The 72,089-nt window shown below is 44.6% G+C and overlaps 2 long non-coding RNA genes and 4 pseudogenes across 4 annotated transcripts; 1 reads left to right on the plus strand and 5 right to left on the minus strand.

The window, feature by feature from the left end:
- Window positions 1-22,666: 22,666 nt before the first annotated feature.
- LOC125518246 lies at window positions 22,667-27,948 on the minus strand (annotated as a pseudogene).
- On the minus strand, window positions 26,219-27,604 carry LOC125522732. The gene is made up of 3 exons (XR_007289956.1): window positions 27,378-27,604; window positions 26,678-26,897; window positions 26,219-26,406 (listed from the first exon to the last, which is right to left on the minus strand). It is a non-coding gene; the product is annotated as an uncharacterized LOC125522732 (long non-coding RNA).
- A 3,609-nt stretch (window positions 27,949-31,557) lies between the features above and the next one.
- Window positions 31,558-32,499, minus strand: LOC125518247 (annotated as a pseudogene).
- Window positions 32,500-32,507: 8 nt separating this feature from the next.
- Window positions 32,508-32,915, minus strand: LOC125518248 (annotated as a pseudogene).
- Window positions 32,916-54,508: 21,593 nt separating this feature from the next.
- Window positions 54,509-56,226, plus strand: LOC125522663. Of its 3 annotated transcripts, none has more exons than XR_007289912.1 (3): window positions 54,509-54,759; window positions 54,831-55,547; window positions 55,936-56,226. It is a non-coding gene; the product is annotated as an uncharacterized LOC125522663 (long non-coding RNA). The 3 variants fall into 3 exon arrangements; XR_007289911.1 differs by having other exon boundaries at window positions 54,885-55,547; XR_007289913.1 differs by having other exon boundaries at window positions 54,509-55,547; window positions 55,980-56,226.
- Window positions 56,227-61,252: 5,026 nt separating this feature from the next.
- Window positions 61,253-72,089, minus strand: part of LOC125518249 — a 28,201-nt pseudogene continuing 17,364 nt past the window's right edge.

Consider the following 72,089-nt stretch of genomic DNA (forward strand, 5'->3'; position numbering starts at 1 on the left):
GGGTTTGGAGCCCTAGCAAACAGTCTTGCATGCGGACAATAGTACTCATAAGAATAAGCAGAATAGTTCTTGGTCTTATGAACATGGCGGTTTAATGTGTTGGAAATATGCCCTAGAGGCAATAATAAATTGATTATTATTATATTTCCTTGTCCATGATAATCGTTTATTATCCATGCTAGAATTGTATTGATAGGAAACTCAGATACATGTGTGGATACATAGACAACACCATGTCCCTAGTAAGCCTCTAGTTGACTAGCTCGTTGATCAATAGATGGTTACGGTTTCCTAACCATGGACATTGGATGTCGTTGATAACGGGATCACATCATTAGGAGAATGATGTGATGGACAAGACCCAATCCTAAGCATAGCACTAGATCGTGTAGTTCGTATGCTGAAGCTTTTCTAATGTCAAGTATCATTTCCTTAGACCATGAGATTGTGCAACTCCCGGATACCGTAGGAGTGCTTTGGGTGTGCCAAACGTCACAACATAACTGGGTGGCTATAAAGGTACATTACAGGTATCTCCGAAAGTGTCTGTTGGGTTGGCACGAATCGAGACTGGGATTTGTCACTCCGTGTGACGGAGAGGTATCTCTGGGCCCACTCGGTAGGACATCATCATAATGTGCACAATGTGATCAAGGAGTTGATCACGGGATGATGTGTTACGGAACGAGTAAAGAGACTTGCCGGTAACGAGATTGAACAAGGTATCGGGATACCGACGATCGAATCTCGGGCAAGTACAATACCGCTAGACAAAGGGAATTGTATACGGGATTGATTAAGTCCTTGACATCGTGGTTCATCCGATGAGATCATCGTGGAACATGTGGGAGCCAACATGGGTATCCAGATCCCGCTGTTGGTTATTGACCGGGGAGTCATCTCGGTCATGTCTGCATGTCTCCCGAACCCGTAGGGTCTACACACTTAAGGTTCGGTGACGCTTGGGTTATAGAGATATTAGTATGTGGTAACCCGAAAGTTGTTCGGAGTCCCGGATGAGATCCCGGACATCACGAGGAGTTCCGGAATGGTCCGGAGGTAAAGAATTATATATAGGAAGTGCTATTTCGGCCATCGGGACAAGTTTCGGGGTCACCGGTATTGTATCGGGACCACCGGAAGGGTCCCGGGGGTCCACCGGGTGGGGCCACCTGCCCCGGGGGGGCCACATGGGCTGTAGGGGGTGTGCCTTGGCCTATATGGGCCAAGGGCACCAGCCCCAAGAGGCCCATGCGCCAAGAGAAGAGGAAAAGGGGAGAGTCCTAAAGGGGGAAGGCACCTCCGAGGTGCCTTGGGGAGGATGGACTCCTCCCCCCCTTTGGCCGCACCCTTCCTTGGAGGAAGGGGCAAGGGCTGCGCCTCCCCCTCTCCCTTGGCCCTATATATAGTGGGGAAAAGGAGGAGCAAACATACCTAAGGCCTGGCGCCTCCCTCTCCCTCCTCCCGCAGCGCTTAGCGAAGCCCTGTTGGAATCCCGCTACTTCCACCACGCCGTCGTGCTGTTGGATCTCCATCAACCTCTCCTCCCCCCTTGCTGGATCAAGAAGGAGGAGACGTCGCTGCTCCGTACGTGTGTTGAACGTGGAGGTGCCGTCCGTTCGGCGCTAGGATCATCGGTGATTTGGATCACGACGAGTACGACTCCATCAACCCCGTTCTCTTGAATGCTTCCGCGCGCGATCTACAAGGGTATGTAGATCCACTCCTCCCTCGTTGCTAGATGACTCCATAGATTGATCTTGGTGACACGTAGGAAAATTTTGAATTTATGCTACGTTCCCCAACATAATGAACCGCTCTCATATTCATATGCCTGAGTATGGTTTCCCTGCAAAACATTTGCGTTAGTGCGACTTAGGTGAGTCCTCTGCCTGTATGAAGCCTTTGGTCTGAAGTTTGTCTTCTTCACGTGAGGTGTCATGACGACATTCACAGGAAGATTCTCCAGACACCTTTTCGGAACCTAGATCTTCTTCATAGGCGGTCCATTCCTGCAGTTAGTACCAATGTACCTAGCAAACACTTCACCATTCTGATTCTTAAACAGTTTATAGTTTGCATCAAAGGATTCATCAATGACAATGGGGTTAGCACAAGTGAACCCAGATAGAGTGGACGGATCTTCTGAAAATTCCTTTGCAGTAACCCATGTGGTTTTGGGGTACTGCTCGGGTTTCCAGTAAGAGCCATCAGCATTCATTTTCCTTACGAACCCAACACCCTCTTTCCTCGGGTTTCGGTTCAAAATCTGCTTTTTGAGGACATCACATAGTGTCTGATGCCCTTTAAGACTTTTGTACATCCCTGTTTCAAGCAATGTCTTCAACCTAGCATTCTCATCAGCAATAGCAGTGGAATCCTCAGCAGAGGGGTTAGTTCCCACATCAACAGTTGAAGATATTGCAACAGTAGTAGCAGTAGAACATTCAGCAACAGTAGCAGCATTATCACGCTCAATGCATTTAAGACATGGTGGTTCAAATCCTTCCTGAGCGGAGCTGATCTGTTCGGCGCGAAGTGACTCGTTTTCCTTTTGAAGATCTTCATGAGCCGCTCTCAATTTCTCAAGATCTTGCTTCCTTTGAAGATAATCATAGGAAAGCTTTTCATGAGTTGTTGAGAGAGTTTCATGGCGACTTTCAAGTTCCTCATACTTAACATGAAGATTTTTTATGTCTTCAATTAAGGATTCAGATCGAGTCATTTCAGCACCTAACAGATCATCGCTTCTGTCTAACAGTTTTTGAATATGTTCCATAGCTTTTTGTTGTTCAGTTGCAATTTTAGCAAGTGTTTTGTAGCTGGGTTTGAACCACAATCAGAGTCATCTTCACTAGATGTTTGATACTAAGTAGTGCGTGTGTTTACCTTGGCACCGCGTGCCATGAAGCAGTAGGTAGGAGCAGAGTAGTCCTTGTCATTTGCATCGGTGTCGGTGGTGAAGTCATTGTCTTCAGTGTTGAAGATGGACTTGGCAACGTATGCTGTAGCCAGACTTGCAACGCCTGAATCGGACTCCTCCTCAGACTCCACCTCCGCCTCCTCAGAAGCGGATTCCTCCTCTGAATCCATTTCCTTGCCAACAAACGCATGTGCCTTGCCAGATGAACTCTTCTTGTTTGATGAAGACTTTGAGGAAGACTTGGAAGAAGACTTTGAGTATTTCTTCTTCTTCTTGTCGTCAGAGTCATATTCCTTGCTCTTCTTCTTCTTTTTGTTCTCATTGTCCCACTGTGGACACTCAGAGATGAAGTGGCCAGGTTTCTTGCACTTGTGACATGTTTTGTTCTTGTAGTCGTGAGCAGAAACTTCATCATTCCTTGAGCTTGATCGGGAGGACTTTCTGAAACCTTTCTTCTTGGTGAATTTTTGGAACTTCTTCACAAGCATAGCAAGTTCCCTTCCAATGTCTTCAGGATCATCCGAACTACTGTCAGATTCTTCTTCAGATGAGGAGACAGCTTTTGCCTTCAAGGCACGAGTTCGCCCATAGTTTGGACCGTAGATATCTCTTTTCTCAGAAAGCTCAAACTCATGTGTGTTGAGCCTCTCAAGTATGTCAGACGGATCAAGTGTCTTGAAATCAGGACGTTCTTGAATCATCAGGGCTAGTGTGTCAAATGAACTGTCAAGTGATCTCAGTAGTGTCTTGACGACTTCATGTTTGGTGATCTCCGTAGCGCCGAGGGTTTGAAGCTCATTTGTGATGTCAGTGAGTCGGTCAAATGTGAGCTGGACATTCTCATTGTCATTTCGCTTGAAGCGGTTGAAGAGGTTGCGAAGGACACTGATTCTCTGATCTCTCTGGGTTGAGACACCTTCATTGACCTTGGAGAGGCAGTCCCAGACCAGCTTAGATGTTTCCAAAGCACTCACACGGCCATACTGTCCTTTGGTCAGATGACTACAGATGATATTCTTGGCAGTAGAGTCCAGTTGAACGAACTTCTTGACATCAGCAGCAGTGACACATTCTCCAGCCTTGGAAACGCCGTTCTTGACGACATACCATAGGTCGACGTCAATGGCTTCAAGATGCATGCGCATATTATTCTTCTAATAGGGATATTCAGTTCCATTGAAGACGGGGCACGCAGCGGAGACTTTAATTATCCCTGCAGTCGACATAGCTAAAACTCCAGGTGGTTAAACCGAATCACACAGAACAAGGGAGCACCTTGCTCTGATACCAATTGAAAGTGCGTTATATCGACTAGAGGGGGGTGAATAGGCGATTTTTATGAAAGTCTTCAAAACATGGAAGTTTCAAAGACAAATGATAGAAATAAACCTATTACCATGCAGCGGAAGGTAGACTACACTAGGTAAACCATAGTCATGTATTCAATGAAGTGAAAGCACAATGACAAATAGCAGCTAGGTAGTAAGGATCAGGTAGGAAGATACTAAGAAGCCAAACAGATCACACAGTCACTCAGTGAAGACAAAAGGTAGTGCAGGCATACAATGACTTCACAAGGAGTAACAGTAAGTAAGGAGAAAGGAAAGGATGAAACCAGTGACTCGTTGAAGACAATGATTTGTTGGACCAGTTCCAGTTGCTGTGACAACTGTACGTCTGGTTAGGGCGGCTAGGTATTTAAACCTAAGGACACCCAGTCCCGGACACCCAGTCCTGAACACGCAGCTCAGGACACCCAGTCCTCACAGTATTCCCCTTGAGCTAAGGTCACACAGGCCTCGCCCAATCACTCTGGTAAGTCTTCAAGGTAGACTCCCAAACCTTCACAGACTTCGTTCACTGGCAATCCACAATGTCTCTTGGATGCTCAGAACGCGACACCTAACCGGCTGGAGGATGCACAATCCTCAAGTGTAATAAGTCTTCAGATCACACAGACAAGAAGACTTAAGTGATGCCTAATTCTCTTTGGCTCTGGGTGGTTAGGGGTTTATCCTCGCAAGGAATTCTCTCTCAAAGGCTTTGAGGTCGGTTGCTCTCAAACGACAAAAGCCGTACTCTAAATCTAAGCAGCCAACCGTTTATGGTTGTAGGGGGTGGACTATTTATAGCCACTAGGCAACCCGACCTGATTTGTCCGAAATGACCCTGGGTCACTAAGGAACTGACACGTGTTCCAACGGTCAGATTTCAAACTCACACGGCAACTTTACTTGGGCTACAAGCAAAGCTGAGTTGTCCGACTCTGGACAAGATTCGCTCTCAAAGTCTTCACTCGAAGACATAGGTTTTGTTTAAGCATCACTTCAGTCATTCTGACTGGTTCTCTTGGACCCCACTTGACAGTACGGTGGTTCCTATGACTCAACACAGAAGAAAAGAACTACGAAAGATCTAAGTCTTCGAGCTCCATAGGCTTCATGCAGTGTCTTCTCTTGTCATAGTCTTCAATGTGAATATCTTCATATACCACCTTTGACTTCCATGTCTTCATACATTTTTAGGGGTCATCTCTGGTAGGAAAACCGAATCAATGAGGGACTTCTACCTGTGTTATCCTGCAATTCTCACAAACACATTAGTCCCTCAACTAGGTTTGTCGTCAATACTCCAAAATCAACTAGGGGTGGCACTAGATGCACTTACAATAAGTATCTATTTAATTAGAGAAACATCAAAAAAATTCGAAGATTCAACCACTAGCTAGGAACGGTCATTCCCGCCGTTTTGACCGCATTTTGAAACGGGCATAAAAAATTCAAAAAAATCAAAAAATTGGGAAACCTTCGCATTGTGTCATTATATGTGGCCAAGTTCCCAGGAAAAATAGTAAACTTTTAATAAGACAATTATTTTAAAAAAGTGTTCTCAGAAACGAGCTATCACGTATGGAGATCAATGGATTTCAAACCAAATGATCAATCTTATGGCCACATTCATGGCCTAGTTTGTTCAAATGATCTCATATTGTGCACAAAGGTGCATATTGGAATGGCAAACAATACTGCCTAAGGAAGTTTTCACTTTCTTTGGACGAAAAAACCATTTTCCATTTTTTGAGTGCCCAAAAGGAGGTTTTTTTTGTGAAGGACCTCGCAAATATTTGTTGCAAAATTGGACCAAATCATTTTTCTAAAATATTAGGCCATATTTAATGCACAATTGAAAAAATGGTTGGGTGTAAAAAGTTTTGATCCTCCTCTCGTGAAAAAGACAAATTTCCGTCGATTCAGTAGGAAGCGGGTCAAATTTGAACTGCAGGTGCATCATAGTTTGCTATTTATTTTTTACAAAAATCATTTCTAGGTACATAAGTACCTATTTAATCAGAGAAACACCAAAAAAATTCCAAGATTCAACCACTAGCTAGGAACGGTCATTCCCGCCGTTTTCACCGCATTTTGAAACGGGCATAAAAAATTCAAAAAAAATCAAAAAATTGGGAAACCTTCGCATTGTGTCATTATATGTGGCCAAGTTCCCAGGAAAAATAACAAACTTGTAATACGACAATTATTTTAAAAAAGTGTTCTTAGAAACGAGCTATCACTTGTGGAGATCAATGGCTTTCAAGCCAAATGATCAATCTTGCCCGAGATTCGATCGTCGGTATCTCAATACCTAGTTCAATCTTGTTACCGGCAAGTCTCTTTACTCGTTCCGTAATACATCATCTCACAACTAACTCATTAGTTGCAATACTTGCAAGGCTTATGTGATGTTCATTACTGAGAGGGCCCAGAGATACCTCTCCGACAATCGGAGTGACAAATCCTAATCTCGAAATACGCCAACCCAACATGTACCTTTGGAGACACCTGTAGAGCACCTTTATAATCACCCAGTTACGTTGTGACATTTGGTAGCACACAAAGTGTTCCTCCGGCAAACGGGAGTTGCATAATCTCATAGTCATAGGAACATGTATAAGTCATGAAGAAAGCAATAGCAACATACTAAACGATCGGGTGCTAAGCTAATGGAATGGGTCATGTCAATTAGATCATTCACCTAATGATGTGATCCCGTTAATCAAATAACAACTCTTTGTCCATGGTTAGGAAACATAACCATCTTTGATTAACGAGCTAGTCAAGTAGAGGCATACTAGTGACACTCTGTTTGTCTATGTATTCACACATGTATTATGTTTCCGGTTAATACAATTCTAGCATGAATAATAAACATTTATCATGAAATAAGGAAATAAATAATAACTTTATTATTGCCTCTAGGGCATATTTCCTTCAGTCTCCCACTTGCACTAGAGTCAATAATCTAGTTCACATCGCCATGTGATCTAACATCAATAGTTCACATCTTTATGTGGTTAACACCCATAGTTCACATCGATATGTGACCAACACCCAAAGGGTTTACTAGAGTCAGTAATCTAGTTCACATTGCTATGTGATTAACACCCATAGAGTACTAAGGTGTGATCATGTTTTGCCTGTGAGAGAAGTTCAGTCAACGGGTCTGCCATATGCAGATCCGTAAGTATTTTGCAATTTTCTATGTCTACAATGCTCTGCACGGAGCTACTTTAGCTAATTGCTCCCACTTTCAATATGTATCCATATGAAGACTAAGAGTCATCCGGATCAGTGCCAAAACTTGTATCGACGTAACCCTTTTACGACGAACCTTTTGTCACCTCCATAATCGAGAAACATATCCTTATTCCACTAAGGATAATTTTGACCGCTGTCCAGTGATCTACTCCTAGATCACTATTGTACTCCCTTGCCAAAATTAGTGTAGGGTATACAATAGGTCTGGTACACAGCATGGCATACTTTATAGAACCTATGGCCAAGGCATAGGGAATGACTTTCATTCTCATTCTATTTTCTGCCGTGGTCGGGCTTTGAGTCTTACTCAACTTCACACCTTGTAACACAGGCAAGAATTCTTTCTTTGACTGTTCCATTTTGAACTACTTCAAAATCTTGTCAAGGTATGTACTCATTGAAAAAACTTATCAAGCGTCTTGATCTATCTGTATAGATCTTGATGCTCAATATGTAAGCAGCTTCACCGAGGTTTTCTTTGAAAAAATCCTTTCAAACACTCCTTTATGCTTTGCAGAATAATTCTACATTATTTCCGATCAACAATATACACATATACTTATCAGAAATGCTGTAGTGCTCCCACTCACTTTCTTGTAAATACAGGCTTCACCGCAAGTCTGTATAAAACTATATGCTTTGATCAACTTATCAAAGCGTATATTCCAACTCCGAGATGCTTGCACCAGTCCATAGATGGATCGCTGGAGCTTGCATATTTTGTTAGCACCTTTAGGATTGACAAAACCTTCTGGTTGTATCATATACAACTCTTCTTTAAACCCATTAAGGAATGTAGTTTTCTTTATCCATTTGCCAGATTTCATAAAAATGCGGCAAATGCTAACATGATTTGGACAGACTTAAGCATTGCTACGAGTGAGAAAATTTCATCGTAGTCAACACCTTGAACTTTGTCAAAAACCTTTTTCGACAAGTCTAGCTTTGTAGATAGTAACACTACTATCAGCGTCCGTCTTCCTCTTGAAGATCCATTTATTTTCTATGGCTTGCCGATCATCGGGCAAATCCATCAAAGTCCATACTTTGTTGTCATACATGGATCATATCTCAGATTTCATGGCCTCAAACCATTTCGCGGAATCTGGGCTCATCATCGCTTCCTCATAGTTCGCAAGTTCGTCATGGTCTAGTAACATGACTTCCAGAACAGGATTACCGTACCACTCTGGTGCGGATCTCACTCTGGTTAACCTACGAGATTCGGTAGTAACTTGATCTGAAGTTACATGATCATTATCATTAGCTTCCTCACTAATTGGTGTAGTAGTCACAGGAACAGATTTCTGTGATGAACTACTTTCCAATAAGGGAGAAGGTACAATTACCTTATCAAGTTCTACTTTCCTCCCACTCACTTCTTTCGAGAGAAACTCCTTCTCTAGAAAGGATCCATTCTCAGCAACGAACATCTTGCCTTCGGATATGTGATAGAAGGTGTATCCAACATTTTTCTTTTGGGTATCCTATGAAGACGCACTTCTCTGATTTGGGTTTGAGCTTATCAGGTTGAAACTTTTTCACATAAGCATTGCAACCTCAAACTTTTAAGAAACGACAGCTTAGGTTTCTTGCCAAACCATAGTTCATACGGTGTCGTCTCAACGGATTTAGATGGTGCCCTATTTAACGTGAATGCAGCTGTCTCTAATGCATAATCCCAAAACGATAGTGGTAGATTGGTAAGAGACATCATAGTTTGCACCATATCTAATAAAGTACGGTTATGACGTTCGGACACACCATTATGCTGTGGTGTTCTAGGTGGCGTGAGTAGTGAAACTATTTCACATTGTTTTTAACTGAAGGCCAAACTCGTAACTCAAATATTTTACTTCTGCGATCATATCGTAGAAACTTTTTATTTTTGTTACGATGATTCTCCACTTTACTCTGAAATTCTTTGAACTTTTCAAATGTTTGAGACTTGTGTTTCATCAAGTAGATATACCCATATCTGCTCAAATCATCTGTGAAGGTCAGAAAATAACGATACCCGCCGTGAGCCTCAACACTCATCGGATAACATACATCAGTATGTATTATTTCCAATAAGTCAGTTGCTCGCTCCATTGTTCCGGAGAACGGAGTCTTAGTCATCTTGCCCATGATGCATGGTTCGCAAGCATCAAGTGATTCATAATCAAGTGATTCCAAAATCCCATCAGCATGGAGTTTCTTCATGCGCTTTACACCAATATGACCTAAACGGCAATGCCACAAATAAGTTGCACTATCATGGAGATTCGATCGTCGGTATCTCAATACCTAGTTCAATCTCGTTACCGGCAAGTCTCTTTACTCGTTCCGTAATACATCATCTCACAACTAACTCATTAGTTGCAATGCTTGCAAGGTTTATGTGATGTTCATTACCGAGAGGGCCCAGAGATACCTCTCCGACAATCGGAGTGACAAATCCTAATCTCGAAATATGCCAACCCAACATGTACCTTTGGAGACACCTGTAGAGCACCTTTATAATCACCCAGTTACGTTGTGACATTTGGTAGCATACAAAGTGTTCCTCCGGCAAACGGGAGTTGCATAATCTCATAGTCATAGGAACATGTATAAGTCATGAAGAAAGCAATAGCAACATACTAAACGATCGGGTGCTAAGCTAATGGAATGGGTCATGTCAATCATATCATTCACCTAATGATGTGATCCCGTTAATCAAATAACAACTCTTTGTCCATGGTTAGGAAACATAACCATCTTTGATTAACGAGCTAGTCAAGTAGAGGCATACTAGTGACACTCTGTTTGTCTATGTATTCACACATGTATTATGTTTCCGGTTAATACAATTCTAGCATGAATAATAAACATTTATCATGAAATAAGGAAATAAATAATAACTTTATTATTGCCTCTAGGGCATATTTCCTTCATATCCAGGCAATGATCATTATATAGACATCACGTCTAAGATTAGTGGACCGACTCCTGCCTGCATCTACTACTATTACTCCACACATCGACCGCTATCTAGCATGCATCTAGTGTATTAAGTTCATGGAGAAATAGAGTATGCAATAAGAACGATGACATGATGTAGACAAGATCTATCTATGTAGAGATAGACCCCATCGTTTTATCCTTAGTAGCAACGATACATACGTGTCGGTTCCCTTTCTGTCACTGGGATCAAGCACCGTAAGATCGAACCCACTACAAAGCACCTCTACCCATTGCAAGAAAAATAGATCAAGTTGGCCAAACAAAACCCAAATATTGGAGAAGAAATACGAGGCTATAAGCAATAATGCATATAAGAGATCAAAGAAACTCAAATAACTTCCATGAATATAAAAAGATAGATCTGATCATAAACTCAAAGTTCATCCGATCCCAACAAACATGCCGCAAAAAGAGTTACATCATATGGATCTGCAAGAGACCATTGTATTGAGAATGAAACGAGAGAGAGGAAGCCATCTAGCTACTAACTACAGACCCGAAGGTCTTCAAAGAACTACTCACGCATCATCGGAGAGGCACCAGTGGAAGTGGTGAACCCCTCCGTGATGGTGTCTAGATTGGATCTGGTGATTCTGGACTCTGCGGCGGCTGGAATTGATTTTTGTCGACTCCCCTAAGGTCTCTGAAATATTGAAGTATTTATAGAGCAAAGAGGCAGTCCGGGGGCACCCGAGGTGGGCACAACCCACCAGGGCGTGCCTGGGCCTCCAGGCGCGCCCTGGTGGGTTGTGCTCTCCTCGGAGCACCCCCCAAGTGCAACCTTGTCCCATTAGGTGTCTTTTGGTCCTCCACGCGCGCGGTAGTACCGTGGCCTCAGGCCGGGCACAGCAGCACGAGCGGAAGTAGGGGCGGATGCAATTTTTTACATCCGCGCCCTACGCGGTAGTACCGCTCCAGGTTTGCGGTAGTACCGTGTCGGATTTTTGCACAGATCAAAACTCAGCGGAAGTAGCCACAGATGTATTTTTGTATGCTCGTGCCTTCCCAGCCTAGACAAACCTTGCCTTGCGGTAGTACCGCAAGGGGGAGCGGTAGTACCGCTCCGACGGTTCTACCACTCTTTGCCTCAACGCATCAGGGCCGGTCTGGCTCCTGCCGCGCATGCGGTAGTACCACAGTGCCCCGCGGTAGTACCGCAGGCCCTTGCGGTAGTACCGCATGGCTAGTGCGGTAGTACCGCGCGTCGTAGGCTGAGTTATTGAATAACGGTTAGATTTGTCCTATAAAAGGGGAGTCTTCTTCTCCGAGTTGACCACCTCTTCCATCTCTAAGCTCCATTGTTTCTCTAAGCTCCATTTTCGCCCGATCTCTCTCCCTAGCCAATCAAACTTGTTGATTTTCTAGGGATTGGTTGAGAAGGCCCCGATCTACACTTCCACCAAGAGAAATTTGATTCCCCCCACCAATCCCTTGCGGATCTTGTTACTCTTGGGTATTTGAGCACCCTAGATGGTTGAGGTCACCGCAGAGCCATATTCTATTGTGGTGAAGCTTCGTGGTGTCGTTGGGAGCCTCCAATTACGTTGTGGAGATTGCCCTAACCTTGTTTGTAAAGGTCCGGTCACCTCCTCCAAGGGCACCAATAGTGGAATCACGACATCTCGCATTGTGTGAGGGCGTGAGGAGAATACGGTGGCCCTAGTGGCTTCTTGGGGAGCATTGTGCCTCCACACCGCTCCAACGGAGATGTACTTCTCCTCAAAAGGAAGGAACTTCGGTAACACATCCTCGTCTTCACCGGCTCCACTCTTGGTTATCTCGTACCTTTACTTGTGCAAGCTTATATTGTGTTGCATCTCTTGCTTGTTTGTGTGCTTGTTGTTGTTGCATCATATAGGTTGCTCACCTAGTTGCATATCTAGACAATCTACTTTGATGCAAATTTAAATTGGTAAAGAAAAGCTAAAAATTGTTAGTTGCCTATTCACCCCCTCTAGCCAACTATATCGATCCTTTTAGGTTACCTTTCATAAAAAATGTGATAAAAACTTTTGATTCTAGTGTCAAAAATGTCTTTAAATATTTTACTTGAAATATATTTTCCACATCCAGTAACTAATTACCCTTTCGTCGAACTTATCATAAGAATGTATGCATATAGTTTTTAATTTTATATATGGTTATATCCCCTTGCAAAAAATACTTGAAATATAACTACCTATTTCAAAAATAAATAAATAAGAGGCTAAAATAGTTAGTTCTAGAAATTCATATTGATATAATAATAGTGAAATTTGACTCCTAATAGTAGGGAAAAGAGCTGAAGAGGCCTTGATAAAAAAGTTCTGTTGCAAAATGAATACCTTATGGAAACTTGATAAAGCACGTTGTGATAGATCAATCAACCAACAGCAGTGTTGGCCTTTTGCAACAATAGACATGATGAACGTGGTGGATTTCCTTGAAAGCTATAATAGATCATTAAATGATGAAAACAATATGAAAGTTTCATTCTTTGGGAACTGTAGGTTTGCAATTTAAAAGCAACATAACAGTAATGCTTTCGAAGAAGCCGAATAAAATAGTCATTGTGTTGTGGGAAAGGTTTATTGGAGCCAAGAGAAAAGGGAGGGACTAAAAATCTCAGAATCAGTTGTCATAGAACATGATACCGACAATAGGACAATGATATGCTTCCAAAAGCAAAATAGTGACACCTATAAGCTGAGCAGCTCCTCTTGCACATATAAGAAATGAAGCAAATACAACCAGTTTGATTTTTGAATTTTATTTTATTTTCAAAGATCTTATTAATTGAGCCACACATGAGTTTAAGTAGGCTTAGAATAGTATTTTCACAACATCAGAGTACAACATCAGGCTTCCTATGAAGAAGAGGAGCTAACGACAATGTGTCCATTTGTACCTTCTGAATCTGGTTAAATTGGTAAACCCACATTAAATTAATATCAACTATGTTTTCCTCTTGAAAATAAATGCATAAGTGTTTAACATGATTAATTTCCTGTAAAATCAAAATGAAGGAGGCAACCAAGCGTTGGTTAGGAAATTGGGTGTGGCTGCCATGAAAACACCAAGTTTACCATGTTGCAGTTCAGAAACTAACCATGGTACTGAGAAAAATAATGTATCAACACATTATTGAGTTTAGACCTATCTCCAAATAAAGTGATAATTAGTCAAAGCACATCCCTGGGAAGCAGCTTCAGGCGTGCTGTGCCTTTCACATATAAAGAAGTAAGGAAATAATTCAAATTATATATGCACTCGAGAAGCAAATATCATAAGATTAGTTTAATAAAACAAACCTTCGAATGGCCAAGCATTCACATGATTGAGGGTATTGGTCGTCCCGACACTGATCACAATAAATCTCCAAATTGCATAATGTTCACACGGCCATGCATAGGATGCATGCAAAAAACTGCAGCAAGAAAAAAAAATTCAGCCATTGAATGTTGGCACAGGCCGATCATACTCGCCCATAGAAGATTACATTCCGCAAGAAGTACGCTTGTAGTTATCATATCGGCTGAGTACTTTCTGGCCAAACCTATACAACAGTACTACACACACGTACGCACTCACTTGATCCAACCATGCACGTCACAAGCCTGTGGGGATAAAATCATGCCATCGCCTGTCTTTATCCATGGAATAGATCAAAGCGATGAACATTGTATATGTGCGTCTCCTGGCAGAATCAGTCCAGCTGCTGGCTAGCTTCTTTACGTGAATGTATTCTGCCGTATGTGTTCGCAGACGATCAAGAGAAAACTCCTTGCAACACCGATTGCCCTGAGGTAATTGCGCTTGCCTTGTTCGCGCGTATCGTTAGAAAATGCTCGGCTGTACCATCGAGGTGATGACCGCTTTCATTGGGTCATTGGGCTCTGCAATATTGGTAAGCGCAAGCCAAACTGCCTGGTCGTATCAAGCTTGCAGAAGAGGCGTGGATGTTGAGGGCACACATGAATTCTAGGGTATGCGCCTGGCGAAGGGAGCCCTAGGCGGCTACAGTTTTCTTCTATCGATGGATGATGTCCAGGATGCACATGAGTCTTGGTTGTAAAGAAAAGATTGCGTACACAGAGTTTGTATGCAGTACAATTTGTTCCATATATGTACAGTACCTTTTAAAAACATATAGTAGATTGATTTAAAAAATAAAAGTAAATAGTAGATTAGATCTACGTGCCATCCTAATTACTGATTTACATGGGAATTTCTTAAAAGTGCCTAATTAGTATAGGTATAGATAGATAAATAGATAAATGGATAGATAGATAGATAGATATATGTATCCTGCAGAGAAAAATTATAATGTACAATTGTATATAATATAATGTTTCCAATCGAGGGGCTGCCTAAGGACTGCTGCCAAATCGCCGATTGATCCTCCTGTAGGCTGTAGCAACGGCGACGCAATCACTGTTATGCGAGCAATGCAACACGCACGGAATATTTTTACTGGGTATTACGGAGTGGCTTAGCTGGCTGATTTTGACTGGATAGAAATAAGCTCACGGGCCCACCCGCCCTGAAAATCAGGGGGGAGGGTGGGAGAAGAGTAGTTTGGAAAGAGTCCGTATTGCTAAGTAAACTGCCCGTGTGTCTAGGATTTTCGCTGTTATGCGATCGATCTGACTACCTATGTTACACGGATACGGCAAGTATATTTGTGGGTAGAGGATGAACAAAATGGTTCAACAATGCATTAGAAACTAAATTAATAATAAATTTATTTATGTCTCATAAATTTTCAAGAGTGCTGAAAGTACGAACAGCTTGCCCTGTAGATTGTCGTTTCCCGTAAGTCCTCTGTAGTTGCATACTAGTTTGTTTATGTTTTCTCTGTCGATGGATCTGAGTGTTCGTATGGAAAAGATCCGAATGCAAAATTTCCCCAGTAGTTTCTCTCCCGTATGTCCCCAGCACTAGCAGCATGATGGGGTTCAAAATAAGAGCAAGGAGGCTGGATCAATGGAGCTTACTAGCGATTGCGTGATGGAGGGGGGGTTAACCCTAAAAAAACCTTCAGTATTTAGGCCATGGCTGGGGGGGGGGGGGGGGGGGGGGCCCCCCCCAAGGACTGCATGTACCTCCGCCACTGGTGTTGAATGCTTGCAGCACACCTATGTAGTTCACCCTTCCCATTTTGTTAGAAATGAAATTATTTTAACTGAAATTCACCTTTTTTCTATTTTTATATGCTTAGTATTTCTTCTTTTAGAACCCAATTTGCTTCCCACTAGTTTGAGATGATTTTATAACAACTATTTATGCATTTCTTTTAGCAAGGTTCCCGCAGCAACGTGCAGGGCATTATCTAGTTACATATACAGTAGCGGTTAGTGTGAATACCTTGGTGGAGACACATGCATAGTAAGCAAGATGACTCCGGTTATCCTCGTGTTGTGTGCGTCGTGGCATGAGCAAAGCATGTAGCGTGTGGGTCATGCAGTTGCAAGGAGAAAACATTAGCATTTCAAGGGGTGGTTGGTAACTCCATCCATCTCAACTGGAGCTCACACGCTTCTTTGGACGAGCAACTTCACCCACTCCGTATGCCTCTCGACATCCAAATTTTTGCTGATTTTTGGGGAAAACCTAAGACGTCTCCAATCCACACCATCAACGAAAAAGGGGGCATGTCGAGGATGCTAGAGAGGGGATGGCACTCTGAGAGAGTAGAAAGGCGGCGGTGGAGAGGGAGGGGAAATTCTACGTGCATGAAGAATACTTCACTTATATGCATCCTACGGAAAATTTGCTCAAATATACACATTATTTGTTTATTACATTTGTCCTTGCATTGTATAAAAAAGAAATTGCTTCAATAGATGAACTTTTAATCCTGAAAATTTCCGTCCATTTGTCGTCAACCAACTACTCCTCCGTTCCTAAATATAAGACGTTTGGGTAGTTCATTTGAGATACCAAAACGACTTATATTTAGGAATGGAGGGAGTAACAAACTAACTTATAAAAAAGGTTAAATACGCAACACATTTGTATATGTGAAGACTTTTCCTCTTATTATTATTTTGAAACATATGTTGTGCACTTGAAGACTTTGGACAAAAGATCATTATTTTTACATGATAATATGCTGGAATTAGTTGAATATCATGATAACACAATATTGTAATAATTGTTTCTCAACTAATAAAAACAGTAAAGTAAAGCCCTTCTAATTTTTTTACAATCGTCGTCAAGCGCTCTTCACAAAACTTTCCAGATGCCTCCAAGTCCGAGTTTAATCTCAACTCTAATTTTAGCTAATTCAACAGTTTAAGCCATCACAACACATTCCTCCCATACTCAATGAGAGCCTTGGTAGCAAAAAAAAAACAAGCCAAATCACTTCAAATTTTGGCAGACAATAGAATGAGTCTACAAAACCAGAGAGGGATCGAAACAAATTTGATCAATCCACAACATTAAAATAAACTCGAGCATGAGTGTGCGTGCCAAGAGTGGAGAAGGTCTGAGGAGGGAGGGATGGGAGTATGAGACACATTTTCAAGGTGGCTCGGGGGCGGTGGGAGTTGAAGGGGCATTGTCACTGGCCGTAAGGTGCGTGCATGTTCTTATCTTTTGGTCCATATAAATGTCCCCGCCAGGGTCTCGTGAGTTTAAAGTGTGAGATTGTGTACATTAGTACTAGTACTATGGTAGATAGGTAAGATCATTCATATTACAAAAAGTGGTGGTCGGTGTGAAGACCAAGATAGAGACATGCATAGTAAGCTAGGCAACTCTACTAGAGCATGGTTAATAATAACTAGTCGTCAACCCGTGCGTTCGCACGGGCTAATATATTGATAACGCTAACTTTGTACAAACTTAAACAAACAATACCATTAACATGTTATAACGATTAACATATTGATGTGATTATCAATAAAATTATGTTTACAGTAAATTATGCACCATTTTGCCATAGCAAGATGCAGGTTTGTTGAAAAATGCACAACTAACACTTTTAGAAAATAAGTTGTTAGTCAAGAGCTTGTACAAACAGGGAAATTGAAGTTCAGAAATATTTACCTATAACCGAACAACACGAAGTGCAAATAGTAGTGCAAGTACATTCTTATACTTGTTATGCTGCAATGTTTAACTATCAGTACCATAACTAATAAAAACCATATGCCGAGGTAGAACATGTATGCTTAGATACGACTATTATTTTGAGGAGCATAAATGAAAGCTTAATAAATAAAGCATTTTTATCTGCTAGTCCTTCAATTACTCTTATGTTCTTCAAATTCAACCGAATAATTTTACATATTATATGTGAAATGTGAACATGATATAAATTGTTGAAAAAAGAAGGAAGAAGAAGGTATTGGAAAAAAGGCAACCTTTTGAATAGCTCCAGACCTACAAATTTCAAATTCAGATGTAATACAAAGATGTAATTTAGAAACCTCAAACCGAACTAAACTGCATATTTATACTATTCGTTTTAGACTGTTTGTCTTCTGCTTTTCTTCTAATACGTAAAGCTTTTGCGCTGTCGCAAAAAAAAGTCATGAGCAAAACTATCTGGTAAACAACAAATAAAAGATAAGTGTAAGCCTACAAAAATAGACCAAGAAGACATAATACTTCTAGTTCTAAGAATACTTTAGACAGCTGAACACCTAGTAGCACAAATCACGGTCATGTTGAAAGCTTGCCATTCTTCTAAACCATATCATGACCCTTGACAGCTTACCATTCTAATCACCCTAAGAGACTAAAAAAATGGAAAACACAAAAAATACTTTCAATAGTATCATACAGCTGAACACTTGTAGTCGTATAAATCACACTCTTGCTGATGACCTTGCAAAGCTTGCCATTTTTCTCACACACGTAATGTACCCCTAGCTATGTCCAATACTCCTCATCTGTATCTGAATCGAATTATTTTCTGGGAAAAACAGTTGAAACTAAAATGCCGCGTGAAATGACAAATTAAGAAGAATCATAAGAGAGCGTAAGGTATTAAGTATACATCACAAATAGTATATAGAGTGCTTCAATAGAAATAAAGATTGTATGTTATATAATTTAGAAGATCACACAACCACATACAATATTATCTAGATTAGCCATGCTGGACTCTCTTCTATTTGTAGATGAGAATAATGCTCCATGTCTGGTGTTGCAACAAAAATATCATTGGATCTAAAGGAAGGAGAAGACCAAAAAAATACATAAAAAGATAATGTTTGAGCATCACAACTACTGGCACATATAGTGGTGAGAAATTAAATTATCTGCATTGTCAATTATTACCTCTGGAACAATAGAGCCATGACCAAGGAACCCTTGCGAACAACAGAACCAAGAGCAAGCCTGAAAAATCAAAAATATATTAGTAATACTTCTATGCTTCTAGTAATATAAATCCTACTACCCCACTTTGTTGCAGACACCGTAACATGCCATACTGTTATGTTTAGAACTCCCATCCTTCACTAATTCCAGCAGTTAGAAAACAGTTTTGCTAAATGCAAACTTGGCAAAAGGGGAGATCAGAGAAACTGAATTCATCTAATGACAAAAATAAAAAATCTAGGAGATGACACTAAAAGTTAATTACATTAATTGGCAGTAGTAATGTTGCACTCATTCTAGTTTTCAGGGCAAAACATGAACGGACACACGACTATCAGGGTGTTACTACTATCAAATTTTTCTGTAAAAAATTCAAACAAACAGAAAGGATTACACTTGTCCCGCTTTGCATCAATTAGCTGTTGAATGCTACGTGACACTACCATCACAGACCACACAGATCCCTTCTTGTTGTATGCATCATCTCCGCCTTCCTGCAGTGCTGAACGCTACACCGATGGTAGATGGGCGAGAGTTTCCATTACATATACAACTAATTTGTCCCTTCCCCGACATGATTGATACTGCACGTTATCCCATCTCTCACAGTTAAGCTCAAATTATCTAGAGAAAAGATTTAATGGAGAATCGATTTTAGATCATGGTGCACCTTTCTCTTTCAAGTAATTGTCGACGCGGGTCGTAGGAGGCTGTCAAAGCGCTGAAGCTCGTACTTGCGTCGGCGGCGGCCGCCTTCTCTCTAACACGCGGTACACATGCTGCTGCGTCGCCTACTTTAATCCCGCAAGTTTGCAACACCATGGAGCTCCCGAGAGTTAGGGATCTGCAGAGCACACACATGTCCTTCATGATCGATATCAATCTATGTGAAAACTGAGCCGAAGTAGACATTTACAGAGAGGGGGCGGATTCCTACCTAGGAAACGGGAGAACGGGGGCAAACATGGACTGCTGGATGGGATGCAAGTACGATTAGATTGGAAAGACCTAGGAGATCGGATGGTAGAATATAATTTTAACTTTCTGAGAAGATAAACCATGGAGCTTAATTTGTGTGGGCCTACAAAATTAGTTATTTTTCTTCTCACTATAGATTAGATATTTTTGGTATTAAACGTGGAGCCTCTTGCGGGCCCAAAAAATCTGTTTTTTCCAAACAAATCAGTTTTGGTCCTATTTTTTTTCTCTGGATTAAAGCTATAAACGATGGAGCTTTGTGTGGGCCTACAAAATTAGCTTTTTTTCTTCTCACTCTAGATTAGATATTTTTGGGATTAAACGCGGAGCCTCTTGCGGGCCCAAAAAATCTGTTTTTTCCAAAAAGAATCAGTTTTGGTCCTATTTTTTTCTCTAGATTAAAGATTAGATCTACACCGTAATAATTCGGTCCCACTTGATTAGCGGTTCATAATTACTGATTAACGTGGGAATTTTTAGGGAGTCACAAATTAGTATAGGTATAGAAGATATAGATAGATAGATAGATAGATAGATAGATAGATAGATAGCCGACCGATGGTTATAACATGTTGCCATATCATCTATAGTCATTGTAATAGTCAACAGGTATAGTAGTGGGCTACAAGGAAATACTACTTTTTACCACATGACCTATCATACACTCTCACATAGCTTCTTGGAGCATGTGTTACAACCGGCTATAAATCTAGGGTCCGCTTCTCTTCTCTCTCATCCAACTCAGCAAATATACAATATATAAAGTCTTATAGCCCGCCTACATGACCTTATTATACTTGCTCTAAGGCTACTCATAATGGGAGGATCATAGCTAGTATTGCCAACTAGGCAATTTTGATGAGGTGGCATAGGATTAATTAAGTGAAGAAAGAGAGAGAGTTGAGTATTGTATTAGGAATCCCATCATATTATGATATCGTATCATAATAAATTCTATGTTACCATGTGTCATGCATTGAAATAAATAAGACCATATGTGATACTATATGCATTATGAATGTACTATCATACACTAGTATCATATGCATGATATTAATATATGATATTCTCCACTACGACCAGCCTAATCCTAGTGTTGCGCACGTGCTGGCACGAGCTAGGCAAGGTGTGCAGTGCGGCTGGAATGAGAAAATATTAGCATTTCAATGGGTGGCTGGTCACTCCATCTAAACCGGAGGTCGCACACTTCTTTGGACGTAGCCATTCCAACACACTCCGTGTATCTCTCGGCATCCAAATTTTTGCTGATTTTGGTGCAAAATTAAGCCTTTTCCAACTGCAAATGTAACTAAAATTTTAAAACATTCGTGAAAGTATTGTTCTGCAACTAGAAATTGTAAGGATATTGGTAAATTAATGTTCAGAAAGTTGTAATCTAGGTCGAGCTCCATAGTACCCTCATGAACAGTAAAATTAAAAAAAGTACAAGAATCTGAAATTTTGTGACATTGTTTATGAGTTTTGACCAAATGTCTTACATGCTTGTAAAATTTGGTGCCCACATGACATCCTACGAGTTCAAGAAAAAAAAAGAAGCTCTGCTCAATAGCGCACACAAGTTTGAACACATTTTTAATATTTTTTGTATGTGGTCATAGAATGTTATGTGGACAAATTTTTTTGCAAGCACCTACATTTGGTCATAATACATGCCAGAAAGTTTCAGATTTTTATTGATCTTGTTTACTATTTTTTACTGTTCATGGGAGTATCATGGAGCTCGAGCTCTGAAAAACCACACTCATTAATGTTTGGACAAACAATATTTTGGCTTTAGAATGAAATGAGAGATTTAACTGCTGTGTGTCACATTCGTGGTGTCCATTGAAATTCTTGTTACTAACTCCAGCGCACTACTCTTTTTCTGTAGTGCACTATTCTAAGGGCATGCCCAAGCAATAGTTCTAAACACATCGTCCTAAGTGTTGAAATTACAACCACTTATGTGTTGCATATCTAGGTTCTGTTATATTTAATTCATTCATGAATCATGTTTGCATCTAAAATTGTAGTCTGTTTGTAGAGAGAATCGAATGAGAGAAAATAGAGAGAGAAGTCACACCAGATCAGAGAATTTAATTATCCGCAAAAAAAATCAGAGAATTTAATTTCAATACCTAGATAAATGTGCTAAGAGTCGTATTTCACCAACATATAATTCTCATATCTCTCGTCTTTAATTGATGTCTCACCTCAGCATTTTTCCTACAAAACCTTACTAAGAGCCAATCACTGATAGTGCCCCAATAATGGATTTTTGTGCTTCATGCCTTCCAGGCTTACACTGTCGTTTTCATCTCTTAGCTCAAGCAGCTGGCGGTCGAACACCTATAGGTGTGCACCCCGTCCTCCTCGCGCTAGTTTCTAATCCTTCGCAGCACATGCATCCTCCGAAGCATTTTGGAGCCCACCTCGACCAACCTAGTCAACATCTTTGTGGAGGTAGAATTATATTATCTCACATGATCTCCGGGTTTATTATTTTCTACATCCCGCAAATGAATTGTAATTTTCACAAAACTTTAAATCTGTAAATGGCAGATCAATCGTTTGCATTTCAGATTTTATTTGGATCTGTTTAGAAGTAGTTTTTTTTTGTACATGACTCGAGTACATCTCATGGTTTTCGAATGTTGGTATAATACTCTGTAAAAGCTGCTATATCACGAAAGCTTTCTGTCCGCCTTTTTTTCTTGTGCCGAATAGCCAGTCGGGTGAAAAAGGAAAAAGAAACCACTACTAGTAGTGACTAAGAAGCATTTTGAGGTGTTAAACTAGTCAATGCCAATTAAGAAATAAGAAATCACTACTATATGGAAGTGTACAAACCTTGCACATATAAATCTTACTGACATGGTTCACACAAGCTAGACCATGTGACCTTCACGGACATTACAAGACCATACAAATTACTTGAATTTTTTGTAGAGCTTCCGTTCTTCTGCGGTTCAAACCACACGGTGTCAGACATAATATCCTCAATGTCGTAATGAAAATATCCGGGAATTTTCGAATCACCAACAACGCCATCAGGATAGCAATTGTTATCACCTGAGTGACTGTTGTGCGTGTATAAATCTATAGTCAAATCCTTGGTGTAATCCACACAAACTGTGACCGGTGGCAGCCTGCAAACACTCAACTTGCCATTGAAGACTGAAAAAGCACCCCCTTGCATGGTACAATAAACCGCAGTTATTGTAAGTGAATCAAACAAATTGTCCCCAAGATGATGCACCTCACACTCCAACACAGCCAACACGGCCTTTGGGATAGAAGCCATTCTTAGATCGACGCTGCCGTGGTGGCCAGTGTTAATGTGCCAATGGAGCCTTTCATATTCTGCATAGAAAGATGGAGCATAGACCGAATATCCGTCTAATAACACCTTATCATCTTCACCTTCTCGGTCTTTAATTAGCAAACGATATTCAATTAGCACAAGCCCAACCGCATAGATGCCTTGATGCGGGTTAAGTAGAGGTTGAAGCTTATAAGAACCCTGTATATTGTATAGTTAGACATATATCCTGGAGGTTTCTTCAATAGTCTTCAATAAAGAGTACAATAAGAAAAGGTACAACATAACTCACCGGCTTAAGCTTACTTGGTTTGTCTCTAGAGTATTCAAAGATATAGTTGCGTAGTTGATTGTTTCGTACATCTCAGAACGCAATCATACCGTACACCTCTAACGCGGCATCATGAGGTGACGATAAATTCAAACTAAAAACTTGGATAGCTCGTCGACAAGGTTCGTTCTCTCTTTTGTCGACCCAACGGTTTTCCCATCTGGGCAATGGAGGCACTGCAGGCAATATGAAAACAAATCATTAGATATCAAAAGTTGTGATGTCGATACATGCATAACGTCATACGGGTTAGAACTTGGGAATATTAGAATAGAACCCAAGGAAGACTTCTCTCAAATTTTCTCCTTACAGATGCTTTGGTATGTTTTTTATGACTTATGGAACTCCCTTCCCTTGGTTCACAAGAAAATCATTGAACATGGTGTAGAAATACAGAATATGACTTGCTTGAGCTTCAAAGGGGCATGTACATGCAAACCATTCCCTTCCCTTGGTTCACAAGAAAATCATTGAACATGGTGTAGAAATACAGAATATGACTTGCTTGAGCTTCAAAGGGGCATGTACATGCAAACCATTTTTTCCAATAAAGGCATACTGTCAAACTTTCTAAATTTTTGCCACCGGTACAAACATATTTGAGGCCTGATAATTCGGTTGGTTTGCAGGATTCAAAACTAAGTGGATTCACATAAAAAACGTAAGAAATTTTCCTGAAGGATAAGGTGCATGCCACAGCTGTCAAAAACAAATATTTTTTGGACAACGCTAACGACCACACGTGTGGTGGGAGCGAAACTCACCCACACGCCCTATAATACATAGACCGCATCACGTCACAGCATGCATGCATGTGAGAATCTTTTTGGATTTCCAGTTTTTAAAATGTTTTATCTCTTAAATAAAAAATCCGATTGAACATCCGTTTTCACCATTAAATACCCCGTGACGAGATCTTCGAAACTAGATCTCATATCTATATATTTCGACGATTTTTTTGGGTTAAAAGTTGCCATATCTATTGCACATGAATTGCCATGGTGTTTACACTGAAGTTGCCATGATATGTTTCAGCTATTTTGTTCTACATTTAAAAGTAAATTTTGACATTTATAAAACAGGAAATTAAGAAACTAGACTTGTCATGAACCATAAATTAAAATTGCCATGATACATGCACTTAAAATTGACATGGTTCATACAAAAAATAATTTTCATGGTAAAAGTATTGTAGTTGCCATCATCAAAATACTAAAATTGACATGCTCTACAAACTGAAATTGCCACATGGAAACTTTAGTTTAAGCATATGTCAACTACAATGTAAACATCATGGCAACTTCTTGACAATTTTTTTTCGTCAAAACATATCAACATGGGGTCTAGTTTTGAAGATCTCGTCGAGATGGATTTAATGGTGAAAGCGGATTTTTAATTCGGCTTTTTAATTGGGAGATAAAACATTTTTAAGCGGAAAACCAAAACGATTCCTGCTTATGTCATCTGTTCATATGTGACAAAATGAGTGGTAAAGAAGGCGTGTGGGTGATGTGCAAGATGCCACACGTGTGGGCGTTAGTTTTTTCCTATTTTTTCATAAGATTGGACTGAATCAAAACTTCTGTTTGGAATTGCATGCCAAATAAACCATAAGAAAAGTACATATGATTTTCAATCCTGCAAATCAAAATAAGAACAGAAATTCTAACAGGCAGTATTTATAAAAAATTCTACTTATGAACCAACAGGCGCTTGATGTTTAGAAATTGACCGCCAATCTGTCAGGCTGTGATGTTCTAGAATCTTTGGGTTCAAATTATATACAGTAGCCATCATATAGTATTATGCTTAAAACTAAGTGGATTCGCAAAATAAAAACCACATAATTGCAATTAAGCGTGGCCACTTACACAAGCTTTGCGCAGTAGCCATCATATAGTATTATGCTTAAAACTAAGTGGATTCGCAAAATAAAAACCACATAATTGCAATTAAGCGTGGCCACTTACACAAGCTTTGCGCAGATAACATGCCTGGATCGAGCTGACACGGGCCCTCAACCTGAAGAGACCCCTCCCAGACCCCCCCCCCCCCCCCCCCCTTGATTTCTTGGCAGGAAACCGCATCTGATTCTCCCACATCTCTTCCATGTCGGCGACGTAATAAGGGTTCCCGTCCTCGTAGTAGAAGGTATACCCGTATCCCCAAGAACCACCAAAGTGGAGCTCCTCTTCTTCTTGGTCTAATTCATGTGGTTCCTCGGGTTCATAGTACTCGTAATCGCCTTCATCGTCTCGCTCTTGCTGTTCCTGCGCGATGGAGTCCAGCTCCTTGTCCCACAGCCAGGTGCCGAGCACTAGGGCTGGACACGAGCCGAGCCGAGCCGAGCCGAGCTTGATCCGAGCCTGGCTTTGGCTCGCTCTGGAGCGGCTCGGCTCGGCTCGGCTCGCTCAGCCAACGAGCCTACTTCAAGCGGCTCAGCTCGTTTTGGGTATGGCTCGGCTCAGACCGAGCCGGCTCGAAAGCCAGCTGCCACCAGTCTTCATTTTTACTTACAGAAAACAGAACCTTTGTATATAGTCCACAATCTTGATTGTTTTGCAGCAATTAAACCCATATTTTGAAAGAAAAACAGTTTATACTGCTTAAAATGAAACATCCAACAGTATATTGTTTTAAGAAATGGTCATAGTAATGAAAAATAAGTTTTCTTCTTTGAATTCTTTTACAAAAATTGTAACAATGGAACAGATATGAGAGAAGGAATTGTGCAGCATTTCTATTGAATTTTGGACAGCACATCGTTTGAACTTTACACAGCAAAAACATCAAATATTGACAGTGAAACAAAGAAATTTTCACTATCCGCAAATTCATCTAAATCTGATTTGTCACCAACCCCAGACGGCACCTCAAACAAAGTATCTTGCTCTTCCTCGTCCTCTTCCACATCTTCATGATCCTCCTTCACTTGCTTATCACGCTCCATTGCCTAGCACACAACAACAACACTTACATGAGCTTGGACACACATATATTTGACTTTTGGATAGCAAAAACAGCACACACATGAGATTGCACAAACATATATTTGAGATTTGGACACCAAAAAAAGCACACACATGAGCTTGCACAAACATATATTTTACATTTGAATACCAAAAACAGCACATATGAGCTTGGGCACACATAAATTTTACTTTCAAAAAGCAAAAACAGCACATACATGAGCTTGCACAAACATATATTTTGCACGCACATACCTGGGAAGATGTAGCCTCCCTCTCATAGTCGTTTGCGGAGCCAGAGGCAGCGGCGATTCCGGCACGCACGCCAGCGCCGGTGGGGTCAGGGGGACGTCGAGGCGGAGGTCCCCGAGACCGGCAACTTACTCTTCATAATGGAGTCCAAGGTCCTCTCTTTCTCCTTCTCCTTCCCATTCGCCTTCCCCTTTTCCTTGTCTATTGTTGCGACGATAGGCCTCTGCACACATCAGTAAACAACACACGGTCAATCATCGACAGAAGTAAACTAATTACACATGGAATCAATGTAATTTCCCAGCAAGTAGTTTTTTTTTCAAGCTGCTATGCTACAGCAAGTAGATCATCAACAACAGAAAACTAATTACACATGAAATCAATGAAAATTTTGATCCATTCTGCCCTATAACTCCATCCATCCATGATCCATCCATCCGGTTCTTCTAGATCTAGCCCTACAGGCTACAATACATCCATCCATGATCCATCCATCTAGCCCTACATCTACATGACTACATCGATCGATTGATCGATCCATCCATCCATCCATCAGATGCATGCTAGTTTAGACACCTACGGCTAGGGAGTGGGACAGAAGAACTACATGAGTACATCCATCGATCCATCCATCAATTGATCCATCCCATGCATAATAGTAGTTCAGAGAGTTGCAGCTAGGGATTGGAAAGGAAGGAGGTACCTGCTCCTGCTCGTCACGTTCGGCGAGAAACCAGGGGAGGCGCGTCCGTCTGCGTCCGGCGTGGTGAGGAAACGTGGCGTCGCCCGTCGCCGTCGAGCCCGTTGTTGTCGGTGCGGTTAGGAGACGCGGCGTCGCTCGTCGCCGTCGATCCAGCTTTGCGGCGCAGAGCAGAGAAAGGGGCGAGGCAGCACAGAGCAGATAAAGGGGGAGGCGGCGCTCTCTCTGCTTCTCTCGTTCCCTAATGCGTTGCGTGCGATGGAGATGGACGAATTGGGCTGGGCCTCGGGTGAGTCACCGAGTTGGACCGGGCGAAACTCGGTTCGGCTCGGTCGGGAATTGGGCCACTTTTTCCAACTGGGCTCGCTCGTTCATTGTATCGGGCCGAGCTGTAACGGGCCGAGCTGGAGCGAGCTTCGGGCCGAGCCGAAAAGCTCGCTCGGACGTCCAGTCCTACCGAGCACCTCGTCCTATAGCTTCTTTCTCGTGGCCGCCATGTCCAGATCCGGCTCCATGGCCGCCGCGGCGCCCCGCAAGATCGATCCGCAAGGGCAGATTTACAAGGGACAAAAGGGAGGGATTAGAGGAACTGACCTTGTCCTTCACCCTCCGTGATCTCCTTCCTCCGCCCACACGGACGGATTGAAAGACGGTTTTCCGGCAAGCGGCGAGGCGCGGGTAAATAACCCCTGGATGAACTGCCGCCCCCAGGTGCGGGTGCTACTTTCTCGCGAACGCGACTTATCCCTAGTGGTTGGATGGTTTGAGGAACTGTGGTATCCGAGCCCATCAGGGTTAAGTCATGGTGCTCGCATTTATTGTTGAATTTATTTCAGGATTTCCGGCAATGCGCATTAATTGGAAGGAGGCGTTTCCATCGACGACGAGGTGCCTACGATGACTTCGTAAATTTCAAGATGAGATGCCGGCTCAGTTTTTAGGAGGTGCTCATAGGGATAGGATGTGCGTGTGTGCATTCATATGAATAAGTGTATGCATATGTATATAAGCGCTTACGTTTCAAAAAAAAAGACGTGACTTCTCTACTGACTCATTGCAATAGCGGCTACGGGGCTTTCCACTTTTGAACCCGGCGCAGGGGCTAATGGGCTTTCTACTAGCATTATTTTACGTAATAACGAGGCCGAAATTGCATATTACGATCAGGTTACAGCTTTAACTTCCTAAAAAAATGTTACAGCTTTATAACTTCCTAAAAAAATTCTCAAAAATAATAACTTCCTAAAAAATGTTACAGCTTTAACATAACAGTCATGTTCCTACCCCTAAAAAAAACTAAACTCTTGTTTCCCAGTCAATATGCGGATACTAGCTTCATGGTGGCAGAGGATTTTCAAGGGTTGGCAAGGTAGTGAGGGATCATGAGTTTATTAATTAATATATGGATGGGTTTATTAATTAATATATGGATGGGTTTAAAAAATGTTTCTCAATTAATAAAAGCAGTCAAGTGCATTAATTAAAAATGTCTGTGTTGCAACGGAAGAAAAAAAAATCCTTTGCGCCTAGCTCAGTAAACACAACTCATGACCTTCCAAAGGTCTATGCCCTCTAGTTGAAATTATACTCCTTCCCATCCTCATCAATAGATGCCACGGTGTCCATCTGAAGGCAATGCGTTCGAACGTGACCAGTCCAAACATGGTGATCTCAGCCTCTACATGACACACCTGCAATTGAGACACGCCAGCGCAAGGGAGTGTTTATACTTTGAAAACTAATCCCGTCGAGTTGGCGACGAGGGACACTCTCCATGAGCTACACCCTACACCTACCACTTGGGATGGTGATAATTTCTGATGCCATAAAGCCATCGGCTCCTCCATGAAATAAGTTGTCATATTTTTGGATTTCTTCTCAAGTCAGAATGCTTGATAAAAAAATGGTCGCAGTTTCTTTTTGCTAGAGGACATCCCACCGTGTAACGCTACACATAATTGTTGGTCGAGAGAATAACCAGCCCATTCAAGTATATTGATCCCCACCCTTTAATTATGCATCTTGCATGGCAGCACTCAATTGCCTTTAATGCTGATTCCTTCTTAAATCATGCATGGCAGCCCTCAATTCCCGTTTAACGCTGTTTCCTTCTTAAATAATTCCGCAATCCCTCCTTCTATTATCATGCACCTCGTGGTCTCCATCTCCTTGTGTGCTTCTCCATTTTCTTTGTCATCCCTCCTTCCTTTCCCTCCCGACTTCTCTCTTTATAGACACCGATTTAGGCCAATATATGTTGGATCTTTCTCCCATTAATTCCTTCTTTGAAAGAATCCTTGATTCGAGGCTGCTTATTGTTTTGAGCTCACTAACATATTTAAAACTGGTGGAATTTTATAAAGAAAAATGATATGGGATTATCTTGTGAACAGTTCGTGAGGTTAGGATTAGGAGTTCGATCGAGTAAATACTTTTACCGTATTCTTGGGCCACGTCGCAAAGGATGGATGGATGGACTGACGCCCAAGACAGATCAACCTAGAAATTCTGCTAGACGGGCGAAGCTGATTAACATAAGAAAATTCGGCTAATTGTGACAGATAACCTACGCTACGCCGGCCCATGTTTTTTTAGCTGGCCGATTCGTATCCTTCATGGGCTGGCCCAGGTTTCGTGACAGTTTTTTTAGCGAGGCTAGCGTGGGATGCATCAAATTTTATTAGTACCACCTCGCGTATACTTTTTAAATTTAAACTAAAAGCGTAAATTTACGGGAAGAAGCATATTGTGACGGTGAACCCACGGAGTCAATCCATGCTTTATTATTAATTAATAAAAATAATTAATACAATTTTGTCCATACAAATTGTAAAAGCGTATTATGACATAAGAAGAAAACGTATTGTGACGGTGAACCCACGGAGTCAATACGTGCTTTATTATTAGAAATAGATTAATTAATTAATTAACTAGGGAAAGAGCCCGTGCGTTGCAACGGGTATACATATTTTATGCTCGTGCATTTCTACGGAGCGAACACAAATTTTCATGAACCACAACTGGACGATTTGCTCTCCTAGCTAGCAATTCAGCAACCAGACCCATCTTCCATCACCGATGCATCCCTCCCCACTCATCGGTTCCCTCCCATTTACTTTGGTGAGTTCCATGCCATCTCTCCTCAATCCCCCATCCCCCCTGACCACTTACACTTTTAGCCGTAACCGTATGATCAATCTTATTGTCGTCTATCTTCGCGTGCCTGTGCTTGAGGGGCACGTGATCAGCGCGAAACTCTTGCTACCCACTGATCGACATGCCAATCTTCTCTTTCCTCCTCACAGGGCTGACCACTGCCACCATGGTACGCAACAGGCGGCTATACGGACGGCCTTCCGATTCACCACCGCGAGCAATATCGGCACATAACTACGCAACAGACGGCTACACGACCGGCTTTCCATTCACCACCGCAAGCAACATCAACACACAAACTGCAAACTCTCCTAGTGGGGCCTCCCTCTCAATTTCTCTACCACAAATTACAAGCAGTGGGAAATAAATCACCCCAGACAAATAAAACAAAATTGTGACAGACCCTTGTAGAAACTAACAAAATAAGGAGAGTTGCATACACATATCAGCATAGATGTCATTGTTCTACATATATACACTAAATATGCACTCGGAGAAGAAGCCGTAGAAAGTAATAAAAATACGATGAAATTGCACCTGATTCTTAAGTATACGTAACTCTGCATATGAGGCGTAACTCTGCATATGAGGCATGATTCCTCTACCTCTGCAAGCATAGCAAGAAGAGTAATTAAGTACTAATTAAAGCTTCATACTGTAGCTTGAGCACAATAGTAATAAAATCCAGTATAAGCTAGCTTTGTTGGCATATATATGTGCACTTGCAGAACTATGTAATCCATATAAAAAATACAACATGCAATGGGAGGGATTTGCATTGTTATCATATGCATTGGCACTGTGCATATACATACATTGCTATATGTACGATGAAATTAAAAAATTGTGAAGAGAAACAAATAGAATACGTGTGTAATATATGTAGAAATATTACTGTTTGGGAGCTGCCTCGAGTGTTAGCCAGCGTGCAGCCGTTCCCGAACAGGTTGCACTCGCCGCCGTGCTTTGGCTCCGCAGCAGTGCATGCTCGGGCTGTCAGGCAACTGCTGGAATGCTGGTTTTCGCATCACGGCTCGATGCAGCCGCTCGCTGCGTTGCTGGCTGCCGCTGGTGTGCCGGTGCCGAGCCTCAATGCCATTGCCATCTGATGTGCGTCGCCGGCTCTCACTCGCATGCCTCCGCCTCCCGTGCGCTGTCTCAAGCATCACACGTCTGTCTGCAGGAGTCGCTACTGCACCGCTCCTGACCGTCACCACCATGCACCAACGGCAACCGCGTTCCCGAACAGCCCACGCGCCTTGGCCTACCTGGCCGCGAGCATCGCGTTCTTGGCACCACTGCGATGGGCCAAGGCCGCGTCGCATGCACCATCGTGCCGCCGTGCCACCACGAGCCGTTCTGCCGCCCAAGTACCCAGGCCACGCCGGCCAACAAGAACTTGGCCGGGAAACCATGGCCGTCGGGGGTAACGCGCGAGGCCCCGCGTGGCGGAGCGCCCGGGGTGCGACGGCTTGGTGAGCCCCAGCCATCTGGCCACCACGGAGACGGAGTTGATCCCGTCGCAGCCGACCAGCACCTTTGCCCGGAGAGTCAAGCCGTCGGCGAGGTGGAGCATCTTGGCGCCGTCGTCGATGGACACGATCTTGGAGGAGTAGCGGATGGTGTCCGTCGGCAACTCCGCCACCAGGACCTACAGCAGCACATCACGCCTGACGCAGCGGAACTCGTCCCTGAAGTCCACTTCCTTCGCTATCTCACCCGTGGACGCCGACATGACGCGCAGCCCTTGGATGTGCAGGTGGAGCTTTCTGATCTGGTCGCCGATGCCGAGGGCATCGAGCGCGCAGAAGGCGTTGGGCCAGGTGGCGAAGGCGAACCCCGAGGCCCGGAGCGCCGGGGACGACTCCAGCACCACGCTCCTCACCCCTTTCATGTGCAGCCCGAGCGCGGGGGCGAGCCCGGCTCCCACGATCACGATGTCCTCGCTGGACTCCTCTTGCCGTTGCATGCTTGCCAGGCGAGGTGGAGCATCTTGGCGCCGTCGTCGATGGACACGATCCTGGAGGAGTAGCGGATGGTGCCTGTCGGCAACTCCGCCGCCAGGACCTACATCAGCACATCCCGCCTGACGCAGCGGAACTCGTCCCTAAAGTCCACTTCCTTCGCTATCTCACCCGTGGACGCCGACATGACGCGCAGCCCTTGGATGTGCAGGTGGAGCTTCCTGATCTGGTCGCCGATGCCGAGGGCATCGAGCGCGCGGAAGGCGTTGGGCCAGGTGGCGAAGGCGAACCCTAAGGCCCGGAGCGCCGGGGACGACTCCAGCACCACGCTCCTCACCCCTTTCATGTGCAGCCCGAGCGCAGCGGCGAGCCCGGCTCCCACGATCACAATGTCCTCGCTGGACTCCTCTTGCCGTTGCATGCTTGCCGCCGCTGCTGATAGCAATGAGGTCGAGGCCACGTAATCGGTGGACTTTCGGAAGAGAGCGCCTGTTGACACGAATCAACCAACCAATCTAGCTAGAGCTAATTAGTACCACCTCGTTTATATTATGATTTTGTCTATACGAATTGTAAAAACGTATTATGACTGGGCGAAAGCGTATTGTGATGGTGAACTCACGGAGTCAATCCGTACTTTATTATTAGGGATAGACTAGCAAAAAAGCCCGTGCGTTGCAACGGGAGAAAAAATCACACGCTGCTAGTCTGATAAACATGGCTAAAGACCCCACAGATCCACGTCATCTGCGCATTCAAACGTGGTCAATCCTTAGGCGAGTTATCATTGAACCGCACCTACGCAAGGCAATGATTAAAACTTCAAAAAATAAACTTGTTGAGGTGAACGTGACGGCTGCCAGTCCATACACCATCCTTCGTAAGGATTGACTACAATCAGGAGCGAGAAAACACCAGCAAATACTTCCATGAAATTTCTAAAGGTAACACTGCACTTGTATATATGAAGTTAACCCATGCCACAATAGTAATATCCTCTGCCGACCACTCTACACCTGCCAAATTAAGTTCATCTATGCATCACAGAGAAAAGGAATTTGAATGATGTGGGGATGCCACCTTGGATACAACATGGTCGCCTCTGCTATGTCTGTGTCTCTAAATTGAATATTATTTCTGCAATAAAAATAACTTAAAATACCAGTGTAGCAACTGCAAGAATAAAAAATTCACATTGATACTTGCCATAGCCAAACAGATACAACATATTTTTTTGAAACTATAGTAATTTAATACATCAGTATTCCAATGCCTGCACTGTGAATACTTCAGTTACTAATACCAAAGCTTTCTACATACCTAGCAAAAGGGCCCGTGCGTTGCAACTGGTAGAAAATAGAAAAATGCAAACACCCATGCCTACTAAAACCACTATATACAAGGTCCCTATAGACAACTGTTTTTCCTGATATAAATGTAGAGTGGAACATAAATTGGTGAAGAAGTAATCCAAAAGACAAATGTAGAGTGGAACATATGTTGGTGAAGAAGTAATCCAAAAGGTACATCATTTTATTCATTATCCAGATGTGTGTATGATGCAACGAAAGCTAATTAATTGGCCAAAAGTGTGATGAAAAGAAAGATAAGAACTACGTCTACATGGTTGATAACTCGCATCATGTGAGGCAACATATATGACCACATATGTGAATGAAAACATTAAAAGGCGACAAAACTACTTTTTGCAGAATAATACACCACCGCAATCATGGGAGCCCAGTTAACGATTTTCATTGAAATTGAATCCATTTTTAATAGAGCAAATAAAATGCAACTTTCTAGATTCTATTGACCCCTATGCTTGTCATGGTAGTTCTGCTCATAAGGATCACCTGATGTCACCATGGCTACTAAAAACTATGTCACCAGTAGACACTACAATACGTACGATAGTATCACTATCTTGCAAACTATCCTTGTAAAAACATAAAGTTTGCTAAAGAAAGATGTCCTATTGGGAAAATGCATTGTTCTCACCGCACACCCAGGTGCATGCCGACATGTGTGAGATGGCAGCCGAGGTGCCGGTTTCCTCGCCTGATGAGGCGGATCCCGCGTCACACAGGGGACATAGGCATGGGCGATGAAGGACGCTTGAGGTGGCTGCACGGGCTACCACGCCCTTGGTGCAGACAATGCAGAAACATGAGGGCTAGTGGCGGTTGATGTTGTGGCAGGCACGGAGCAGCGGCGGCGCCCCGGCACATATTGGGCATAGAAATGTCACATATAATTTTCACACGACTGATTCAACACTCGCGCGAGGGCGACGTGCTGGTTTTTTTCTGTAAAATAAAAAGAAACGAAGGTGAGAGAAGTACGGAAAAAGCAGAGGGGGAGAAGGACAACATACGAAGCATGCTGGAGCAGATTGTAGACCGGCAACCTTGTGTCCTGGCCGTTGTCGACGGCCTCCGCCATGAACCATCGTCTCCGACCTCATCGGTGTCGGGTCCCAAGAAAACCCGATGCTTGAAATAAATTTGCCTGCATGCCTTCAAACTTCAGTTCAGAATCTACATGCAAGTGTTCAAAGTTCAGTTCAGAAGGTACCTGCAAGTATTCAAAATTCAGAATATTCAGACTATAGCAAAACAGAGAAGGGGAGAAGGAACGACCAGGATTCAAGCTTAATGCTAGCACTCAGTTTGATTGCCGACCATCTTGCTTACTCAATATGCTGATCAATTGTAGTTCTTAATCATAATACATGCTAATCTACCATAGGCATTAGCACAAACACTGTCTTGCCAGAAAGAACAAGGCACTGGAATAAAAATAGACACCAAAGAAACTCGCTGCAAATCATGCCAAATAGAGACGGCAATACATGACTGAACGCACACGAAAAGTGGACTGAAGGAAAAAGATGCTAATTTTGCTGCTAAATTACCCCTGCAAAAAAAACTGCTGGTAAATTGAATAGTTAACTTCTGGTACAACAAATATTTTCCTTTTTCTGTAACACAGTAACTTTTTTCTCTCACACATTAACTGTGACATTTTTACATGTTAACTGCTACAACAATTTTTCAGTTATTCTCTTGTGGCCCGAAGCAACAAAGACAAATAAACTCCTAACTACTACATTTCTCTCCTCCTACAACCATGGCGGGAGTGCTCATCTAACTACTACATTTTCTCATCAAAAGAAAAACAAACTGCAGAACGTCCCTTAGTTTTTTCTAAAGCTAACTGGACCATAAAAGATGAATTGTTTTGTAAAATGCAAATTAAACTTTCTGGTTTTTCCTAAAGCTAACGGGACCATCAATTTCCAAAGAGAACTGCATCTCACAGCTAACTGCATCAGTTATTTTTTTCTCAATTTATAATAGGAACCCACTACAGTAACAATGAAGTTACCTGTTGCAGTTAACAAAAGATAACTGCTACAGTAGATGAGCTATGCATCCAAGAACTGAGAACCAAATTTCTATCAAAATTAAACGAACACACTCTGGAACATGCAAAGAACCAGCTGGCAGCTTCATCATTTTCACATGTCAGAGTTGCATACAAATCAGATCATAATCACGCACAAGTAGCAAGGCAGGTGATCGGAGCAAAAACCGGCTGTGTAGCTTATGCTACAGTCACCATGTTCTCTAACCGCCTCATGGCCGACGACTAACTGTTGCTGAAGAATTTCAAATGGTGGAACTAAATTAACTTTTGAAAAGCAGGAAGTTAACTGAGAGTCCAAATATTTGGACTGAAGAGAAGTGAGTCCAAATCAGTGAAAGTAGTGGAAGTTAACTCCGAGGACGAGCTCGTTCAGTCAGCATGTTGATCCCTCGTGTCCAGTGGTGGTCGTCGCCACTGCTAGCCAGAAAGTGTCATTCCTCATGCGGCGGTGCCCCTGTTCAAGCAAAATCATAGTAAATTTGAATGGTTTTACAAATTATGAACATTCAGAAGTAGCCAACAAACCTATTAGACATCTATTCACTGTCCCAAAATTGTATCTCTCCATTAGGTGAGGAAGTCATCAAAGAAGCTGTTGATTGTCTTGAACATGTACTCCTACACAGCACCCATGGGCGTTGCCTGACCCCCACTCAGAAAAATCTTCCATACAAAAATCAATCAGTGGAGAGCATGCCCATGCCACCGAACGCTGATGCGACCTGGAGGTTGTTGTTGGCCACGGGCGCGTGATGGCTGGGCTCGGCTCATGCGCCTCCTCTGGAGATAGGAGGAGCTCTCCCAGGGAGGTTTGCGCTGATTCTCGGGATGCTGGAGGCGCGCGCCGTCGAGGGTGATGGGCGGCCATGGTTGGCGGGGGCTGGGTGCAGGGGATGGATGCCGACGAGCAGCTCGTCCATGCCGCCCCCCACCATGTGTTCAGCAAGGTGATGCGGTCAAGGGACTCTCACCGGCTGGATCCCATGGCCTTGATCTGTTCCTTCAGTTGGGGAACAACTCGTCATAATGACCGCTGGAAAAGGCATGGGAACTTGGCGTGCTCGTCCTCGGCGACGAAGGGAACTGGAAGGAGGCCGGCAACAGGTGAAGCACCGGCGGCGGCGCGCAAGATGCAGCGGATCCTGCCGATCTCGTACGATTTGGCAACGGCGGAGCGAGGACGGGCACCGCGGAGAGGACGGATGCGGGCTCGGCGGCGGCGGAGGGAACCCTCCTCTTCTCGTGCGGGGCAGCAATGCCAAGACCATGGTGTCCTCTAGTGCAGCTGCTCTCGAGTCCAACCGCGCAGTCCTTCTCAAGGCCTTCGACTGGCGTCCGCGGCCTGTTCATCATCTCCACTGTCCGCCGCTCAGGAGGGGTGGATCGAGCGAATTGAGACGGACTGAAAAAAATTGGGTGGAGGAGAAGGGGGCAAGAGCAGAGGAGGGAAGGGGAGGAGAAGAGGCGTGACCGGCGCGTCGGCGCGCCGCCGGCGGGGAGGCCGGAGAGGTGGCTGCTCGAACCTAGCTCGCAGCACCGGATCGAGCGTCGCCGGGATCGCCTCATGGCGGCTGGGATCGGGAGGCGAGGAGAACCCGTGCTTCTGTGTGCTTGTGGACCGCGGGTTGAATATTTGATACGACAGGTGGAGTTTTCGAAAACAGTCTAAACAAAATTTAGAATCACCTTGAATATGTTTTAAATTTAAAGTGAAAGCGCAAACTTACGGGAAGAAGCGTATTGTGACGATGAACTCACGGAGTCAATCCGTGCTTTATTATTAGGGATATAGGGAAAAGATATACAAATGGATGGATTTATTAATTAATATATGGATGGGTTTAAAAACTGTTTCTCAATTAATAAAAGCAGTCAAGTGAAGATTTTTAAAATATTTTTTTATCACAAGGTCAGTCTGGCAATCTTGATAAAACTTTCTAGATGCCTCCAACTCCCAGTTTGATCCGAACTCTAATTTTAGCTAATCCAACAAGTTTACACAGTCACAACACATTTCTTATGTACTAACTGTAAGCCTTCGTCGCAACAGGAGAAAACTAAGTGAAACTACTTCACACTGTAGCAAACAATAGAATCACTTGAAGAAAACAGCGAGGTGTCGAGTTGTTCTCAGCCTACAAGAGACCGATCAATGGCTGATAATGATTTTGAGCAATCCTAGCCACTATAATAGCCTTAAGGGTGAGTATGTCACTCTTGAGTGGAGAGGGGGCGAGGGCGGGGAAATGGGGCGCATTTTAAAGGCAGTTCAGTGAAAGTGGGAGTTGAAGGAGCATGTCACCAACCATAAGGGGCAATGCATGTTCTTATCAGTTGGCCGATATAAATGTCTAAATCAGGGTACCATGAGTTTAAATTGTGAGATTATACATTATTACTAGTACTATGGTAGATTGGGAAGATCATTCATACTATATACTATTGGGGTGTATGTCAAGACCATGCTAGAGACATGCATTATACGTAAGATAACTCCAGTTATCCTCACAAGCTGCACACGCGGTGGCATGCAGTGGGTCATGTGGGAGAATCGAAAAAATATTACCATTTCCACAGGTGGTTGTTAAATCCATCTCAACTGAACCCACACGCCAAATGATCAGTTGGTTTTCCACGGGCTGATTCATCGCGTGGGTCATGAGCCCTGGATTTTATCGGGGATACCGGGGGGGGGGGGGATCCCGCATAACCAAATGAGGCCTACAAGACCGTGCATAGCACTTGAAATTTTTGTAGAGCTTCCACTCTTCAGCGGTTCAAACCATATGGTGTCACATATAAGATCTTCAATGTCATACTCAAAATATCCGGGAACTCTAGAATCACCAACACACCATCAGGATAATTTGGTACTATTACTTGGTGCTTGGTAATTTTGTTATGTGTTGATGAATAGATGATGTATGTATGTGTTGATGGCTAGATGTTTCATTTGGAGAAAGCCATTGTAGCTAAAGCTAATTGGGATAATACGACTCATTCCTTTTTATGGATGTGCCTGTAGAGAAGCTGCGATTAAATCAACACATTGCCCCATGGGCGCCAATGATGCACCATCAGAAGATGATGGTACCATGGCCACAACATGTGATGCTATTTATGTCAGTCTCATAGCTAGAAATTAGTCCTTCTATTTTTAGTAGACTCCCTCTATAATCGTAACATTTAGAACTAGCTTGCGTGCTCATATTCCACCAAATATTGCTCGAAACAACAAAGTGTTAAAAATTCAAACACTTTTTTAAGGGCAGTACAGAGATTTTAGCACACAAATCAATCCACAACCTCAAACTGCATCACAGAAAAGAATTGGCGGACATATTTTGTGAGCATTTTCCAGAATCTTGACTTTGCAGAATCCTGCACGAAAAGAACTGGGTCGTAGCATCGATTCTAAGTTGTTGTTGTTGTTGTTCTTGTAGTTGCATCCATATGCCTGGAGCAGGGTTGGTCCTGAATTTTTTTTTGTGGCGGGGGGGGGGGGACACTTAAACTAGGGCCCTTAATATAAACACTTAAATACGAATATTATTACTACTGAACAGGGAGAGCGTGGACATCAGATGCTCACCATGGAACAGGGCGGGGCAGAGGCATCATCGAAAGAGGATGTAAGGGCATATTTATCCCTACGGTGTTTTGGTGATTGATGACAATGCATTTGCGGACTAATCGGGTGCTTTGGTTTCTTTCAGATATTCATCCTTTGGCACGCAATGATTTTTTTCCCCTCGGCGCTCTACTCAAGACGGTGTAGCTTCCTTCGTAACTTTGTTGGTGGACTAAGTTTCGTAGTAGTCACCGTACTATCAAGAGGGGATCTGCTTCGGTATGGTTTGGGTGGAATCAACACGTACACGTTCTTCTCTCTCCCACCGTTTTCTCTCCGTCTCTATGGAGCTTCTCTCTTCTCCCTTTGTGGTTTTTCCTGGACCCAGCGGTAGTACCGGGCCACAGTGGTAGTACCGCTGAGGCTCACTAAGCGGCAGTACCGCTCCTCGGAGCAGTAGTACCGCTTTATGGCCTCAGCTGTAGTACCGCTGCGGCTCCGTGTTCCTACCGCCTCGACTCGAGTGCGCATTTTCTCGTTTCGGGTTTTACGGCACTAGCTGCAGTATAGCGGTAGTACGGCTGAAGCTCAGCAAGCGGTAGTACCGCTCCTCGGAGCGGTAGTACCGCTGGTGGCCTCAGCCGCAGTACCGCTGTGGCTCCGTGTTCCTACCGCCTCTACTCTAGTGCGCATTTTCTCGTGTCGGGTTTTACGGTACTAGCTGCAGTAGTAGTGGCGGTAGTGCTGCTTGCGAGCGGTAGTACCGCCCTGCCTCCGCAGTAGTACCGCTCTGGGTCCCAGCCCCAGCCCCTTCTCCTGTAGCGCGGCAGTACCGCTGAGATGGAGCGGTAGTACCGCTTTGGAGCGGTAGTACCGCCCTGCCCCCGCGGTAGTACCGCTCTCTGCGGGGCTGAGTGGGGGGTAACGGGTGGATTGTTCCCCCACTATAAAAGGATGTCTTCTTCCCCCCTTTGACCTATCTCTTCCACCATTAAAGCTCCATTATTGCTCCAAGCTCCGTTTTCGCCCGATCTCACTCCCTAGCCAACCAAACTTGTTGATTTGCTCAGGAGTGGCTGAGAAGGTCCCGATCTACACTTCCACCGAGAGATTTTTGATTCCCCCACTCATCCTTAGTGGATCTTGTTACTCTTGGGTGTTTGAGCACCCTAGACGGTTGAGGTCACCTCGGAGCCATATTCCATTGTGGTGAAGCTTCGTGGTCTTGTTGGGAGCCTCCGATAAAGTTGTGGAGTTTGCCCCAACCTTGTTTGTAAAGGTTCGGTCGCCGCCTTCAAGGGCACCAATAGTGGAATCACGGCATCTCGCATTGTGTGAGGGCGTGAGGAGAATACGGTGGCCCTAGTGGCTTCTTGGGGAGCATTGTGCCTCCACACCGCTCCAACGGAGACGTACTTCCCTTCAAAAGGGAAGGAACTTCGGTAACACATCCTCGTCTTCACCGGATCCACTCTTGGTTATCTCTTACCTTCACTTGTGCATGCTCTTTAGTGTTTGTTCCCTTGCTTGCTTGTGTGCTTGTTGTTGTTGCATCATATAGGTTGCTCACCTACTGCACATATAGACAACCTTCTTTGATGCAAAGTTTAATTTGGTAAAGAAAAGCTAAAAATTGGTAGTTGCCTATTCACCCCCCCCCCTCTAGTCAACCATATCGATCCTTTCAATTGGTATCAGAGCCTCGTCTCTTTATTAAGGACTTCACCGTCCAAAGAGTATGGTTGGTACCGTAGACGGAGCGGAGGAACACTCCGGTGTGAATCCTATCTCGTCTACGGGCGATGGGGGAACTTTGGTCTCTCGTGAGGAGTTCAATGTAGCCTTGGAGACATTGAAAACCTCCATGACGACCGAAGTTGAAAACATGTTTACTAAATTTCTTGAGGGGCTCAAACTATCCACCGCACCGTTGAAAGTGGGGGATCCCACCAACAAGGTGTCGGATGCTATCCCGACAAGGGGGAAGCTAGTAGTGAAAATGCTCCTTCTTCTAGTGGCAAGAATGGCACCGGCATCTTTGCCCATGTGGAACCACCACTTGTGTATGGTGGACCGGTTCCTTCTACTCATTTGAATCATGCCGGTCCTCCTCCCTAAGATTGTGAAAAATGAGGATTTTGATTCTTGGGTTCACCGCTTTAAACGTCATTTAAATCATGTGAACACTAACCTTTGGAGAATCATTGAAGAAGGTTTCTACCCACATGATCCAAGCAACTTCACTCCTCGAGAAGCCGCGGACAATCAATTCAATGAGAATGCTCTCTTCATCATTCAAGATGCAATTCCACCCGAAGACCTACCTCATCTTCGTCCCTTCGCCTTGGCCAAGGATGCATGGCATTGTGTGTGTCTCTCTACCGAGGAAGCGCAAGCATTCAACGCTCCAACTATGAAGTGGTACAAGATGAGGCCGATGAGTTTGCAATGAAGGAAGATGAAGAACCTCGTGAGCTTATCAGGAGAGTCACCAAACTCGCGGTCTCACTACGAGATCACGGAGCAAGGACACGGATGACAATGGATCAAGCGCAAATTCCTCAAGGCAATGATGCCCTACCACAAGGCCATGTCCTCCGTCATCGCCAAAGACCGGACTTCCACACTTTGACCTCAAGAGTGTTGGATGAGTTTGTGGCCATGAACATTTTGGACAACCGCCGACAATGCGGTGCTCGTTCTCAACGGGCAAAGAAGCCTAACCTTGCTTTGAAGGCCAAGCTCACCGTGGAAGAAGAAGAAGAGGAAGAAGGAGGAGAGCAACCCCGAAGATACAAAGTATGCATATCATGAACACATGGCACTTGCTTCAAGGCAATTTTGGAGCAGAAAAACTCGAGGAACAACTTTAGCAAAAACAACCTCGAGTGGCATGAGGGGCAAGCAACGTGTAAGGACTTGCTACAATTGCGGCAACGTGAGTCATTTCGTTGCGGAATGCCCGTATGAGAAGAGGGAAGACAATGGTGGCAAACTCATTCCGAAAGGACAAGGCCAAGTCGTTCCCCAACAAGAACAACTTCACCAAGAAGACTCCTCCCAAGGCCTTGGTTGTGCAAGAAGAGTACAATGAGGATGATGACGATGATGAAGATGATGAGTCGGTTGCCATGGCCTCCGTCGCCATTGCCACAACATCACGAGTGTCTCTCTTCGACTCACCCAACGAGAGCATCAACGCCAAGTGCCTCATGGCAAAAGCCACCAACAAGGTAACCTCCAACATCAAAACTACCATCATTAATCATCCTTCCCCATCGGAGAGCATTAATGAAGTTGAGGGAGTTAATGTGGAGGCTAACGAGTTTGAGGCCTTTATGGGCAAACTCAAGGGAAAATCCAAGAAGCACTTTGTGCTCTCTTGGAACAACTTGGTGAGGCCAATGACATGATCGAGGCTCACGAAGACACCATCTCAAAGATGGAAGGCATAGTCGTGACTATGCCGATGAGATTTCGGATCTTTCCAATGCTCTTGAGGAAGAGTGTGGTCTTCGTTTGGCTCTTGAGGAGTCATACAACGTTGATCATGCTAAGTTAGAGAAAGATTATGATCATGCCCTCGTTGTTTCTTGTGTGCTAAATTCCGAGAAGGCCAAACTCGGGGTTGATCTTGCTAGACTCAAAGAGGAGTTTGATATACTTGACAAGGCCCACAAGGCCTTGAAGGGTATTCACGCTAGTCTCAAGGAGTCTCATGATCAACTCCAAGTGAAGCTAACTAAGGAGAAAGCAACTTTTCCTCATATGGTTTTAATTGATAATGCAAATGCTACTAACCCGTGTTGTGAGCATATACATCTTGTTGAGGAAAATGCTAAGTTGAAGGAGCAACTTGAGAGAGGCCTTGCGACTTGCATACAAGGCAAGAAGAACCTCAATGATCTCTTGATCAACCAAAAGGGAGGTGTGGCGAAGGAAGGGGTTGGGTACGTCCCCGACTCCAAAAATAAGAAGAAGAATGACAAGACCTAACGTCCTCCTCCCCTCATGCAAACCTTTGTGAGGGCGGGAGAAAGTGTCCCCGAGGATAAGAAGAAGAGGAACAAAGTCAAGAAGGGCAATGTCACCACACCCAACAAAGCCGGCGATTTTAATCCTTCTTATGTGTTGTGCCGTGCTAGTGATGGGCATGTTTATGCCAAATTTGTTGGTTCTCTTCATGAGCACGTTGAATGGTCTATTTGGGTTCCTAAGACCCTTGTTACTAACATCAAAGGACCCATTACAAAATGGGTACCTAAAACCAAGCATTGATCTCTTGCAGGTGTTTGCTTCCGGTGGTGGATCATGGTTGCTCGATAGCGGAGTTACAAATCATATGACCGGAAGCAAGGACTTGGTGGTGGACGTGCACAAGGTTCCATCTATGCCCACCAATGTCGAGTGGGGTGACGCCTCATCTTCTAAGGTATTGGGACTTGGCAAGGTGGTCATCTCTCATGATCTCACGATCGAGAAGGTCATGCTTGTTGAGTCCCTTGCATACAATTTACTTTCCGTTCGTCAGCTTGCAATCATGGGCTTTGCCACTTTCTTTGATATCGATACCGTGGCCCTCTTGTGGAGCAAGACTCTTAAAGTAGCCTTTGTTGGGCATGTCGAGAACGGTCTATATGTGATTAACTTTTCGGAGCGACCCACTAAGACCGCGACATGCCTAATGGCTAAAGTTGATGTGGGATGGCTTTGGCATCGCCGTCTAGCCCATGTCAATATGAGATCTTTGCAAAGTCTCCTAAAGGGGAACCATGTCCGTGGACTAACGAATGTTAGTTTTGCTAAAGATCGTGCTTGCAGTGCCTGTATCGAAGGAAAGCTACATGAGAAGGCTCACCCTCCCACGACTATCATTTATTCAAAGAGGCCTTTGGAGCTCCTTCACATGGATCTCTTTGGGCCTCCATCCTTCGATAGTCTTGGAGGTAGAAAGTATTGTTTGGTGATTGTGGATGACTACTCAAGGTACACGTGGGTGTATTTCTTCAAGAGGAAGAGCGAGACCCAACAAACCGTCATTGACTTCGCCAATGAAGCACAACGTCAACACAATGCAAAGATCTTGACAATAAGAAGTGACAACGGCACCGAGTTCAAGAACTACACCTTGGATGAGTTTCTTAGTGATGAGGGAATCAAGCATCAATATTCCGCACCATACACCCCTCAACAAAACGGTGTTGCGGAGAGGAAGAACCGGACGTTGATGGATGCGGCAAGGACCATGATGGCGGAGTTCAAGTCTCCGTACAACTTTTGGGCCGAAGCCATCAACACCGCGTGTCATGCATCAAATCGGCTCTACCTCCGCAAGGGTTTGAACAAGACTCCTTATGAGATACTCACCGGTAACAAGCCCAACCTCAAGTACTTCCGGGTATTCGGGTGTAAGTGTTTCATTCTCAAGAAAGGTGTTCAGTTGTCTAAATTTGAGGCTAGAGCGTATGAGGGCATATTTGTTGGTTATGCTACAAACTCTCATGCTTACCGTGTCCTCAATAAATCCACGGGACTTATTGAGGAGACGTGTAACGTGGAGTTTGATGAGAATAACGGCTCCCAAGTGGAGCAAAGTGGCACTTGTGATGTAGGTGATGAAATTCCTCCTCAAGCCATAAGAAGAATGGGTGTTGGTTTCATCCTACCCATTGAGGAACCCCTTGTGGCCGAAGGAGAAGGACAATGCCCCACTCAAGTGGAGCCATCACCAACCCAAGGCCCACACACTTCCGAAGAACAAAGTGAAGGCCCTCAACCTCATGAACAAGACCTAGGGCAAGATCATACTCAAGACGGTGTTGACACACCAAGTGATGCCCAAGGTCAAGTCCTCTCCCTCGAGCAAGTTCAAGACCAAGAACAAGTTCATGACGACGCTCAAGATGATCAAGTAACCGCTCCTCAACTCACCGACGAGGAGGAATTAGAGCGTCGTGCCGCCAAAGTTGCTTCCAAGCTCTCCACCAAGGATCATCTCATGACGAACGTGCTTGGAAGCTTAAGAAAGGGGGTAAGCACTCGTAGACAATTAGCAAATTATTGTGAGCATCACGTGTTTGTCTCTTGTGTGGAACCTCACAAGGTCTATGAGGCGCTCGAAGATCCGGATTGGCTCAATGCCATGCATGAAGAACTCAACAACTTCGAGCGCAACAAAGTGTGGAGATTGGTGCCAAGGCCAACGGGGAACCACAATGTCATTGGAACCAAGTGGATATTCAAGAACAAGCAAGATGCCCATGGGATTATCATTCGCAACAAGGCTCGTTTGGTAGCACAAGGCTACTCCCAAGTCGAGGGTATCGACTACGGTGAAACCTTTGCTCCCGTTGCTCGTCTTGAATCCATTCGCATGTTGATTGCATATGCTTCTCATCATAACTTTAAGTTACATCAAATGGATGTGAAGAGTGCTTTTCTTAATGGTCCCATTAATGAATTAGTGTACGTCAAGCAACCCCCCGGGTTCGAGGATCCCTACTTTCCCGATCATGTGTATCAACTCGATAAGGCACTCTATGGCCTTAAACAAGCCCCACGTGCGTGGTATGACCACCTTACCGAGTTGTTACAAGACCGTGGGTTTGAAGTTGGGATAATCGACCCCACTCTTTTTACAAAGAAGGTCAAAGGGGAGTTGTTTGTGTGCCAATTATATGTTGATGATATTATCTTTGGTTCTCCTAACAAAGCTTTCAATGAGGAATTTGCCGCTCTCATGACCTCAAAGTTCGAGATGTCCTCCATGGGGGAGTTGAAGTTCTTTCTAGGGTTTGAAGTGAAGCAAAGAAGAGAAGGAACCTTCATCAATCAATCCAAATACACACAAGACATGCTCAAGAGATTCAAGCTAAGTGACGTCAAGCCGGCTCCCACCCCAATGCCCACCAAGTGCCAACTTGATCTAGATCCCAATGGTAAAGTGGTGGATCAAAAGGTATACCGCTCCATAATTGGATCCTTGCTTTACCTTTGTGCATCTAGACCGGACATCATGTTGAGTGTGGGAATTTGTGCACGGTTTCAAGCCGCACCTAAGGAAAGTCACTATGTGGCTGTCAAACGAATCTTTCGATATTTGGCTCATACCCCAAACTTTGGCTTATGGTACCCAAGAGGATCAAACTTCAAGCTTGTAGGGTACTCGGATTCCGATTGGGCGGGAGACAAAGTGGATAGGAAGTCCACTTCCGGAGGATGTCAATTCCTTGGTTGCTCGTTGGTAAGTTGGTCTTCCAAAAAGCAAAGTTGTGTGTCTCTCTCGTCCACCGAAGCGGAGTATGTTGCGGCCGGTAGTTGTTGTGCACAACTCTTATGGATGAGGCAAACTTTAAAGGATTACGGTGTCACTTGTGACAAAGTGCCTCTTTGGTGTGACAATGAAAGTGCCATCAAGATTTCTCTCAACCCGGTGCAACACTTCAAGACGAAGCATATTGAGATTCGGTATCACTTCATCCGGGATCACATTAGGCGAGGAGAGATCGAGCTCAACTATGTCAACACTCATGACAATCTTGCAGATATTTTCACGAAGCCCTTGGATGAAGCAAGATTTCGCGAGTTAAGGCATGAGCTAAATATCATTGATTCGAGCAATGTTGCTTGAACCCGTGCACACCCTACCACGCTCAATTTGGTGTCTAGTTTAGGTGTAGGAATGGACATAGGGGGAGTGTTGTTCTCTCGATGAACTCTCCCTCCCCCCATTATGCATAAATTGATCAAGTCTTTCACTTTAGTCATTGCTGATGGAACGTGTGCTCAAAAGACGAGTTTTGGTCATGGGCCCAAGGTTAAAATCTTCGCGGCGCCATACCTCTTGACTCAAACATAGGTGGCTTCGGCCACCGCCCTCTCTTGAAGAGAGGTTTCTTGGCCTCTTGCTGATGTGTTCCTTTGCTTTTTGTTGCGGGTTTCTGTTTTTTTGAGCTAAGCCATGTAGTCTAGTTGCCGCGGTGTGCTGGGCGGTACTGCCGCTGCTGGCGAGCGGTACTACCGCTGATAAGCGGTACTACAGCTGGTGATGGACGGTACTACCGTGTAAGCGGTACTACCGCCACACCAGAGCGGAACTACCGCCTATGAGCGGTACTACCGCGCCCCAGCGCGGTACTACCGCTGCGGGACGGGGGCTGAAGGTTTTTTTATCGGGGCAGGGGGAGGTTTCTTCTCCCCCATACCCATTCGCTCGCCCCCTCGTGCCTCTCTCTCTCCAGCACCGTTCCGCCGCGGAAGGGCTCCGGTGGATCTCCTCCTCCGGGGCGTTCCTCCCCATTTCCTTCGGTGGAGTCAATCCCCACCTCGTCCTCTTTCCATGGATGCCGGTATTTCCCACGTTCCTTCTCTATTTTGGTCTTGCTTTTAGATCTTGTGCTTAGGGGCAATGGTGGTTGCATCTCTAGATTTTTGGCTAAATCTAGGCTTGAGTTGGTTGGAGAAGGCAACTAGATCATCTAGATTGATGTTTGGCGGGAATATTTTTGAATTTGGTAGGCCGGTAGTGCCGGATCTGTCCACGGTAGTAGGAAACCACTGTCTCACCGCCTCGCGCGTTGAAACTGCTGTGTATCCGCCTCAAGCCGTACTACCGCTCCCCTTGGAGCGGTACTACCTCTTGGCCTAGGGCGGTACTACCGCTCCCTTTGGGGCGGTACTACCGCGCGCTGATCACGGTACTACCGCTGCATGCCAATTTCCATCATTTTCCTACCTTCCCTTGATCTTTTTGTTGTGTTTGTTGGCTTATGCTCGTTTCTTCTGGTTGTTTTGCCTCCGTTTTGTGTTTGGCTCCAGGTGATGACATACCCGAGCAACAAGGTCGCCGCATCAACCCCGGGCGTGCCACCTCCAAGCGCTACCGGACCTCAGAGCCTGCCGGTGGTTCCTCGAGCACCCAACCGCCTCCAGCAAGTGCTTCTGCAACTGTTTCTCCACCACCTCAGCACTCGAAGCGAGCCGCCAACAAGCCAAAAGGGAAGCCTATGACTGAGATGACCAGCAAGGAGTTTTGGGAGAAGCGTCGCCGCAACCCCTATACGGTGGACCAAGAACCCACTTTGGTCAACCGTCCGTTCTGGAACCGCTTTCAGTTTGCCATCTACTTTGATGTGATCAAGGCCAAGAAGAATCTCTATGTTGATGTTCGCTCCATTGACACCGATGCTATGGAGAAGGATCCAGAGTACTTTGGAGAAGCCTTTCAGATGTGCACTCAGCTGAACATTCTCAGGATCATGCAGTTCAACAAGGATTTTGATGCGGATTTGTTGGCTCAATTCTTTGCCACCGTCCATCTTGGAACAGATAGCGACAGGACTCTGACTTGGATGACCAATGGCAAGCGGCTTTCTGTCAAGTGGGGGGCGTTCATGGAGTTACTTGATGTGGTGGATAACGGGCTTGAGACTCCTGTCGGTTTCCGTCCTCACCGCCATGCTACTTCCACCCACAAGCAAGCTCTTTGGCCCTACTGCACTGTGAAGGTTCACCCTGTCACTGAGAAGAAGACCTACGAGCTGTGTCCGTATCTAGACATTCTTCATCGCATATTCCGTGAGACTCTCTTCCCTCGCATTGGGAATCTGGATCAGGTTCACTCCTACCTCGTGGACATGCTCCTTTTCTGTCAGCATGAGAAGGAAGAAAACACTTGAGAAAGCCTGGATATCTCTCATGTCATGTGGTCAGAACTTGTATCTGCCGTGTCTGAGCGCAAGTGTCCTATCTATGGTCCCTTCATCATGAGGCTCATTGAGAGGGCCTGGGCACAGACTTATCCCAGAGTGCTGCTAGAAACTGGAGAGTTGGTGTCACATGAGATCAAGCTCCTGAGGAAGAAGGACAACTGGTCAGCGCCTCACACAGGGGGTCCTTCTGCTACTGCTGCCACGGGGGGCCCGTCTGCTGCTGCTGCTGCCATGGGAACTGAGGGTGAGGCTGCTCCTGATGCCCACGATGAGGACGCTAGCCACTCCAGTGCAGAACCATCTTGAGCCCAGAAGCTCAAGCGCAAGATGAAGAAGCTCTTCTGCATGGAGTCCCATGGTCAGTATATGACTCATGTGGCGGAGAAGAATGCCAGGACGCGTCACAAGGAGATCATGCGTCAGTTGGGAGCCACAGTTGTCAGTGGGTCTGAGGGACAGATCACTGAAGAGGAGGACTGGATTCATCAGAACTGCCACTGGACCGACTCCGATGCCGAGCACTGTTCAACCCATGATGAAGATGCAGAGATGTGATGTTCAGGACCTTCCTCGCCCATCACCTGGAATCTTCGTGTCCCTCTCTGCCCCTCCCTTTTTGGTGTCTCGATGCCAAAGGGGGAGAGAGTTTAGGGATTTGTGCTTGCGAGTGTGTCTTTGTGTCGTTCGTTTGCTTTCTCGTTGTTTGGTTTTGTGCTTGTGAGACCTAAGTTCCAAACATATGGTGTAAGACATATGCTACCTGTGTTATCTTATTTATGTGCTATGCATGCTTATCCTATCATATATAGCTTGCATGCTTATCCTATAGTATCTTATAGCTTGCATGCTTATCCTATCATATATATTGTTTTCATATATCTTGCTTAGGTTGTTGGTCTCTAAAATATAGGGGGAGCCGTGATCCTAGCATGTGTGCCGTGCAGTCCAAAGCACTTATCGAATGTGCACAACATCTAGGGGAGCCTGTCTATTTTTAGAGGCATGGGTTCTCTTGCATTCTATGTCTACTCTTTTCTATGCAAATCCCGTATTGTCATCAATCCACCAAAAGGGGGGAGATTGTAAGGGCATATTTATCCCTACGGTGTTTTGGTGATTGATGACAATGCATTTGCGGACTAATCGGGTGCTTTGGTTTCTTTCAGATATTCATCCTTTGGCACGCAATGATTTTTTCCCCTCGGCGCTCTACTCAAGACGGTGTAGCTTCCTTCGTGACTTTGTTGGTGGACTAAGTTTCGTAGTAGTCACCGTACTATCAAGAGGGGATCTGCTTCGGTATGGTTTGGGTGGAATCAACACGTACACGTTCTTCTCTCTCCCACCGTTTTCTCTCCGTCTCTATGGAGCTTCTCTCTTCTCCCTTTGTGGTTTTTCCTGGACCCAGCGGTAGTACCGGGCCACAGCGGTAGTACCGCTGAGGCTCACTAAGCGGCAGTACCGCTCCTAGGAGCGGTAGTACCGCTCCTCGGCGCGGTAGTACCGCTCCTCGGAGCAGTAGTACCGCTTTATGGCCTCAGCTCTAGTACCGCTGCGGCTCCGTGTTCCTACCGCCTCGACTCGAGTGCGCATTTTCTCGTGTCGGGTTTTACGGCACTAGCTGCAGTATAGCGGTAGTACGGCTGAAGCTCAGCAAGCGGTAGTACCGCTCCTCGGAGCGGTAGTACCGCTGGTGGCCTCAGCCGCAGTACCGCTGTGGCTCCGTGTTCCTACCGCCTCGACTCTAGTGCGCATTTTCTCGTGTCGGGTTTTACGGTACTAGCTGCAGTAGTAGTGGCGGTAGTGCTGCTTGCGAGCGGTAGTACCGCCCTGCCTCCGCAGTAGTACCGCTCTGGGTCCCAGCCCCAGCCCCTTCTCCTGTAGCGCGGCAGTACCGCTGAGATGGAGCGGTAGTACCGCCCTGCCCCCGCGGTAGTACCTCTCTCTGCGGGGCTGAGTGGGGGGTAACGGGTGGATTGTTCCCCCACTATAAAAGGATGTCTTCTTCCCCCCTTTGACCTATCTCTTCCACCATTAAAGCTCCATTATTGCTCCAAGCTCCGTTTTCGCCCGATCTCACTCCCTAGCCAACCAAACTTGTTGATTTGCTCAGGAGTGGCTGAGAAGGCCCCGATCTACACTTCCACCGAGAGATTTTTGATTCCCCCACTCATCCTTAGTGGATCTTGTTACTCTTGGGTGTTTGAGCACCCTAGACGGTTGAGGTCACCTCGGAGCCATATTCCATTGTGGTGAAGCTTCGTGGTCTTGTTGGGAGCCTCCGATAAAGTTGTGGAGTTTGCCCCAACCTTGTTTGTAAAGGTTCGGTCGCCGCCTTCAAGGGCACCAATAGTAGAATCACGGCATCTCGCATTGTGTGAGGGCGTGAGGAGAATACGGTGGCCCTAGTGGCTTCTTGGGGAGCATTGTGCCTCCACACCGCTCCAACGGAGACGTACTTCCCTTCAAAAGGAAGGAACTTCGGTAACACATCCTCGTCTTCACCGGATCCACTCTTGGTTATCTCTTACCTTCACTTGTGCATGCTCTTTAGTGTTTGTTCCCTTGCTTGCTTGTGTGCTTGTTGTTGTTGCATCATATAGGTTGCTCACCTAGCTGCACATCTAGACAACCTTCTTTGATGCAAAGTTTAATTTGGTAAAGAAAAGCTAAAAATTGGTAGTTGCCTATTCACCCCCCCCCTCTAGTCAACCATATCGATCCTTTCAGAGGAGATACCCACCTTGATTTGCCCATATAGGACACCGACCACAAGTTTTCAGAGAACATGTCATGTCACTATGGACAAGAAGGACTCGACTTTGCCAGGGACGCTTCGTTGAGAACCGTTCCACGGGTCGAGACGATTTTTGACGTTGTGTTAATCGACGATGACTAGACTAAAATCTTTTTCACAACCAGCTCAAGCAAATGCGAAAAAGACCGCCTCCGAGAATAGTGCCCATGAGGTCTGATCCACATAGATGTGACCAAAATCCCAGTTGATCCCATCTAACTAAACAAGGCCCAAGGAGCAAACTACATGGAGTTAAGGCACCGTGATCCATTGGAATGATGGCAAGAACCTATGAAGCTGGATCTTTGCTTCAGACTTTAGTTTTAGAAATTCTCAATCAATGTATCTTTGGGGAAGCCAATAGACACCCTATGAACAACAATGAGCCCAAATTCAAGTTCAAAGCAAAAAATTGTTTACTTTTGGAACAAATTATATCTCTCCTTTCATAACCAGAAGAAAAAATTCACAAAAGATGACGACTCTGTATACCCTAACAATCATGGAGAAAAAAAATAGTTTTCAAATAGACCTATAGTATACAGCGGCGCCGCTGCAGCCTCTACTCATCACAGATCAACCAAAACATTAGAATGAAGCTCTTCTATTTTTTTTTACTGTATGTTTGGGACTTTCTCCACAACACTTTCCGGATGCCTCCAATTCCCAAATTGGTTCTTAACTCTATTTCTAGCTAATCCAATATGTTTAGGCTGCCACACATTTCTCGCATGCTCAACCGGAGCCACCATAGCAACAAGAGAAAACCAAACCAGCTGGCTTCAAACTGCAGCAAACAATAGAGGGATTGAATCAATCTGAATCTGTATGAAGCCAGTCAATGGATCAAAACAATTTGGTGCAATCTGCGCCACTAGAATAGCCTTGAGCATGAGTATGTGTGTCTGTAGTGGTGAAGGTCTGAGGGGGCAGGGGATGGATGGACACATTTTAAAGGCGGCTCGGTGACGGTGGGATTTAATGGGGCATGTCACTGCCGGTAAGGTGCATGCATGTTCTTACATTATGGTTGATATAAATATACTAATCAGGATATCATGAGTTTAAAATGTGAGGTTGTACATTGATGCTAGTGTACTATGGTAGATTGGAAGGATGATTCATTGTGCGTACAACCGCAGTTGGCATCAAACCAAACCCACATTTCTACCAACTCTTATAGACAACAGTCTCTGGTCTTGCTCCATCGTATTTCAAGAGACAAGTGAGGGAGTATTGCTTGCTCAACATCTATCTTGCACAAAAACATTTCACTGTAATCAAACTACTATCTGTTACGCTGTGCACCATGCTAGAGACATGCATAGTAAGTAAGACAACTCCGGTTATCCTCGCGTTGTGCGCGCGATGGCATGAGCAAGTCGTGCAACACGCTGGTCATGTAGCAGCTCGTCGTCCTCCCACTTCCATGATTCTGAGGCAGCCATGGCCGGCTGAAGGCATTTTTGTTGGGACGCTCCTTGTGCCCTGACGTTCTTCACCGCCCAAGTCATACACGTTGCCTCCACACATGCGAGACACCATGCCACATAGAGCCACACACGCAACATGCACCGGCTTCTGGAGTGGAGCACAACGACCATACCCCCCAAAAAACACGTGAGATTCTAATGGGGTGGGGAAAATATGGTACCTCCACGAAACAGCACAAAGAGAACCCCTAACCATCCCAGTGCCTAAACACACCATCGACAATACAGGATGACATTACTAGAGAAAAGCCTAGCAGTAGCGCAGATCTAAGAGCTATCACTAGCGCGGGGCACCACGCTACTGATACAGCGCTACAACTAACGTGTAGCAGTAGTGCGTTTCTGCCCGTGCTACTGCTATAGCTACTTAGCACTAGCGCTATCTATACCAGCGCTACTGCTAAGTGGCTTAGCAATAGCGTTTTCCTATTCAGCGCTAAAGAGCGCTACTACTATATGTTCACATATTTTTTTCTACGTATTTGCAATGTTTTTGTACAGATTTAATACAGTATTCTAATCATATCATAAACTGGCAATATGCTCATCATATCATACACATAATAGTCTCATCATATCATTCAACACAAATCATGTCGTCACATCATAATCATGATATAGCTATACAAGTTGCATGGCATGTCTCATCTATCTATTAAGGACAGTATAACCGCACCTAATCCCTGCCCTCACAGCGATTTGGATTTTCGGCCGTCCATTTTGCTGATTTGGTCATTTCTGGCCGTTAGATATGCTGTCCTAAGGGGCTGCTGCTCCGGAGGAAAAAACCGAGCCCTCTGGTGAACTGGGCTGGACAACCCATTTATCTAACCTAGCAGAAACAGCCCAATAGGGTACTCGTTGCGGTCCTGTCTCCGGAAAGGAAAGGAAACCTCTTCGATCCAGAGAGAACGGATCGGGGTTGCGGGCGACGCCGCCGCCGCGCCGTCTTCGCGTCTTCTTCTGAATGGATCCAGCCAAAGCGCGCAGGATCCTCCCCTTCCCTTACCCCGGCGAGGCAGCCAGGGAGACGGCAAAGAGGTTGGTGAGGACGGAGAGATCCCCTCCCCGCATGGCGATGGTGGGCATGAGGCGACGCCTCCAGTTCCGGCAACGTTGAGGCCTCTCCGCCATCGCGATCTGTAGAACGAAGCCCATCCCGAACACCAGTCGTAGGATGAAGGGATTGTTCAGGGAATGGATCGTGGTGCGCACTTGCGCTACAGAGGGATTGTTCATCTTCCTGGAGGAACTTCTATCTGGTTAGTGTTTGAGCCGGTTTGTTTAATTTTCTTTTCTTTTCCTAATCCAATCTTCTTTGTGTCCTTTGTAGTAGGGACGTCACCTTGTGCTATTGAAGGATACTGAGAAGAATTTTTTTCTTCAGAGAGAAGGATACCGAGGAGATATTTGATTCCAATTGGTCTAATTGTTGTCAGTGTTCCCCCTCATGATAACTCCCGCATTCTTGATGAATTAAGCATGGAAGGATGGAAAATCTGGATGACGGCCATAGTATTGCAGAGTTCCAGTCAGATCCTTGTTTTATTATTCGTCTTTTGTAGATTGAATTCAACTACATTGAGACAGCACATCAGCCGTGGCACAATAACAAATGGCAGCAGAGGGTTCCCACCTTGATGATTTTTCCGTGTAACCAATCTAAATATTTAAGTGTTGTTATATTGGCAAAATAAAGGCAAGTCATCCATAGCTTTGAATTATTCAATTTCCGATATCTTCACGCTTCCTTGTTTCCTGCTATTTGTATGTAACCTTACAAAATTAGGATTTGGGAGAGATTTCATTTGCCCGTGACGGTAGTTGCTATTTTTTTCAGGTTTGAGAGGAGCCATTTGTGTGCAATAGATCTGAGAGTTGTGCCATGGTTGTCATTTTTGGAGGGCAAGTTTGTCTAACTTGATATGGGCATGGAGCCATCCCTGGGGAGCCAGTCAACCTGGTCCAGCGCATTGTTGGTAGGCTCGGGGTTATCTGGGCATGGTAGACCGCCTCAAGGCCTTCAAGGGCTCCATCGACCTCCATTCAGGTATTATTCATCACCATGACCTATGTCATGTATGAGATACCTGTTAAGCTGTGTGAACACATTGATAGTCTTGTAATGAATTTCTTGCTTCTGCTTTGGCGTTAAATATGTTTAGACGAATCTGAAGAACTTGATACTTTATGTAAGTCTATATGTATAGGCGCAGCTCTCGGTAGGGCAAGGTTGGGCGCTCGCCCTACCTTGATTTCCAGCTACTCTGTTTTACCTATGCAAGTTAGATTGATCGCTAAACAAATCCTGCGAAACAAAACCCTGTTCTATTGGGCCGCAAGCACTGCCATTTTATTGGGCTGTATCTAAGTAGCCACCGATCATGACCACAGTCCACGGACGTTTGATTTCCTTTGTTCGTTCATCCGCGTTCCAGTTCACACGGGTCGACACGAACTGACGGCGATGAACCCCTAGCAGGGATGGCGCGGGTATGGCGGTCAGCAGCGGCATGGGAGGTCATCGGCCAGCAGGAGTGCGGTACGCTGGGGTAGCCCTTCCCGTTCATATACCATATGGTATAGATCAGCAAGCGATCAGTGGCTCGAACGATTTCTTATGCCCACAGGTTTGTAAAGTGTCCCTTTTTTGTTTGTGCATAGAATTGATCCGCCCGAAATGTTTTACGACTTAATATTGTAAAATTAGCGGCGATTCTTTTCTATTATGCCATGCAACTTCCCGACTTTATTCATTTGTCACATTTCACTGTGCATATGTAACTCTTTTACATGGAAAACTATTTGTGTGCATTTTAGTTTGTATTGGCTACTTTAGCTTTTCATCAAAAACAAATTATGCTTTCGTGTCTGCCCCACCTCAATTATTCTCCATCCTCTGCCACTGTATATATCTGATTATTTTCAATATACGACAATTAGTTTCACTCGATCATACGATATGATGTTGCAAGATTGACAATTTTACATGCTCCTATGTATGGCGTGGAGCGTTTCAGTTTTTCTTAGTACACTTTCCCTGTTTTGAGGAAGCACCACATAAATAGGACTTGAAGATAGTAGTACGAGTATTTCACAATTTCCACATGCCTGAGATGCTTGGCGAACTGAATCTCTGCATATAAACAGTCTGTCATGCTTGCTTTGGTGGTAGGAGAAAGAGATGAAATATTTGTGTTAATGCTATCATGTTCAGAAATCTCTCCTTCCTCTTGTCTTTTTTACTTTGATAAATATTCTATGTTTATTGTCCTAAAGCTTGTAATGGTGTGGCTCGCGCACTAGCTACCTCAGATTGGTGCTGCCCAGGAACATGTAAGCCTATGTAGCTGTCAATTTGTCTAGCTTGTCCCTTGATGAAAAATGTTATATCTCAGTAATGTGTATCTTATGCAATTATTGGTGGTAAATCATGGGCTTGGGTTATGAGAAATCCTGGACTATGTAACTCAGCTAATCCACCAAGAACTAAAGAGAATGCCCACAACATGTACAATGGACTAAATCAGCTAATTTAGCTACCTCAGATTGGTGCTGCCCAGGAACATGTAAGCCTATGTAGCTGTCAATTTGTCTAGCTTGTCCCTTGATGAAAAATGTTATATCTCAGTAATGTGTATCTTATGCAATTATTGGTGGTAAATCATGGGCTTGGGTTATGAGAAATCCTGGACTATGTAACTCAGCTAATCCACCAAGAACTAAAGAGAATGCCCACAACATGTACAATGGACTAAATCAGCTAATATTTTTACTAATACAGTATATACATATTAGTTGATGTCAATTTTAAAACAAACTAAATCTCAACATATATTAGTATCAATCCCTAACATTGGAGCGCTCAAATAGACGGGCGTAGCAACGCGCGCCATCAATGATCTAGTACCTATACTAATTATGGACCCTCAAAAAATTCCCATGTTAATCAGAAATTAGGAGCCGTTAGTGGGACCGAATTATAACGGTGTAGATTAATCTTTATAATCCTAGGCAAGAAAATTACTAATTACCTTACCTATACTAATTATGGACTGTCCAAAAATTCCCACGTTAATCAGAAATTAGGAGCCTTTAATGAGACCGAATTATAATGGTGTAGATTAATCTTTATAATCCTGAGCAAGAAAAATACTAAAATAACTAAAATATACTAAACTCTCATATATCTCTCCCACAACATAAGCCTCTCAACCTCTCATGTATCTCCATCTAGAAAAAAAAAACTAGCGCCATATTCAATTTCACGTATCTCTCCAACAAGAAAAAAAACTATCACATATCTCTTCGTCAATGTACTCGCAATTTCTCACGTATCTCCATTTAGAAAAAAATAGTTCTCTCCCAATCTCTCATCTATCCCTCCAACAAGAAAAGGACGGGTCTAAGTAGCGGCCGGCTGCTCGCTGGCCTGCGCGAGCGGCCGGCCTAAAATAGAAATTTTTTATTCCCTAATTTTTATAACCTGAATTACTATTTAGGGATTGGCAACGTCCACTATGTAGACATGCATGTGTGTAATTTTTGTCCGCTAGCGCATGTCTCTTTTGACATTTAATGCATTCACACAGGTCATATCAGTTGGGAAAAACAGATCACACGTGCATTTGTTTCGATTTTCAAATTTTGAAAAAGTCATATCTTTCAAACCGCGCGTCGGAATTCAGATCTGTTTTCACTGTTAGATTCTTCGCAGTGAGATCTTTAAAACAAGATCCATCATGGATATATTTCGAGGAAATTTTTTTGATGCCAACTTTGATGCTATATGGTGCAACTTCAGTACTGCATTATGCAACTTTAGTACTACATGATGCAACTTTTTTCAAAACCGGTTTTTGAGATGCATGATCTAACTTCATATGAGGTTGCAACCTAGCAACCATGACAACTTGATGTGCAACTAGTCGACTGCTCCGACCAATTATCTAGTATTTGATGTGCAACCATTGTCCCTACTCGTGGATGTGTAGTTTTTTGTAGTTGACACACCCTGCCCCATCTCCCCAGCAGCGATATGTGCAACTTAGTCTGTTGTTAGAGCCAACTGTCTATTACTCGATGTGCAACTCCTTCCCCTCCCTACTTGTGGATATGCATTTTCAGTTGGCGGGGGCAAAAAAGGAGTTGCACAAAGTCTGCTAGGCAGTTGGCCGGAGCAACATATGAAGTTGCACATCTCACGGGCAGGGACAGTTGGATGGTGAAAATTTCACATTCACGAGGGGTAGTGAAAAGTCATATATTCATGAGGGTAGTGAAAAGTTGCATATAAACATGGCGCTAAATTAAGTTGCACGTTGTACTAGAGGGGTGGTTTGGACCGGGTGCTAGTAGAAAACATACACATCCATAGGGTATGAGGAAAAGTTGCACATCACTCGTAAAATAGTTGGCCGTGGCAGTATCTGAAGTTGCACATCCACTGCTAGACCGTTGGCCGATGCAGCAAACAATGAAACACAACCACGGGGAGGGGCTAAGTTGCACATCAACCACGGGGAACAGCTAGCTAGCTGGAACTCCGCGGCCGGGCGTGACTTTGTGGCCAGGCATGTGCGACTATGCCGACAAGAGTGTGCAACTCCGCGGCCGGCGTGAGCACCTCCCACGACAGTTCATGTGCGACTATGTGTACAAGATCGTGCAACTCTGTGGCCATGCATGTGCGACTATGCCGACGAGAGTGTGCAACTTCGCGGCCGGGCGTGAGCACCTCCCGCGGCAATTCATGTGCGACTATGTGGAGAAGACTGTGCAACTCTATGGCCGTGCATGTGCGACTATGCCGACGAGAGTGTGCAACTCCGCGGCTGGGCGTGAGCACCTCCCACGACAATTCATGTGCGAGTACGCGGACGAGATTGTGCAACTCTGTGGCCATGCATGTGCGACTATGCCGACAAGAGTGTGCAATTCCGCGGCCATGCGTGAGCACCTCCCACAACCATTCTTGTGCGACTATGCGGACAAGATTGTGCAACTCTTTGATCATGCATGTGCGACTGTGCCGACGAGAGTGTGCAACTCCACGGCCATGCGCGAGCACCTCCCGCATCAATTCATGTGCGACTATGCGGACGAGATTGTGCGACTATACCAATGAGAGTGTGCAACTCCGCGGCCGGATGTGAGCACCTCCCACGACAATTCATGTGCGACTATGCAGACGAGATTGTGCAACTCTGTGGCCATTCATGTGCGACTATACCAATGAGAGTGTGCAACTCAGCGGCCGGACGTGAGCACCTCCCACGGTAATTCATGTGCGACTCTGTAGACGAGATTGTGCAACTCTGTGGCCATGCATGTGCGAGTGTGCCGACGAGAGTGTGCAACTCCATGGCCATGCGTGAGCACCACCCGCAGTAATTCATGTGCGACTATGTGTACAAGACTGTGCAACTCTGGCCGTTCATGTGCGACTATGCCGACGAAAGTGTGCAACTCCATGGCCGGGTGTGAGAACCTTCCACAGCAATTCATGTGCGACCATGCGGACGAGATTGTGCGACTTTGTGGCCATGCATGTGCGACTATGCTGACGAGAGTGTGCAACTCCGCGGGCTTGCGTGAGCATCTCCCGCCGCCATGCGCGTGCGATTATGCGGACAAGGGTGTGCAACCCTGCGGACACACATGTGGGACTATGCCGATGAGAATTTGCAACTCCAAGGGCGTGTGTGAGCATCTCCTGCACCCGTGCATGTGCGATTATGCCGATGAGAGTGTGCAACTCCGTGACCATGCATGTACAACCATGCCGATGAGAGTGTGCAACTCTGCGGCCGTGCGTGTGCGATTATGTCCACGAGAATGTGCAACTCTACGGTGGCGTGTGTGCTACTATAATATAAGACTTTTTTGACACTATACTAATGTCAAAAAACATGGATGGAGGAAGTACCATCTAGCAATGAGCCAAAATGAGTACTCACCCAACCAGAGTAACTGCAGAAACATTTTCGCGCTGCCTTGATCCAATACCGAGCCACTGGGATCACAGGTTACAAGACCTAAGCTAGCTATGCAACAAAACTCTCCGATGGATGAATACATCATTTTGTTTGTCCTTGAAGTGTACCACTGATTACATCCACTATTATGCTTGCTCCTAAACTCCACGGACAAGAGTGAACACAGCCAACTGACGAGCTCAAACAGCCAACTCCAGCCAGACGGCTGAACATGCAGCAGCATCCGGCCGCAGAGTACGCCGCCTCGCCGTCCTCCAAACCCAGCCCGACAAATCCGGCCGCTGCGCCCTTCTCCTCAACAACGAAGCCACCCACGGTCGCCTGTACTTCCCGCTCCTCAAATCTGCCCCGTGCTCCCTTCTTCCCGTTCACAACGATGCATGCACACCGCCGCGTCCTCCACCCCCAGCCATGACAGATCCGGCCGCCGTGCCCTTCTCCTGCACTCCCAGCCATCTGGATCAACGGATCCGGAGGGAGGCGTCCTCCTACTTGCAGGTCCCCTCCCAAGAACTCCGGCGGCTGCTTCAATCGTATTGCTAAAAAATGGGAGGAAACGGCGTTGTTGCTGCTTCGGCTCCACACCACTTTGATGTGGTAGTCCGCGATGCCGGGGAAGGAGGGGCCGCAGCAGGTCGTAGCACCACCACCAGGATTAGCACGGCGACCTCCCCCGATGCAGCCGCCTCCTCCCTCTCCTCGACCTCCTGCCATGAATCTCCACCGAGCAGACAGATCCGAGCGGATGCGGCAGCGGCTACCCACTGAGTTGGTCGGCGGCGTCGCGGGTGGGGAGGAGGGTGGTGCTCATGGCGGGGTCGACGGTGGAGGACGCCAGATGTCGAGGAGTAGCTGCGCCTGTAGATGGGATCGGCGAGGCGAGGCTGGAGACCGAGCTCGGGAGGCTAGATAGTGCGCCCCGACCAGGTGGCACCTGGCCACGCGCGCGACAAGACGAGTGAGATCGAGCGGCCAGGAGCCGGCCGCTCGATCTGGCCAAATAGTGCGCGTGCATTTTCAAGATTTTAGGAAAAAAAATACCTCTACAAAATCTGTCCTAATCCCTCACGCATCTCTCTCTCTTCAACAAGAAAAGGCTCTCACGTACGTATCTATTCCCCACAACCCAACTCTCTCAATCTCTCATGTAGCTCCACCTAAAAAAAGAATCTCTTGCGTATCTCCTCAAACTCCAACAGAAAAACTCTCCCCACCTCCATCCACTAGTAGAAAAAGGGCCATTTGTCCTGATTCGTAAGGCCCAGCTGTCCCGGTTGGCGAACCGGGACTAAAGGGTCGTTACTAATGCTCTAGGCCTTTAGTCCCGGTTCTTACACGAACTGAGACAGATGGGCCTCCACGTGGCCGTTGCGGCGAGCCTAGGCAGGAGGGCCTTTGGTCCCGGTTGGTGGCACCAACCGGGACCAAAAGGCATCCATGCGTCAGCAGGTAGCAGGAGCTGAGGTTTTTGTTTTTCTGAAAGGGGGTGGTTCAGGGGTTTTGTGGGTTAATTTAGGTTGTTAGCTAGCTAATAGAGAGAAGTGTCCTCTCTTATCTCCGTGTTTGGTTTACCAACGCTACTGCTATGCCTAAACATGGCTTAGATTGAAGTGAAGGCAATATGTGGTGCATGTCGAAAGTAATACTAATCCTAACTTGATCAAGTTTGGATTGTACTACTTTCGACATGCACCACATGTATGTTGCCTTCACTTCAATCCAATCCATGTTCATTTCACCCACTGATATATAATAACTCTTCATGCTCGCATCATGCATCATCATAATAACAAGTCTTACTAATCATCATCATACAACTTCTACTCGTTATTAATAACAAGTCATACGATCATCATCCTCATAGTCATCGAACCAATCCTACTTAATTGTTCTTAGCACATGATCATCAGTATTAGGTAGGACCTAAATACCCTCTTTAAGGTAAAATAGCATAAAACAATATAGACCCTGACTCTCCATTATGGAGAATGGAGATCATCCTGTCTCCAATTCTTGCGCTTCGCTTCCTTTTGCTTCCAAGAACCTCCTTACGACTGTCCATACATTTTTTCCATTCTTTGATTAGCATGTCTTCACTTCTATAGAAATCCGGTATGGACAGTTCAGATTCATAGGATGACCTGGATGTATGTTCAAAACATCAAGGCTACCATTCTGATACATCAAATGAGGCACACAATCCACTGAGATTCTCTGTTGAAAAACATACTAATAACTTCATAGTTAGCAATGATGTACTAGTTTTAGAAGTATGCAAAAGATGCACGGATGTCGTAATAGTAAAAAATCTTACCAGGATATCTCCATGGTAGTTACCATGGTTCAACACGTGCACTAGTGGCACGTATTGACCATAATGTTGAGGAGTTTGATTGTAGATATTGTAATTCTCAATATAAGTACAAAATGCGATCAGATGATTTTTCTCCTGATAATTTAATTCGGAGCCATCGGTGTAGTGGGTTTTGTCTACCATCTTCCGCACATTCTTTGAACAATGAAAAAAGCTGTCAACAGAAATAAGCTGTCAACTATTTTAAAATAAACAATATAAATTAGTTAATAACTATGTTTGAGAAACTCACATAGCGGTAGATTTGGAGGCGTATCAACAAGGACCCAAATGTCCATATTGTCTTGCCTGATTTCAGGATCACCAAGATCCATGGTGACAAGCATATCCTCATGAAAACCATACATCTTGTAAAGTGCTTCCCATTTTTTGCAACTAAAATGGGTTACGCTCTCAGAATTATACAGTTTTACTTCGAAATCCATACCATGATGGCTCCTTAGGTGAATTTTCTTTGTTTCCATTTTTTCATGGTCTTCAAAACCCATCCTCTCCAAGATATAGCGTCTTGCATGGCATGGGATAAGCTAGTCGAATTGTAAAAGATGAAAATTACACACTGGAATAGTTGAAGTCGTGCTTAATTACGAAAAAAACACTTGTCGTCGTTGCGTACCGTTTCAACATCGAATGTCTCCTCGAGCTTAATGCTGAAGCACCGATCTTCGTCTAGGTGAGGCCTGTCGCACAGACCTCGGTCGTCGTGGCACCTAATACGGCACCGTCGTATCTACTTTTCCAAACTCTTTTGCCCTTGTTTTGGACTCTAACTTGCATGATTTGAATGAAACTAACCTGGAGTGACGCTGTTTTCAGCAGAATTGCCATGTTGTTATTTATGTGCAGAAACAAAAGTTCTCGGAATGACCTGAAACTTTACGGAGACTATTTTTGGAAATAATAAAAAATCCAGGCAAAAGATCAAGACCAGGGGGGCCACACCCTAGCCACGAGGGTGGGGGCGCGCCTGCCCCCCTGGGCGCGCCCCCTACCTCGTGGGCCCCCTGGAGCTCCTCCGACCTCAACTCCAACTCTATATATTAACTTTTGGGGAGAAAAAAATAAGGGAGGAAGAATCATCGCGTTTTACGGTACGGAGCCGCCGCCAAGCCCAAAAACTCCCGGGAGGGCTGATCTGGAGTCCGTTCGGGGCTCCGGAGAGGGGAATCCGTCGCCATCGTCATCATCAACCATCCTCCATCACCAATTTCATGATGCTCACCGTCGTGCGTGAGTAATTCAATCGTAGGCTTGTGATAACCCACAAGTATAGGGGATCGCAACAACTTTCGAGGGTAGAGTATTCAACACAAATTTATTGATTCGACACAAGGGGAGCCAAAGAATATTCTCAAGTATTAGCAGCTGAGTTGTCAATTCAACCACACCCGGAAACTTAGTATCTGCAACAAAGTGTTTAGCAGCAAAGTAATATGATAGTGGTGGTAACGGTAACAAAAGAGTAATGAAAGCAAAGTAATATTTTTGGTATTATGTAGTGATTGTAACAATAGCAATGGGAAAGTAAATAAGCGTAAACCAGTATATGGAAAGCTCGTAGGCATCGGATCAGTGATGGATTTTTATGCCGGATGTGGTTCATCATGTAACAGTCATAACATAGGGTGACACAGAACTAGCTCCAATTCATCAATGTAATGTAGGCATGTATTCCGAATATAGTCATACGTGCTTATGGAAAAGAACTTGCATGACATCTTTTGTCCTACCCTCCCGTGGAAGCGGGGTCCTAATGGAAATTAAGGGATATTAAGGTCTCCTTTTAATAGAGAACCGGAACAAAGCATTAGCACATAGTGAATACATGAACTCCTCAAACTACGGTCATCACCGGTAACTATCCCGATTATTGTCACTTCGGGGTTAATGGATCATAACACATAATAGGTTACTATAGACTTGCAAGATAGGATCAAGAACTCTCATATATTGATGAAAACATAATAGGTTCAGATCTGAAATCATGGCACTTGGGCCCTAGTGACAAGCATTAAGCATAACAAAGTCATAGCAACATCAATCTCAGACATAGTGGATATTAGGGATCAAACCCTAACAAAACTAACTCGATTACATGGTAAATCTCATCCAACCCATCACCGTCCAGCAAGCCTACGATGAAATTACTCACGCACGACGGTGAGCATCATGAAATTGGTGATGGAGGATGGTTGATGATGACGATGGCGACGAATCCCCCTCTCCGGAGCCCCGAACGGACTCCAGATCAGCCCGCCCGAGAGGTTTTAGGGCTTGGCGGCGGCTCCGTATCGTAAAACGCGATGAAATCTTCTCTTCTATTTTTTTTTCTCCCCGAAAGCAAATATATAGAGTTGGAGTTGGAGTCGGGAGGTCTCCAAGGGGCTCACGAGGTAGGGGGCGCCCCCCCCACCCTCGTGGATAGGGTGTGGGCCCCCTGGTCTTCATGTTTAGCAAGGATTTTTTTTATTATTTATTGTAAGATATTCTATGGAGTTTCAGGTCATTCCGGGAACTTTTGTTTTCTGCACATAAAACAACATCATGGCAGTTCTGCTGAAAACAACGTCAGTCCCGGTTAGTTCCATTCAAATCATACAAGTTGGAGTCCAAAACAAGGGCAAAAGTGTTTGGAAAAGTAGATACGACAGAGACGTATCAACTCCCCCAAGCTTAAACCCTTGCTTGTCCTCAAGAAATTCAGTTGACAAACTGAAAGAAATAAAGAAAAACTTTTACAAACTCTGTTTGGTCTTGTTGTTATAAATATGTCAAGCTAGCATTCAAGTTTTCAGCAAAGATTATAACTAACCACATTTTCAATAATTCTCAGGTCTCATGATTACCCATATCAATAGCATAATCAACTAGCAAGCCATAATAATAAATCTCGGATGACAACACTTTCTCAAAACAATCATAATATGATATAACAAGATGGTATCTTGCTAGCCCTTTCTGAGACCGCAAAACATAAATGCAGAGCACCTTTAAAGATCAAGGACTGACTAGACATTGTAATTCATAGTAAAAGAGATCCAATCATTGAAGGAAATATGCCCTAGAGGCAATAATAAAGTTATTATTTATTTCCTTATATCATGATAAATGTTTATTATTCATGCTAGAATTGTATTAACCGGAAACATAATACATGTGTGAATACATAGACAAACAAAGTGTCACTAGTATGCCTCTACTTGACTAGCTCATTAATCAAAGATGGTTCCTAACCATGAACAAAGAGTTGTTATTTGATTAATGGGATCACATCATTAGGTGAATGATCTGATTGACATGACCCATTCCATTAGCTTAGCATCCGATCGTTTAGTATGTTGCTATTGCTTTCTTCATGACTTATACATGTTCCTATGACTATGAGATTATGCAACTCCCGTTTGCCGGAGGAACACTTTGTGTGCTACCAAACGTCACAACGTAACGTAACTGGGTGATTATAAAGGAGCTCTTACAGGTGTCTCCAAAGGTAGATTGGGTTGGCGTATTTCGAGATTAGGATTTGTCACTCCGATTGTCGGAGAGGTATCTCTGGGCCCTCTCGGTAATGCACATCACATAAGCCTTGCAAGCATTACAACTAATGAGTTAGTTGCAAGATGATGTATTACGAAACGAGTAAAGAGACTTGCCGGTAACGAGATTGAACTAGGTATTGAGATACCGACGATCGAATCTCGGGCAAGTAACATACCGATGACAAAGGGAACAACGTATGTTGTTATGCGGTCTGACCGATAAAGATCTTCGTAGAATATGTAGGAGCCAATATGGCATCCAGGTCCCGCTATTGGTTATTGACCGGAGATTCTCGTCATGTCTACATTGTTCTCGAACCGTAGGGTCCGCACGCTTAACGTTACGATGACAGTTATTATGAGTTTATGCATTTTGATGTACCGAAGTTAGTTCGGAGTCCCGGATGTGATCACGGACATGACGAGGAGGAGGAGTCTCGAAATGGTCGAGACATAAAGATTGATATATTGGATGACTATATTCGGACACCGGAAGGGTTCCGGAGAAGTATCGGATAAAACTAGAGCACCGGGGGGTTACCGGAACCCCCCGGGGGGTTAATGGGCCTCATGGGCCTAATGTGGAGAAGAGGAAGGGGCTGCCAGGGCAGGCCGCGCGCCCCCTCTCCCCCTAGTACGAATTGGATAAGGAGGGAGGGGCGGCGCCCCCCCCCCTTTCCTATTCTCCCTCCACCTCTCCTAGTTGGACAAGGAAACGGGAGGGGAGTCCTACTCCCGGTAGGAGTAGGACTCCTCCTGCGCGCCTCCATAGGGCCGGCCGCACCCCCCCTTGGATCCTTTATATACGGGGGCAGGGGGCACCCCTAGACACACAAGTAGATCTACGTGATCGTTCCTTAGCCGTGTGCGGTGCCCCCTGCCACCATATTCCACCTCGATCATATCGTTGTAGTGCTTAGGCGAAGCCCTGCGTCGGTAGTACATCATCATCGTCACCACGCCGTTGTGCTGACGGAACTCATCCCCGAAGCTTTGCTGGATCGGAGCCCGGGGAGCGTCATCGAGCTGTACGTGCGCCAAGAACTCGGAGGTGCCGGAGTAACGGTGCTTGTATCGGTCGGATCGGGAAGACGTATGACTACTTCCTCTACGTTGCGTCAACGCTTCCGTTGCGGTCTATGAGGGTACATAGACAATACTCTCCCCTCTCGTTGCTATGCATCACCATGATCTTGCGTGTGCGTAGGAATTTTTTTGAAATTACTACGAAACGGTTCCAAAGTCGATGTGATCGCGGTCGGCACGCTACCTCTACATCTACCTTCGGGATTAGTATTAGACCTAAATAAGTGTTATTTGGTGCCAGCGTTGAGCATGAACATTATATCTGGATCTTGTTTAATGCGAGATGGTTATTCATTTAAATCAGAGAATAATGGTTGTTCTATTTATATGAGTAATATCTTGTATGGTCATGCACCTTTAAAGAGTGGTCTATTCTTGTTGAATCTCGATAGTAGTGATACACATATTCATAATGTAGAAGCCAAAAGATGCAGAGTTGATAATGATAGTGCAACTTATTTGTGGCACTGCCGTTTAGGTCATATCGGAATAAAGCGCATGAAGAAACTCCATACTGATGGACTTTTGGAACCACTTGATTATGAATCACTTGGTACTTGCGAACCGTGCCTCATGGGCAAGATGACTAAAACACCGTTCTCCGGTACTATGGAGAGAGCAACAGATTTGTTGGAAATCATACATACAGATGTATGTGGTCCGATGAATGTTGAGGCTCGTGGCGGATATCGTTATTTTCTCACCTTCACAGATGACTTAAGCAGATATGGGTATATCTACTTAATGAAACATAAGTCTGAAACATTTGAAAAGTTCAAAGAATTTCAGAGTGAAGTTGAAAATCATCATAACAAGAAAATACGATCTGATCGTGGAGGAGAATATTTGAGTTACGAGTTTGGTGTACATTTGAAAAATTGTGGAATAGTTTCGCAACTCACGCCACTCGGAACACCACAGCGTAATGGTGTGTCCGAACGTCGTAATCGTACTTTACTAGATATGGTGCTATCTATGATGTCTCTTACTGATTTACCGCTATCGTTTTGGGGATACGCTATAGACGGCCGCATTCACGTTAAATAGGGCACCATCAAAATGCGTTGAGACGACGCCTTATGAACTGTGGTTTGGCAAGAAACCAAAGTTGTTGTTTCTGAAAGTTTGGGGCTGCGATGCTTATGTGAAAAAGCTTCAACCTGATAAGCTCGAACCCAAATCGGAGAAATGTGTCTTCATAGGATATCCAAAGGAAACTATTGGATACACCTTCTATCACAGATCCGAAGGCAAGACTTTTGTTGCTAAATTCAGAAACTTTCTGGAGAAGGAGTTTCTCTCGAAAGAAGTGAGTGGGAGGAAAGTAGAACTTGACGAGGTAACTGTACCTGCTCCTTTATTGGAAAGTAGTACATCACAGAAAACTGTTTCTGCGACACCTACACCAATAAGTGAGGAAGTTAATGATAATGATCATGAAACTTCAGAACAAGATACTACTGAACCTCGTAGATCAACCAGAGTGAGATCCGCGCCAGAGTGGTACGGTAATCCAGTTCTGGAAGTCATGCTACTAGATCATGATGAACCTACGAACTATGAAGAAGCGATGGTGAGCCCAGATTCCGCCAAATGGCTTGAAGCCATGAAATCTGAGATGGGATCCATGTATGAGAACAAAGTATGGACTTTGGTTGACTTGCCCGATGATCGGCAAGCAATTGAGAATAAATGGATCTTCAAGAAGAAGACTGACGCTGACGGTAATGTTACTGTCTACAAAGCTCGACTTGTCGCAAAAGGTTTTCGACAAGTTCAAGGGGTTGACTACGATGAGAGCTTCTCACCCGTAGCGATGCTTAAGTCTGTCCGAATCATGTTAGCAATTGCCACATTTTATTATTATGAAATTTGGCAGATGGATGTCAAAACTGCATTCCTGAATGGATTTCTGGAAGAAGAGTTGTATATGATGCAACTGGAAGGTTTTGTCGATCCAAAGGGAGCTAACAAAGTGTGCAAGCTCCAGGGATCCATTTATGGACTGGTGCAAGCCTCTCGGAGTTGGAATAAACGTTTTGATAGTGTGATCAAAGCATTTGGTTTTATACAGACTTTCGGAGAAGCCTGTATTTACAATAAAGTGAGGAGCTCTGTAGCATTTCTTATATTATATGTGGATGACATATTACTGATTGGAAATGATATAGAATTTCTGGATAGTATAAAGAGATACTTGAATAAGAGTTTTTCAATGAAAGACCTCGGTGAAGCTGCTTACATATTAGGCATAAAGATCTATAGAGATAGATCAAAACGCTTAATTGGACTTTCACAAAGCACATACCTTGACAAGATTTTGAAAAAGTTCAAAATGGATCAAGCAAAGAAAGGGTTCTTGCCTGTGTTACAAGGTGTGAAGTTGAGTCAGACTCAATGCCTGACCATTGCAGAAGATAGAGAGAAAATGAAAGATGTTCCCTATGCTTCAGCCATAGGCTCTATCATGTATGCAATGCCGTGTACCAGACCTGATGTGTGCCTTGCTATAAGCTTAGCAGGGAGGTACCAAAGTAATCCAGGAGTGGATCACTGGACAGCGGTCAAGAACATCCTGAAATACCTGAATAGGACTAAGGATATGTTTCTCGTATATGGAGGTGACAAAGAGCTCACCGTAAAAGGTTACGTTGATGCAAGCTTTGACACTGATCCGGACGATTCTAAATCGCAAACCGGATACGTGTTTACATTAAACAGTGGAGCTGTCAGTTGGTGCAGTTCTAAACAAAGCATCGTAGCGGGATCTACATGTGAAGCGGAGTACATAGCTGCTTCGGAAGCAGCAAACGAAGGAGTCTGGATGAAGGAGTTCATATCCGATCTAGGTGTCATACCTAGTGCATCGGGTCCAATGAAAATCTTTTGTGACAATACTGGTGCAATTGCCTTGGCAAAGGAATCCAGATTTCACAAGAGAACCAAGCACATCAAGAGACGCTTCAATTCCATCCGGGATCTAGTCCAGGTGGGAGACATAGAGATTTGCAAGATACATACGGATCTGAAAGTTGCAGACCCGTTGACTAAGCCTCTTCCACGAGCAAAACATGATCAACACCAAAGCTCCATGGGTGTTAGAATCATTACTGTGTAATCTAGATTATTGACTCTAGTGCAAGTGGGAGACTGAAGGAAATATGCCCTAGAGGCAATAATAAAGTTATTATTAATTTCCTTATATCATGATAAATGTTTATTATTCATGCTAGAATTGTATTAACCGGAAACATAATACATGTGTGAATACATAGACAAACAAAGTGTCACTAGTATGCCTCTACTTGACTAGCTCATTAATCAAAGATGGTTCCTAACCATGAACAAAGAGTTGTTATTTGATTAATGGGATCACATCATTAGGTGAATGATCTGATTGACATGACCCATTCCATTAGCTTAGCATCCGATCGTTTAGTATGTTGCTATTGCTTTCTTCATGACTTATACATGTTCCTATGACTATGAGATTATGCAACTCCCATTTGCCGGAGGAACACTTTGTGTGCTACCAAACATCACAACGTAACTGGGTGATTATAAAGGAGCTCTACAGGTGTTTCCAAAGGTAGATGTTGGGTTGGCGTATTTCGAGAATTGGATTTGTCACTTCGATTGTCGGAGAGGTATCTCTGGGCCCTCTCAGTAATGCACATCACATAAGCCTTGCAAGCATTGCAACTAATGAGTTAGTTGCAAGATGATGTATTACGGAACGAGTAAAGAGACTTGCCGATAACGAGATTGAACTAGGTATTGGATACCGACGATCGAATCTCGGGCAAGTAACATACCGATGACAAAGGGAACAACGTATGTTGTTATGCGGTCTGACCGATAAAAGATCTTCGAAGAATATGTAGGAGCCAATATGGGCATCCAGGTCCCGCTATTGGTTATTGACCGGAGATTTGTCTCAGTCATGTCTACATTGTCCTCGAACCGTAGGGTCCGCACGCTTAACGTTACGATGACAGTTATTATGAGTTTGTGCATTTTGATGTACCGAAGTTAGTTCGGAGTCCCGGATGTGATCACGGACATGACGAGGAAGTCTCGAAATGGTCGAGACATAAAGATTGATATATTGGATGACTATATTCGGACACCGGAAGGGTTCCGGAGAAGTATCGGATAAAACCGGAGCACCGGGGGGTTACCGGAACCCCCCGGGGGGTTAATGGGCCTCATGGGCCTAATGTGGAGAAGAGGAAGGGGCTGCCAGGGCAGGCCGCGCGCCCCCTCTCCCCCTAGTCCGAATTGGACAAGGAGGGAGGGGCGGCGCCCCCCCTTTCCTATTCTCCCTCCACCTCTCCTAGTTGGACAAGGAACGGGAGGGGAGTCCTACTCCCGGTAGGAGTAGGACTCCTCCTGCGCGCCTCCATAGGGCCGGCCGCACCCCCCCTTGGATCCTTTATATACGGGGGCAGGGGGCACCCCTAGACACACAAGTTGATCCACGTGATCGTTCCTTAGCCGTGTGCGGTGCCCCCTGCCACCATATTCCACCTCGATCATATCGTTGTAGTGCTTAGGCGAAGCCCTGCGTCGGTAGAACATCATCATCGTCACCA

This window comes from Triticum urartu, chromosome 7 (assembly GCF_003073215.2).
Source record: "Triticum urartu cultivar G1812 chromosome 7, Tu2.1, whole genome shotgun sequence".
In the NCBI taxonomy this organism is placed as follows: domain Eukaryota; kingdom Viridiplantae; phylum Streptophyta; class Magnoliopsida; order Poales; family Poaceae; genus Triticum; species Triticum urartu.